The sequence below is a fragment of the Leucopleurus acutus genome (genome assembly GCF_964270905.1).
Source record: "Leucopleurus acutus genome assembly, chromosome: 15".
Taxonomy (NCBI): Eukaryota; Metazoa; Chordata; class Mammalia; order Artiodactyla; family Delphinidae; genus Leucopleurus; species Leucopleurus acutus.
In genome coordinates, this window is record NC_139157.1 from 79,312,286 (window position 1) to 79,384,374 (window position 72,089).

The 72,089-nt window shown below is 43.9% G+C and overlaps 2 protein-coding genes across 2 annotated transcripts; one reads left to right on the forward strand and one right to left on the reverse strand.

The window, feature by feature from the left end:
* Window positions 1-24,543: 24,543 nt before the first annotated feature.
* Window positions 24,544-38,195, reverse strand: DDX43 (DEAD-box helicase 43; the record flags this gene model as incomplete). The annotated part of the gene is made up of 16 exons (XM_082855580.1): window positions 24,544-24,660; window positions 25,188-25,275; window positions 26,658-26,796; window positions 27,485-27,594; window positions 27,800-27,927; window positions 28,588-28,675; window positions 29,686-29,786; window positions 30,332-30,473; window positions 30,850-30,951; window positions 31,541-31,659; window positions 31,887-32,043; window positions 32,999-33,080; window positions 34,457-34,582; window positions 35,391-35,517; window positions 35,814-35,869; window positions 37,946-38,195. The coding sequence occupies 16 exons, from the start codon at window positions 38,193-38,195 to the stop codon at window positions 24,544-24,546; spliced, it is 1,932 nt and encodes a 643-aa protein (XP_082711706.1).
* A 27,548-nt stretch (window positions 38,196-65,743) lies between these two features.
* Window positions 65,744-66,695, forward strand: OOEP (oocyte expressed protein; the record flags this gene model as incomplete). The annotated part of the gene is made up of 3 exons (XM_082855553.1): window positions 65,744-65,906; window positions 66,101-66,280; window positions 66,616-66,695. The coding sequence occupies 3 exons, from the start codon at window positions 65,744-65,746 to the stop codon at window positions 66,693-66,695; spliced, it is 423 nt and encodes a 140-aa protein (XP_082711679.1).
* Between the last annotated feature and the right edge of the window lie 5,394 nt (window positions 66,696-72,089).

Here is a 72,089-nt window from a genome sequence, read left to right on the forward strand (position 1 = left end):
TTGCCCAGCCCACCCAGCCCTCTTCCTGTGGATGCTCAGTGTGGAGGAATCACGGTTGGTCCAACTCTGTCATGGCAACCACTTCCCGGCTAGTGATTGGTCAGGACAAGGGCTCGTGGCCCAGTTCTGGCCAGTGAGATCCTAGAGGAAGTCTACAGGGGCTTCTGGGAGAGATTTTCCTTCCTGAAAAGAAAGAGATGGGCAGGGAAGAAGGTGCCCCTTGCTTGTGGGTGGAGGGTTAACTATGCAGAGGTGATGGCTGGAGTGGAGGCAGCCACCCTGCATCCACGAGGGATGATGCCAACATGCTAGTGATGGTGGAGTAGAGGGGCGAGTGGCATCTGATGACACTGTTGGGCCACCAGACCCATCTCTGGACCTCCCATCTCTCACACTGTCTTTAAACATTAAATGTTAGACGCCTATGTAGTTTAAGTCAGTCTCGGTAGGGATTTCTGTCACTTCAGCCAAACACACAACTAACTGATACAGCCTTCAAGTCTCAGTTGAAAATTCTCTGTCCTTAGCCAGTTCCCCAGCAGACTTGGGTCTCTGCCTCTGTCCCCACACCCTTCACCCGTGAAAGTAGCTCAGGCGCTAAGGTGCCCTGTCTGCCTGTCTGGCTCATCCATATGTGGTCTGTGAACACCTCCGGGGCAGGCCTCTGCCTTCTCTTCTCTGTGCACCCTGAGCCTGCACACAGTGGGCTTTCAGAGCCTCAGGGACCTCACCCCACCCCACCATGGCCAGAGCCTCCAGCCATCAAAACGCCTGTGGAGTCACTTTGGCCCAAGCAGTGCTGGGTGCTTCAGCCCTGTCACAAGAACAGGCCACACCTGTGGCTTCCCAGAGTTCAAGCAGCAGGATCTGGGGGTTCTGTCTGGCTCCACACTTCCTCACCGTAGCTCAGTCACCTCCCTTCTCTGAGCCGCAGTCTTATCCTCTAAAATGGGGACATCGATTGCTACCTTAATAGGACTAATTCCGTGAGGACTGATTTGGGTAATCCTAGAATTAACAGCTGGCCCTAAGAGATACCGCTTGAATGAACCCATTCGGATCTCCAGATTAAATAAGAGTCTCGCGGTGTTATCTGGAATTTCTTCCCTGAAGCTAGCCAAAACCCACACAGTTGTAGTTCCAGGGTCTCCATTTAGCCAGCTGGACAGAAAACCCGAAGTGGCTCAAACAGGCTAACAAACAAGACGGGAGAGAATGACTTACGTACCTAAGTCCACAGGCAGCGGGCTTCCGGCAGGGCTGCACCTGGAGCGCAGGGACGTCAGCAGGGTCCATCTCTCCCGACCTCTGGGCTCCGCTTACTGGCGTCCTCCTCACGCAGGTAGCCCTGCCCTGATGGGAGCAAGGCGGCCACCAACGGCCACAGGCTGAGGTCACTTCCCCTCCACTCCCAACTGAGAGCTTCTCTTCCCCAGGATTTCAGCAGGAGGCCCCACCCTCGGTCCTGATTGGCCACTAGCCCAGGCCTGAGCCAATCACGGTGTCCAGGGAGGATGGAACATGCTGATTGGCCATGTGGAAGTCATGGGCCCATCCTCTCCTGGAAACTCGTGAGCGGGTCACCGTTGCGGAGAGCAGGCATGAGGGTCCAGCCGCTGCGTCCTCTGTGCTTCGTTTCCTGGGATGTGCCTTCTCACATCCTCTTCCCACAACCGCATCGCCCTCTGTTTACAAAAGAACTCAGGACCCACCTCTTCCCTTCCCAAGCCCCGTTTCACCCACCCACACCAAAAAGGAGCAAGCCCTCCTCTCTGAAGACAGGATGGGGGACCCCTCCCAGGCTCACGGCTGGCTTTTAGTGTCTGATTACAGTCGTTTATTCAGTCAACAAACATCCACTGAGCGCCACCACGCGCTGCTGTGGGTTCTCAGGACTGTTAGCTGTTCTGAGTACTGGGCATCGCCCAGGGGCCTCGCAAAGGGAGTGAATTTAGTCTGAGGAAGCACCTGGGATACTGATTCACTGAATCACTTTGCTATACACCTGAAACTAATACAACATTGTAACTCAACTCTACCTCAATTTAAGAAAAAAGATAGTCTGTCATTGAAAATTGTTCTGAAAGTTGTAAAGTTTTCCGTTTCAAACGTAGATTCTTAATGTGTCTGTAATTGGCTTGGTGGTGTTTTGTGAAGTAGGCATCCAACTTAGTTTCCCATATGGATACCAAATTGTCCCGGCACCATTTGCTAAGTGGGCCATCTTTCTCCATTTACATATTAAGAAGCCTTTTTAAAAATCCTAAGTATTAAGGACCTCAGGTCTTTGGTAATTTGTAGAGCACTTGAAGTCATGCTTCCTGTCTGTGTCTTCGCCCCCCCCCCCTTTTTTTTTTTTTTTTTTTTTGCGGTACACGGGCTTCTCACTGTTGTGGCCTCTTCTGTTGCGGAGCACAGGCTCCGGACGCACAGGCCCAGCGGTCATGGCTCACGGGCCCAGCCGCTCTGTGGCATGTGGGATCTTCCCGGAACGGGGCACGAACCCGTGTCCCCTGCATCGGCAGGGGGACCCTCAACCACTGCACCACCAGGGAAGCCCTCTCCCCTCTTTTTACTGTTGCAATTTCTGGTATGCACAAGTGCCCCAGAAAGCCCATGGATGCTTCTGTGAGGACAGGGGATGTGAGCGTGGACGAGGGGCTCAGTCCATAATGACCATGTGACCGTGCCGAGCGACCCCAACATGGAGTCTGGCTGGGACTTCCTAAGGCAGGGTCTGCGTTTCTTCCTCTTGGTGTCTGGCTGTGCACCATAGGGATGGTGGATTGGGACCTGGGTCTCTGGGGCCAGCAGTGGAGAGATTAGACCCCATCGCCTGCTTTTCCATTCATTTCACTCCTGTGGGCTCCACTGAGCTGGTGTGGAGACATTTCGGACACATTTTTCCTAAAGGCCTGAGAGGTGCTCGCTGCTTTGTCTCTCCTTGTGTCTTTATTTTTATTTTTTTGAATATAGTTGATTTTCAATGTTGTGTTAGTCCTTGTGTCATTTTGACAATAAGGCATCTGTGGTTTAACAGACTCCCCCCCTCTCACTCCTGCCAGCTCCTTGCCTTGTAGGGAGATGGAGAGCTCTCAGAGAAGCACCCCATCACACTTGAGCCTGGACCAGAGAGACACGTTCTCGCCAGGAAGCCTCCATCCCTGCTATGGGGGTTTGGAGTTATGGCTTCTGATCATGCATCCCCCTGGGCCCTTGGCACAGGCCCCACTCTGAGGTCTAGAAAGGAGGTGGCCTCCTCTCCCTGACCCACAACCAATAGTGAGCACTTGGTCCAGCCCCCTGGCTTTTCTGCCCTGCTTCTCGTCCAGCCCCATCTGGCTCCCAGGCTCCACCCTTGACCCCTGCCCACAGGGTCAGCAGGACCCAGTTCCAGGACAGTTTTACACCAGGAGAGGCTATTGGAGGCCCTCCCACGCCCTGGTCTAAATAAGCCTTTCCTTGGAGCCTCACAACCCTGTGAGGAGGTACTGGTTTTGTGCCCATTTTCCAGTTAAGAAAGATGAGGCTCAGAGCCTTATGTGATTTGCCCAGGGTCACTCAGCAGGTCAGTGAGTGAGCTGGCATTTGAGCCCAGGCTGTGTGGCCCCGGAATCCATGCCTCAGACTGCATGACTCAGTGCACAGGTCTTTCAGCTCCTCGGTTAAATTTATTTCAAGGTATTTTATTATTTTTCATGCAGTCGTAAATGGGATTATTTTCTTTGTTTCTCTTTCTAATGGCTTATTATTAGTGTAGAGAAATGCGACAGATTTTTGTGTACTGAGTTCATATCCTGCAACCTTGTTGAATTTGTTTATTAGTTCTAATAGTTATTTTGAGGAGGAGATTTTAGGGTTTCATATAATATCGCGTCATAATCAGTGACAATTTTACTTATTTCTGTTCCAATTTGGATGCCTTTTATTTCCTTTTCTTGCCTAATTACTCTGGGTAGGACTTCCAATACTATGTTGAATAAAATTGGTGAGAGTGGGCATCCTTGTCTTAGTCCTGATTGTTCAGGAAGACCTTTCAGCTTTTCACCACTGAGTATGATGTTAGCTGCGGGCTTGTCTTATATGACCTTTAGTATATTCCATGTATAACCACTTTGTTGAGAGTTGACTTCATAAATAGATGTTGCATTTTGTCAAAAGTTTTTTCTGCATCTATGGAGATGATCATATGATTTTTATCCTTCATTTTGTTCATGTGGTGTATCACATGGATTGATTTGCAGATATTAAATCATTCTTGCATCCCTAGAATAAATTCCACTTGATCATGGTGTATGATTCTTTTCATGTATGCTTGAATTTGGTTTGCTAATATTCTGTTGAGGATTTTTGCGTCCATGTACATCAGGGTCCTTCTTGACATTCTTAAAATCCAAATGTAAAATGTTGTCTCAGTGAAAAATTACAGTTAAATGCAAAAATATCAAGAAAGTGAAAGTCCTTAGAAGTAAATGGTAATAAGGCATAACAGATGAAAGGAACAGGGACTCCAAATAACTTACTTTTCAGAAGAATGTTAGCTCTCCAGAGGAATTCTCCTTAAAATAAATTTAAAAGGCACGCTTTAGGTTAAAATTTAAAACTTTTTTTGGCACTATATTTCTATGGTGAGACTGAAACATGTAATTTATGTATAAGATATTAAGGAATACTATGCAGCTATTAAAATCATATTTTCAAAAAGTTTTAATGACATGGATAAGTACTAATATAAAGTGAAAAAGGAACCAGAAATATAGGATGATCCCATCTAGTTTAGATGAAAGTATAGATATGTTGAGTGACAGTTTTCAAATTTTAAAAAATGGTGTTAATACAATCGGAAGGATTCCATAAATATACTTTGGTTTGATATTCTGTTTTCTTTCAACCAGACACACAGAGCTGTGATGCAGACCAGGTATTACCAACACTCCAACCCCACCCGCTGTGGGTCCTGAGAGGCATTGACTTTCTGTCCTGGAGCCCACTGCCTGACTCGGGGGCTCTCTAAATGCTCCCTGATATACTGCACTTGGGAAGAAGCCTATTTTTCCATAGTGTGAAATAACAAGTGTGATATACTGCACTTGGGAAGAAGCCTATTTTTCCATAGTGTGAAATAACAAGACAATTGCTTCCACTAGAAGATCCCCCGAAAACACTGAATCTTACAAATTTGGTTTTATCTACCTGCAATCCTGTGAAGATGTCTGAGTTTAGATGTGGCTTCTTTCGCCACAGAACCAGGAAACCCTGAGCACTCCTGCCATTTCTCATGTGACCATTAGAGGGCAGTGTGTGGCTATTTGTAACAATCACACAGTCCCTAGTTAATCTTCCTCAGAACATGTTTTATATCCTTAGAGGATTTCTTTAAGAATTATTTAATTTCCTTTTATTCTTCAATCCTTTTGAATCTAATGAAAACTCCTTACAAAAAACAACTAAAGGTAATGCACTGAATGGGCGGTGCCCCTCCTTACACATACAGACACATAAAATTATGAGTGTCTGAATGATGGTGGAATCTTGCCTGACATAAAATTTAAAAACTCGTGGCTAAGACTCTGCGCTCTCAATGCAGGCGGCCCGGGTTGGATCCCTGGTCAGGGAACTAGATCCCACATGCCGCAACTAAAAATCCCACACGCAGCAACATTCATACACCTCCTTACTATGCTGCCCCAGATCATTTCCCCAGAAGGGCTTCCTAGTCTGCAAGCGTACCCGCTCCTGTGTCTGCAAGTCACTCTCAGCTGTTCCTGCCCTATTTTTTAGCAATTCACTTATCTCCCTGAAAGGTTTTATTTGGAGCCTTAATTTTTTTCTGGACACTTTCTTTACAGAAATAATCAGGGAAACTTTAGTAGTATATGTTAAACATACATAATACTTTTTTTTTTTTTTTTTTTTTTGCGGTACGCGGGCCTCTCACTGCCGTGGCCTCTCCCGCCGCGGAGCACAGGCTCCGGACGCGCAGGCCCAGCGGCCATGGCTCACGGGCCCAGCCGCTCTGCGGCATGTGGGATCTTCCCGGACCGGGGCACGAACCCATGTCCCCTGCATCGGCAGGCGGACCCCCAACCACTGCGCCACCGGGGAAGCCCCATAATACTTATTTTTAAGTAAGTTATGGAAATGTTAGTGAGTCCAAGCTCGCTCTGCTCCCCACAAGACAGGCCAATAAATCGGGAGACGAGGTGTTGACGCAAGGAATAGAGACTTTATTCCGAAAGCCGGCAGACCGAGAAGATGGTGGACTAGGGTCCCCAAAAAAACATCTTACCGGGGTCTGGATGCCAGTTTCCTGTATAGAACAGAGAGGGGGAGGAGGCGAGGAAGTAAAGTAAAAAGGCCTTTAGTTTTGCCTGGCTTGGCCAGCGTCGGGGAGGGGATGTGTTAATTTCTTCTTTTCTGCAGCCATTCACAGGTGGGCAGGGTCAGATTGTCTCCGTGTGAACTGAACAAAGGCACTTCAGTTTAACATTCACGTAGAGGGGCAGGGTTCCCTGAGGCAGGCCATTGTGTACAATTATAATAACAAAAGCAATGAAAAGCAAAGGTTAAAGTCAAAGAAACAGATCTAATGTGGGGTCAGAGTTGGCTCTTCCCTGTTACACAAACACAGGGCAGGAGCAATTCTATTGCCTGACAGTCTTACGGACCAGAGAGGGCAGAACCAAAATTGCTTCTCACACATGAGACACTTACATCTTTGCTATATAGTATTTTAATAACCACTACTTTCAGGAATTTTGAACTTTCAAATAAAAGTGCCAGGTCAACATTTAGAACGTTTGTTAAAATGTTTAATGTTTGTTAAAAAGGCTTTTTAAAACTGCCTTTATTGTAGATGTAAGAATGCATGATTCTCAGAACCTTTGAGTAGTTTCTCACTGTATAGTATAGAAGGCTTGAATTGAATGAAAATGTGTGCCTCTAAATATCTTTGAAAGCAAACACTAATATTATGTCTTTTTCAACTAGAGTGATTTACTAAACTAGCTTTTGGAGGAATCATTTTGTCATCTCCTTGCTGCAATAAAACTTCATGCAGTTTCCAAAAACTGAAATTCTGTATCTGTCTACATTCCCTGTGACCAGATCTGAACTGATACAAAAATAATCATCATCAATAGCGATTACAAGCTTTGAAGTCACTGCACTAAGTTCGTAGGGCAGGCTGCCCAGCCTCTCTTCATGGGATAGCTCCCAGTCTTGGAAAAGGTCGATGCTAAATAAATTGTTCACTGGTTTGCCCAAAGGCTCACAAAATGCCCTTTGTCCTCAACCATAAAAGTCATGGAAAGAAAATGTGAAGACTCAAGGTCTTCATCTAGTTTCCTCCCAACAACCCATCAAGCACAATCTCCCTTCTCTCGAAACTTCTGTTGCACTTACACTCTGTGTCACTCACTCTCACAGTAAACCATACCGTCTTTCCTTCCTCTGTGTTTGTCTTCCTGCCACAGTCTCCTGTGTTATTGCTAGCGGCAGGGACCATAGACTACACTCTCTTTGTTTTCCTCTTCAGCTCTTGGTGCGATGTGAACGGGAGGAACATGAATTCATTCAACAAACATCTGCTGCATATCCAGCATGCTCCAGGCACTGTAACTGGAGATACAATGCAAGCAAACAGGCAGGTACCATCAAATGTGATGCGTGGTACTTGAAGCCAGCAGTAGGGACATGAGAGCACATTTGGCGGGATTCGAGCTGGTTGTAAAGAGTCCAGGATGAGCTCTGGACGAAGTGACTTCTAACAACCAATCTGGAGGTGCGTAGGACTCAGCACAGTGAACAAGGGTCGAGGGAGCTGAGGAGTTTTCCGCAGTTTAAATTGCATCCCAGAGGTGAGAAAGAGCAGAGCACATTAAAGGGCAAGAAATGCATCAGTAGACTTGGAGTTTACAGTCGTGGTGAGGATTGGAGATGGAAGATGAAGCTCTAAAAATGAGCCGAGACCAAGAGACATATTAGGATATTTGGTCTTGCATCTTCAGGGTAACGGAGGTCTGGGGAAGGTGCTGAGCGAGCGTGTGACTGATGGTGGCTGGTCTTTGGGAAGGTCTTTCTGGCTGAGCTGCGGAGAGATGGCGGGAGGGGGGCTGCGGCGGAGATCCAGGTGAGAGCTGGCCTGTGGCGGATCCGGTGAGGGCGGGGCTGCGGCGGGGATCCGGGCGAGGGCGGGTCTGCGCTGGACCGGGGCGGGGGATGCGGAGGGGTTACACTGGCTTCCGATTTGCAGGTGGAGTAAATGGGAAAGACTAGGTGGTGATTGTTCTGGAGGCTGTGGGAGAAGGAGGAAAGGCAGGAGGATACCCGTGTTTCCAGGTTAGTCAGCGGCACGTAGTCTAGTAACTCTAGAGCAGGACTGCGGTCCTCAGGATGTGGGCCAGCAGCGTTCGCACCACCCGAGAACTGATGAAAAATGCAAATTCCCCAGCTCCACCCCGGACCCAGTGAGTGAGAAATCTCCGCGGAGGAGACCGGCGACCTGCGTTTTAACCACCTTCCAGGGATTCTGGAGCGTACTTAAGCTTGTAAACCAATGCTTTAGCTCGTGGGTCGTCCAACTGTTTTGCTCAGGACCCTAAAATATGTTTGAAAAAATATGTACAATTCACACGTTTTAAATTTGACATCCAAACATTTTATTTTTACATATAAACAGTTGCAAAGGATGTAAGTTCTAGCATATTAAAAACTACTGTGCCTTTTAAATACAGTCCATGAAATCAAAATACTCTAGCAATTTGGTACCCATCATTGCACATTGAGAAGATAAACAAGCTCTCTCTCTTTTTTTTTTTAACAGTTTAGCAATTCCAAAATGTCCCTTCATTCCTTGAACATTCACATCCTTTTAATTTCCATAACTGAATTTTATACTATATTAATCAACCCACCATACTTATTTGCAACAAAAATATGAATGTAATAAAATATTCATACTCAATTTAGATATTATTTTAGTATATAATTGATAAAATAGCATAACTTTTATAATTTTGATAATAACTATTAAACATAAAAAGTAAAATTTTTTTTTCCTCGCCCCCTCCCAAAAGTAAACTATTATTGAAATACATCTCCTAATGAGATGACTAAGGCTTTTAAAATTTAATTCACGTGTCTGTGGATAAATATTACATGTTAATAAAATAAGACAAGCTTCAGCATCAGTTCTATTCATATTTTTCTTTTTATAATTCAAATTAAAAAAAAAACAACCAAACACCCTGCTCATATAATAAGTAGAGGGAATGAAAGTTTTATTATAGCAATTCTACCTAATTCTCTGAACTCCTAGGATATATGCCAAAATATTATAGAATCACCCATCATAAAATGTTTAGTAATCTAGGGACTTCCCTGGTGGTCCAGTGGTTAAGACTCCACACTTCCAATGCAAGGGACGCGGGTTTGATCCCTGGTCGGGGAACTAAGATCCCACGTCTGCATGGCCAAAAAAAAAAAAAAAACCCAAAAATATTTAGTAATCTAGATTGCCCCTCCTATTCTGTTGAAAGTAAAGAAGTAGAAATTACCCAACTTGCAGTGGAATTTACTGCTCAGTCTTCGGAATTATCAGAATTTTTCATGAGATACTGAATATACAGACAATGGCCAGATCATATTTGACAACAGTCTCTGACCCACAACCTCTGCACAATTGGCCCAGAACAGTCAGGACTTGTCAGTGGTCGGTGACGGCAGCTTCCCTCTTCCTGCTCATCTGTTTTGCCTTTCAACCCAGGACTAGCCAGAGGCAAACACAGGCATACCCTGGAGATACTGTGGATTCCGTTCCAGACCACATGAATAAAGCAAAAAATAAAGTGAGTCACACAAAGTTTTTGGTTTCCCAGTGCATATAAAAGTTATGTTTAGATTATACTGTAGTCTATTAAATGTGCAATAGTATTATGTCTAAAAAAAAGTACATATCTTAATTTTTTTTTTTTTTGCGGTACGCGGGCCTCTCACTGTTGTGGCCTCTCCCGTTGCGGAGCACAGGCTCCGGACGCACAGGCTCAGCGGCCATGGCTCACGGACCCAGCCGCTCGGCGGCATGTGGGATCTTCCCGGACCGGGGCACGAACCCGCGTCCCCTGCATCGGCAGGCGGACTCTCGACCACTGCGCCACCAGGGAAGCCCCATGGTAAACATTTTTTAAGTGTACTTTTAAGTTCTCTAAATTGCAACCTTTGAGCATCCAAAGATGCTATCCAGAAAATAAAGAGCCCACAGAATGGAAGAAAATGTGTCTACATTTTATACCCGGTAAGAGTCTGTTCTTCAGAATATATCCAGAACTTTTACCGCCTATCGACAGAAAGACAAACCACCCAATTTTTTAAATGGAAAGGACTTGCATGGACACATTCTCCAGACAAGACATACAGATGGTCAACAAGTACATGAAAAGACGTCAAACATCAGTAGTCAAGATGGAAATGCAAATTAAAACTACAATGTGATACCCCTTCATACACACTAGAATGCTTACATGAGAAAAAAACTAAAAATAACAAATGTTGGCAACAATGTAAAGAAATTAGAAACCTTCAACATTACTTGTGTAAATGTAAAATGGTGCAATCTATGTGTACAATACCTTGGCATTTTTTCAAAAATATAAGCATGCAATTATCATATGGTTCAACAACTCCACTCCTAGATAAATACCCACAAAATGGAAAAAAACAAGTGTTCAAACAAAAACTTGTACACCGATATTCAGAGCAGCACTGTTCACTATAGCCCAAGGTAGAAACAATTAAAATGTCCATCAGTGAGATAAGCAAAATAGGGTAGATCCATAAGCTGCATTATTCTGCCACATAAAGGAATAAAGCAAGATGGTGCAGCCACTGTGGAAAACAGTAGGGCAGATCCTCAGAAACTTAAACCTAGACTTAATGAATAATCTGTCAATTCCTTTCCACAGTCTATATCCAAAATATTTCAAAGCAGGGACTGGAAGAGTTATTTGTACACTCATATTCATAGCAGCATTATTCACAACAGCCAAAAAGTTGAAGCAACACAAGTGTCCTTTGGCAGATGAATAAACAAAATGTGGTACCTACACAATGGAACATGATTCAGCCTTAAAAACTAAGGAAATTCTGACACTGCTACAAAGTGGGTAAACTTTGAAGTCATTATGCGCAGTGAAACAAGCCAGACACAAGAGGACAAACATTCTATGAGGTGTCCAGATACGTCAAATTCAAAGACAAAGTAGAATAAGATTGCCAGGAGTTGAGAGCGGTTCATGTTTAATGGTTACAGTCTCACTTGGGGAAAATGAAAAGGGTCTGGAGATGGATGGTGAGGATATCGTTACAACAATGTGAATGTAGTTAATGCCATAGCACTGTGTACTTAAAATGGCTTAAATGGTAAATGTCATCTGTTTTTAATCACCATGAAAGAAATGAAGAACTGTTACATGTTACAACACAGATATACATTGAAAACATCCTAAGTGAAAGAAGCCCTACAGAAAAGACCACCCATATTGGACTCATGCTGTGTGCTTTAAATCCATGAAGGTTTTGAAAATGAGGGAAAGTCTCGGTAACTGTTCCAAACGAAACCAAAACCAAAAACAAAAAACTGGATCAGGATGGAAAAAGTCATTTCCACACAGCTGAGGCAGCTGGTGAAAGTTGAGGTGGGCCTGTGGATTGGATTATGACGTGGAAACCATAATGATTCCTCATTTGGGGGTTATGTGCTGGTTCCCTGGGAGGGTATCCCAGTTTGGGGTGAAACATGCAGCGGTATTTCGTGTGAATGTGGAAAACTTTGTACTGCTGCTGTTTAAAGTTTTTTATACTTTTGAAATTCACTAGAAAATTATTTTTCAAAACAACCATGTCAGTACCACACCAGAAAAACAGAAAAGACATCAAAGTTTGTCATAGAAGCCAAGCGCTACCCAGATCCAGTTCACCTACAAGTGATGAGACTAATCGCCCTTGGAGACATCCACATGTTACTAAGAGCCACTATGTCTTGGGTGCTACGGATGGCCTGGATGTAGTCGAAACAGTGGGATATCTGAATTCTAGTTTTCCACATCCAACCACCAAAAAACTGTTAGAACTAATAAATGAATTCAGTAAAGCTGCAGGATACAAAAATCAACACACAAAAATCAGTTGTGATTCTATACACTAACGAATCATCAAAGAGAGAAATTAGGAAAACGATCCCATTTCCAATTGCATCCCCAAAAATAACTAGGAATAACTTTAACCTCGGATGTGAAGGACCTGCACACTGAAAACTGTAAGATGCTGATGAAAGAAACTGAACAGACACAAATAAATAGAAAGATACCCTGTGCTCATGGGTGAAAAGAATATTGTTAAAACGTCCATTCTACCCAGAGCAATGTACGCATTCATGCAGTCACTACCAAGATTCCAATGACACTTTTCACAGAAACAGAACAATCCTAACACTTGCGTGGAGCCACAAGGTACCCCAAATAGCCAAAGCGACCCTGAGGAAGGAGAACAGGCTGGAGGCATCTCGCTCCCTGATTTCACACTATGCTACGAAGCTACAGTCACCAAAAAAGTGTGGAATTGGCACAAAAACAGGCACACAGACCAGAGGAACAGAGCAGAGAGCCCAGGAATCAACCTGCAGGTGTGTGGTCGGTTAACTGACAAGAAAGGAGCCGAGAACATACACCAGGGAAAGGACAGTCCCCTCAATATACGGTGCTGGGGAAACCGGACGCCACACGCCAAAGAACAACACTGCACTCTGCACCACACACAATAGTGAATAAAACCCCACAACTTTCCGTATCAAGCCCTTCCTCTCCTGGGTCCTCTGAAGACAGACACCCTCAGCGGTCAGCCACGCACAGGAACCTTCTCCCCACTCTTCTTCACCTTTTCCCTCAGCGGCATCACTTCCCGGCAGGTCCTGAGGAGACCCGGCTCCTCTCAGCATGAACTGGACGCCACAGTGTCCCAAAGCTGAAGCCCCAGCGGTTCCTGACGAGACGCGGCTTCCGTTAGTGTGGACTCGACCCCGGCTTGTCCCGAAGCCCCGGCATTCAGTATGGACTCAGCCCCACGTGTTCCAGAAGCCAAAGCCCCAGTGGGTCCTGAGGAGACGGGGCTCCCGACAGGGTTGAGCGGAGCCAAGTCGGCGGGCAGAACCCGCGTTCCCGGGGCGGGTCAGGGAGGCGGGCTCATGTTCCCTGCCAGCCAATGGGAATGTGCAGACCAAGCTGCCCTCACAGTTCATGGAGGCCCCGCCCCCGAGGGCAGTTCTGCTGAATCCATTAAACTGCAGAAATTCAAATTGAAATAGAGCCAAATATCCCATGACTTCTCCTAAATAGTTAAGGAACAATTCATTGTAAACCATATGGAATTGAAAAAAAAAAAAAAAAGAAAGATTTATACGATCTGAAGAGAAACCAGAGTATACCATATGGGATAAAATATAGACTCCAACTTTAAAACTTACACCAGGGGCTTCCCTGGTGGCGCAGTGGTTAAGAATCTGCCTGCCAATGCAGGGGACACGGGTTCGAGCCCTGGTCCAGGAAGATCCCACATGCCGCGGAGCAGCTAAGCCCATGTGCCACAACTACTGCCTGTGCTCTAGAGCCCGCAAGTCACAACTACTGAGGCCACGTGCCACAACTACCAAAGCCCGCGCGCCTAGAGCCCGTGCTCCGCAACAAGAGAAGCCATTGCAATGAGAAGCCCGCGCACCACAACGAAGAGTAGTCCCTGCTCGCTGCAAGTAGAGAAAGCCCACACACAGCAACGAAGACCCAACGCAGCCAAAAAGTTTTAAAAAAATTTTAAAAAGTATACCAAATTCACTCAAATTTATTAACAAACATTTAAAATGTAAAACTCTCAAAATTATAGAGATAAATAGGGAGGAAAATCTACATGACCTTGGGTTAGGTCTATAGATCATGAGCTTTGAGTTTTAGCACACAGCACAGAAAGTCAACCCAGAAAAGAAAAAATGTAGTATTGTAGACTTCATAAAATTAAAGATTTCTACTCTGAAAAATCTTATTCAGAAAACCAAAAGACAAGCCACAAACTGGAGGAAAAATATTTGCAAAACACATATCTGATAAAGGATTTGGACTTAAAATATACTCAATACAAAGAACTATAAAACAACTCCATAAAAAATGGGTAAACATTATATACGACGTTTAATAATATCATATATGCTCAAAATCATATATGATCAGGGAATTACAAATTAAAATCATGATAAAGACACAGACCTACTAGAGAATGGACTTGAGGATATGGGGGGGGAAGGGTAAGCTGTGACAAAGCGAGAGAGTGGCATAGACATATACGCACTAACAAACTTAAAATAGATAGCTAGTGGGAAGCAGCCGCATAGCACAGGGAGATGAGCTCGGTGCTTTGTTACCACCTAGAGGGGTGGGATAGGGAGGGTGGGAGGGAGGGAGACACAAGAGGGAAGAGATATGGGAACATATGTATATGTATAACTGATTCACTTTGTTATAAAGCAGAAACTAGCACACCATTGTAAAGCAATTATACTCCAATAAAGATGTAAAAAAATAAAATAAAATAAAATAAAATCATGAGGTATCACACCACACCTATTAGGACTGTGAAACTCCAAATATATCCATTGCTGGAGAATGAGGAACAACAGGGGCTCTCCCTCATTGCTGGTGGGATGCATCTACAGCCACTTTGTGAGACAGTTTGGCAGTTTTTCCCAAAGCTAAACAGGTCTCACCTTGGGATCCAACAATCGTGCTTCCAGGATTTAGGCAACTGCTTTAAAGATCTATGTCCAAGTGCAAACAAGGATGCAATTATACACAGCAGCGCTACTCATAATGGCTTAAAACTTGAAAAAAATGAAGATGTCCTTCAATAGATGAATGCATAAGCAAATTGGGGTACATCCTTGTCAAGGGGAGCAGAATATGCCACCCCAAAATATGTCTCTTTGGCATAAGGATTATTTTGGTCTGATTAAAAGAAAAAAAGAAAAACTGGGACTTCCCTGGTGGTGCAGCGGTTAAGACCCCGAGCCCCCAGTGCAGGGGGCCTGGGTTCAATCCCTGGTCAGGGAACTAGATCATCCCACATGCATGCCACAACTAAGAGTTCACACACTGCAACTAAGGAGCCCGCGAGCCACAACTAAGGAGCCCGCCGGCCGCAACCAAGAGCCAGCGCAACGAAATAAATAAATAAAGTAAATAAAATTTAAAAAAAAAGAAAAGAAAAACCGAGTAGAGGTTTCCCTTTTGTGAATTACATTTATATTTATTAGGGAAATCTCCATGTGTAAGGGTGTGTCCCTCTTTGTACTGGAAACAGAAGGATGATTAAATCTCAAGAGACTCTTACCAGTGGAGAAGTCTTGACTTAAATCCACATAACAACCATACCCTTGTTTACTGTGCTTTGTGTGATAACCTGCCATCACTGGTTTCTCCCCTCCCCCAAGGTCCTTCATTTGTTTTTAGCCGAAGATGGTATGTAAGGTGATGGCTTTGGCCATTTCAGGGAGTGACTCAGTTTTCCTGGGTATCTCTCATATATTCAGGAGGTACGCATGCTATTAAAATTCTTACAGGGGAATCTCAGTCATGAGCCTATAAGGGTAGAGGGAAAATTGGTTTTCCTCCAATACACAGGCAATGGAATACTACTCAGCAACAGAAAGAAATGAGCCATCAACCCATAGGAAGACATGGATGAACCTTAGGTGCATATTGCTGAGTAGAAGAGTCCAGTCTGAGGAGGCTGCACACAGTATGACCTCATTTGTATGACATTCTGGAAAAGACAAAACTACCTTTACAGGGCTTCACTGGTGGCGCAGTGGTTGAGAGTCCGCCTGCCGATGCAGGGGACATGGGTTCATGCCCTGGTCCAGGAAGATCCCACATGCTGCGGAGCGGCTGGGCTTGTGAGCCATGGCCGCTGAGCCTGCGCGTCCGGAGCCTGTGCTCCGCAACGGGAGAGGCCACAACAGTGAGAGGCCTGCGTACCGCAAAAAAAAACAAACAAAAAAAAAACAAAAAAAAACCCCTACATTTAACTATAGATGATAAGCAGATAATGGGGTGGGGCGGGTTTGAAGTATTCCACGTGATATTTTAGGAAGGATACCTGTCACTATGCATTTGTCTAAGCCCATAGATGTGTATAGCCCGAGGGTTCAATCATAATCTACTCAAATTTAGTTATTTAGGATGTAGGAGTGCTGCAGGATGGAATACACAATGCGACAGAATCCAACTATGTTAGAAATGTATGGAAGGTGCTGACCTAAGTTAACTTTGGAAATGAATGGAATCTGTAGACTAAAGGCAAAATGGACCATACATAAACAGTGGGCTTTACTTTATGGAGTTCTTTCTAGGGTGTCGTCGTTAACAATTCTGAAACCTCTGCACATAGATAAATGGCACATGGTGGGTGCCAGGCTCCTCGTTTTGGTGAGGCTGGTGATAGATGGGCTCCAGGTTAGGCACTTACAACTGGCCTCCTGTTTACATTTCTTGGAGCAGAAAAAAGTGGGCTTCAGGCCAGACGCTTACAACTAGCCTCCTGTTTGCATTTCCTGAGACAGGAGGTAGGTGGGCTCCAGGTTAGGCATTTACGGTCAGCCTCCTGTTTGCTCTCCAAAACGAAGTAACAACAGACACAGGGTAAATAGTCAAGCTTTGTCTCCTGAGGACATTTTAAGATAGCAGTCATGGCATGTGTCCATCTTGGCTAAGAGGTGCCTTCGCACCTAGGGGGCGAAGGAATGTGTAGACATTCCTGCCCTAAGAAAAGGTCCCACCTTGCCCCCAGCTGGATTCCACCTCAAAGAATGGGGTCAGGGGCTTCCGTGGTGGCTCAGTGGTTAAGAACCCGCCTGCCAATGCAGGGGACACAAGTTCGAGCCCTGGTCGGGGAAGATCCCACATGCCGCGGAGCAACTAAGCCCGTGCACCACAACTACTGAGCCTGCACTCTAGAGCCCGCGAGCCACAACTACTGAGCCCGTGAGCCACAACTACTGAAGCCCACGCACCTAGAGCTCACGCTCCACAACAAGAGAAGCCACCCCAATGAGAAGCCCACGCACCGCAACGAAGAGTAGTCCCCGCTCACCGCAACTAGAGAAAGCCCGCGTGCAGCAACGAAGACCCAACACAGCCAAAAAAAAATTAATAAATTAATTAATTTAAAAAATGGGGTTCACTTTACCCCTCCTAACCATAAACTTGGCAACAGTTTGTAATAAAATGAAAGGAACACAGAGGCACCCTGAAGCACCATGCGTCCCCGGGCATGACCTTGAGCTCACCTGTGCTTCAGTTCAGCCACCTCGCTCGTTAACAGGGACAGGGCTGCGAATGGCAGGGCCACAGAGCTGTGTCTGTTCAAGTTAGGGTCACCTGAATGACCCGTGTGAAAGGCTGAAGTCTGACCCACAGACCACAGAGCAAGTGTGTTTCGTGAGCATTTAGATTCTAAGACAACATCACATTTCCCACCAGGACTTTGGAACCTTGGTCTTCAACGATAGGCTCCTTCTGTTCTCCCCTCCCATTCATTTTGCAAAACTCAACTGACTGCCTTCCCAGCCGTTACTTGCAACCTGGAGTCCTGCAGGTTGGGTCTCTGTCCCTGAGAGCCAGGCTGGCCTTGGGAACCTCTGCTCAGGGGCAAGGTCTTGAGGATGTGAGGGCAGCCCCCTGCAGGCTGGGCTCCCGCTCTACGGAAAGTGAACGGGCACCAGGCGGGTCAGGAGGGCGAGAGGCTGGTCCAGATGATGCCTCAGTGCTCGGGCAAGTCTTTCCGAATTTCAGTTTCCCCATCTCTAAAAATCAAGGACTGGGCAACGGCAACCTTAAAGGACTTTCCAGCTTGAAAATATGGTCCTTCTCTAACACTGAGACATGTGGTTTCCCCAAGTTCCTAAGCTTTGTTTTCTCCATAAAAACAACGTGTGAAGTACTTGCAGGAACATTAAGGTACAAGCCTTCAGGGGCCACGTAACCTTTAAACTCCACACAGATCATATTTTAAAATCTTCTCGCTAAAGCTTTTCTTATGTGAAGTGAGCCTCAGTTTTTGTGATGCAAGTAGAGCACTGAGGCCTCATCTGTCTTGAGGTCTTTCTTAGCAGCCTGATAGCACTCCCTCCTCCATCAGCTTTAGCAACAGCTAGGGAGTATAACCAGGCTGACGGGGTTTCCTCAACATCTCCAACAAGGAACCAAGTGGACCAATACTCAGGGGGAAGGACAGCCAGGACACCAAAGTGTCTATTTGCTAGCTGCTGCTTCTAAAGACCAACACCATGCCCTGGAGCAGTGCCAGCAATTAACCTGGCCCCCACTGGCCAGAGACTAAGATGGAAATTACAGAGAACATAGAAATGCCAGAGGTTAACAAAGATAGAACAAGGGACCTCCCTGGTGGTGCAGTGGTTAAGGGTCCACCTGCCAATGCAGGGGACACGGGTTCGTGCCCCGGTCCGGGAAGATCCCACATGCCGCGGAGCAAGTAAGCCTGTGCTCCACAACTACTGAGCCCACATGCCACAACTACTGAAGCCTGCGCACCTAGAGCCCACGCTCCACAACAAGAGAAGCTACTGTGATGAGAAGCCCCTGCTTGCCGCAACTAGAGAAACCCCATGCGCAGCAACGAAGACCCAACACAGCCAAAAATAAATAAGTAACATTATATTGAAAAGAAACAAAAACAAAGATAGAACAGGCTTCCCTAGGAGGCAGTAAGTTCTCTGTCCTCAGAGGTGTTTAAGCCCAGGCTGCTCAAACCCCGGGTGGCAGGTTGCGGGCAGAATGTCTGGACCAGGTGGCTAAAAGGCCCCTTCTCAACTGTTGCATCTTGTCATTGTAATGCCTGAGAGCCTTCAGGTGATTTCCATGCAGCAACAACTCTGGGATCCACGGTCGGGCCCCTGAGTTAGTTCCCTCCCCTACTTCCTCCTTTCTAACAGGCAGGTGCCCTGCAAGAAAGCAGCAAAAATTCCCACAAAATAAACAGCGGAAATGCCAAGGTTAGATGCAGCGTTCTAACTGCAAACAATTATTAACATCTGCTCCCTGGAAGACTCGCTGTGCCTATTTAGCGGAGTCAGGAACATCTAACAACTTGGCAGCTGTACCACATAAGTGACATTCCTCTTCCTTTTACACCACTGGTCTTGAATCCCTTGGCTGCAATCTTTCAAGGGGTTCAGCTATGATCTTTCTCACATGCTGTTGCCAACCTAAGAGTTTGTTCATTGAAATAAGAAGTCTGTCCGTTTGTTTTTTAAAAAAACCTTAGAACGAAGCCACATGAATGGCAAGATGTGACACCCTTCAGGGCGAATGAAAGAAGCACAGCAGGCCGGACCCGAGGCAGGAGCCGTGCTCTCTAAGAAGACAACGCCAGTTCTGGACGGCACGTGCCAGTTTTGCCCAGAAGCACCGAGCGTAGAGAAGGCAGTGTTGCAACCTTACAGGTGGAGACAAGCGCAAGTCCTTGACAGGTGGTTTAAAAATGCAGACAGCCACGGTGAGGGCTGCTCTCCCCAAGCACCACTGCTCCCCAAAGCCAGACCGGGTTGCTTTAGAGGGTCGGCCACCTCTAAGAGGCAGAAGCCTCCTGCCCCAGATCCAGCTGTGGGAAACTGCAGAAGAGGCTAAGGCACGTGGCTTAGTGGTCTGATGAAAGAACAGATTTCTGCACCCAAGAAAAACATGAGCTCAGAGAGCTTTGTCTCTCCTCTCACCTGACATGCTTTCAGAGGTTGAAAAGACACACACAACCTCCGCTTTCCAAAGGACCTCTCCTTAGAGAAAAACAGCATGGGACTGCGAGCGCACAGCATCTGGCTGAGGGTGAAAAGCGTCCCAGGCTTCCCGTGGGAATGAAAGCGCTCTTCCAGACACACCTGAACAGATAGAGCCTAACACCACAGCTTCTTGTCCAGAGTCTCTCAACTGGGAACACAGATCTGCTGTTGAAGAGACGGTGACGTGACCTACACATCCACAATTGTGGCTCAAACATCTGACGGCTACATTTTTTTTCCCCTCAATAGTATGTGGATATTTCCAGGGAGCAGGTTACCAATGCCTTAACCCCATCTGCCCCCAAACTCCAGCCTGATAACAAAACACTCCCCTTGACAAAGGGGGTTTGGTGTTTGATTCCTTCAAACCCTTTCTAAACTCAGCTTCTTAGGAAAACCTCCATAAGCCACATACTTTAGAGCCTTCTTGGCGCCTCCATATCAAGAGCCTTCAGCTGTGGGCAGTGAGACGCTCTCTGAATACGCACTGAATCTGCACGACTGCAAACACAGAGAGCTCCCCGACGTGCCAACCACGGTCAGGTGTATGAAAATACGACCCCCTCAGAGTCTAGAGGATGCTCTCTGTACATTCAATTATGCATATTTTAAAAGGCTGCAATCTGCTAGACATGCATCATGAGCACTGGCGAAAGCGTGGCTGCCACGGACACACCACGTTTTATTTAGTGAGAGTGGCGTCCTTGTCCACGGAAAGCACGCTCCATGGAACCGAGAACTTTGGCCCCTCCACCTCCCCACTTGCGGGGGGGTCTGTTCTGACTTCTCTGGGTGGCGCTCAGGTGAATGCATCCGTGAGACACTAAAACGCTCCACCAGGCCAGGCTGTCCACTGCTGCTTTTATTCTTTGAGGCTTAAGAAAGAACTCAGAATTAAAACTGAGTAAGAAGGTGATACCTTTGAACACAATATATGTCAAGATGGTCAGAAATTAGAATTCAAGTCCTTTCTTCTCTTTCCTTGCTACTCCCTGTTCACACTCTCTGCTCCCCCAACACACTGACTAGAAAATGTTGCAAAAGCATGCTTTTGGATATAAAGCTTTATTTTCAAAGGATACTTTGGTTCTGATAGAATTAGATATAGGGATCTGAGTTTTTGAACATAAAGAAAAAATCAGGTAATTGTTAATAGTTAAAAAAGTTGTGTTAGCAATCGTTCCCCCGAAAGAGAGGCAAAGAGAGGCAAGGTGCTCACAAGAACGAGCATCAGATGGTACCGGCCTGTGTTGTTCAAAGCCGTGCTTCGTTGCCGACCCCCCAGTGCAGAAGGTCAAGGCTGGTCAGAACTTCCACCCCAGGGATGGACTTGGGGGCAGGAACCACATGGTCCTTGGTGGCTTTCTTGTGGCTCTCAATTAAGGATTAGTACTTCTGAAAACATGAGCCCCAAACCACTACATGCAACCACTTGTCAAAGCGTTTCTGGCCCAGGAGAACGGCTGACGTCGTGACACGTAACTCTGCCCACAGAATGAAGTGTGGATGGGAGGACCAGGGGCCGCGGCTCCCGGGAGGGGCTCTGCATGTGTGGTTCTGGACCCTCCACAATACGGCTGGGCGCATGGGACTGCCTGAAACCTCGCCTGACCTGAAACCTCCTGTTGGTGCATCCGGGTTTCCTCTACTACGTGTGCTGAGCAACAGAAACGGCAGGGGTCTCGGCGCCTGGAGCTGGGGACCAGATGTGACAAGGCTGGCACTGTAGTGACAGCTCGATCAGCCAGCAGATGCCGCCTGAGTGCCTACTGTGTGCCAGGTACAGGGCCGGCGAGGGACCCGCGTCAAAGGGACTTGCTGACAAGCGACAAAGCTGGCAGCAAAGCGGGGGTCTGTGTCCCCAGCAGACGGGTCTGCTCACGCAGGTCCGCCTCCAGCCGCAGGCTGCTGGTGCAGGGCTACACCTCGCATGAGGCAGCGTGGGATCACACAGTGACTGCCAAGATTGCTGTCACCCACATTTGCAGGAGAACTGACTTCATGCTTTGCTGATGAGGCCATACATGGTTTTCCTTTCATTCTTTTTCTGATCATGCTTTTTCTTTCCTTTTTTTTTTTTAGTCCAGTAGTTGGCTTAAAAGTCTGCATGTAAACATGCTGCATCAGGAGGATGTAATCCTCCTGACCTAAAAGATTTACCGTATTCATCAAGCTTTTTATTTACAGTAAAATTGAACAGCCTTCACGGGCTTAAATGCAGCCGACATCACTGTGCATTAAGCACTGCACTTACCCATTGAAGACGTGCTCCAGCCTCACTGGAGCCGCTTGCCGCCCCTCATTTCTGGTCCGGTTTGTGCGCTGTGGTCCCTCTTCACCGGGTAGAAAAGTAAGGAGGGTCTCGTTTTCACTCACAGGACTGTGCCTGAAGCCTTGGCTGATGGTTCTGCTCACTGGGGCTTACTGAAGCCTGGCCTGCTCTGCAGTTTGTAGTGTCCTCCGTAACGTCGGACAGCGTTCACCTGAGGCTCCTGTCCACGTGCAGCTGGACCTTCTTCTGCGAGATGCTCTTCTGGACCCTCTTGCTGAAAGATGTGATGCCCATGGGCCGGGGCAGCAGCAGGGCGGGCCTTGAACCGGCAGCAACCAGCCCACGGGACCCGGCAGCCCCTGGCTGCATCCCGAGCCCCTCAGCCCCGGGCTGCCCTCCCCACACTCCCCAGCATGTTCTGATTGTGGTCTTTTATAACCAGATGTCCAGTTTTCCCAGCACCACTTACTGAAGAGACTGTCTTTTGTCCCCACTGTGTATTCTTTTTACGTTTCATTCTGCACTTTTAGGGAAAGATGGGCTCCTAGCTGTTAGCCTAGCCCAGCTTCGCTGAAAACCTGTCAGTAGCCCAAATTAATGTTAGTATCTCACTAATTTTAATGCATTTTCACGTAATGAAACTTATTACAAAAATTTATTCTCATTACATACACCTTTTGGTGGGTGTTTGTGGTTCTTGTATCATGAACGTATTTCCTCACTACTATTCAACTTCCGACAGATGATAACATGGAATAAGTAATTGTCATGCAGGGAACAGAAAACTACACAAAACTATAAGGGAAAGTAGGGGCCATGATTAGTCAAAGAAGCTTTCGGGGAAATGAATTTACCCAGGATTTACTTGATCCTCGAGCACCAGGCTAAAATTTAACAAACAGCTGTTGCATAGTTTGGCCCCATGAAATCTTTTTACTGTTTCATTTCAAAGTAGATAAAGTAGTAAGAAAAGTACCACCAAATAAAACACTATGTGGTAAACACAAAATTAAAGGGCTATTGGGAAAGACGGATCAGCTTGTCTTTTTATCACAGAAAATAATTTATTGTGTTAACAGCATTTTCACTGCTATGACAACATCTGAACAAGCTTGAAACCCTTTAAAGATTGACCTTAATACAGCAACATTATAGGAGACAAAATTTACGTTTATTTCTTTTTTTAAAATAAAGATAGCAAAAAGTGAAATTTTAATGCTACATTCCTTAATATCAATAAAAAATGTTCAACTCAAGTTTAAATACTTTTGATCTTATTAATATAAAATACTGAATTCTACATTTTAAACACTGTTAAAGACTCAGTCATCTCTTCATACTGCCAGCGTGCTTCCAATACTTCCACAGTATCTTAAATAAATATATCTCAAAAAAAATCTTGAATTCTGAAAAATAAGCAGGAAAAACCATCAATTGATGTACTGTGCCGTTCTAACGGGGGTGAGGTGGTCTTTGAATTCCCTAGTGATTAGTGAAGCTGAGCATCTTTAACTTGTTGGATACTTATATGTCTTTGGAGAAATGTCTATTCAAGTCCTTTGCCCATTTTCTAATCAGGTTGTTTCTGTTCAGTGTTAGGAGTTTCCTATGTCATAGGCATTAGGCCCTTATATGATATGATTTTCTCCATAGTTTATTCATATGCTCCCTACTGGACATTTATGTCCAGAGGAATTGCTGGATCAAAAGGTATACGTGGGCTTCCCTGGTGGCGCAGTGGTTGAGAGTCTGCCTGCTGATGCAGGGGACATGGGTTCGTGCCCCGGTCTGGGAAGATCCCACATGCCGCGGAGCGGCTGGGCCCGAGCCATGGCCGCTGAGCCTGAGCGTCCGGAGCCTGTGCTCCGCAACGGGAGAGGCCACAACAGTGAGAGGCCCGTGTACCGGGAAAAAAAAAAAAAAAAAAAAAGGTATATGTATTTACAATTGATACATTACCACCTGATTGCTCAGAAGAGGTTATACCAATTTACACCTACACCAATTCTATTGTATTCCATTATACTCTTACGACTGTACAACTTAAAAGTTTTTTTCTCGTCTCTGAATTAATACTTCTAAGATATATATATATATATATATATTTTAAACATCTTTATTGGAGTATAATTGCTTTACAATGGTGTGTTTGTTTCTGCTTTATAACAAAGTGAATCAGTTCTAAGATATAGTAACTAGAATTTAGGTAACAGATAAAGAATAAGATCTCATTTATTGTGTTAGTGACTCTTAGAGATAATGCTGATTGTAATAAACACACTAACAAAGCCTAGTTAAGGAAACCAGGTGTTTGAAAGTTCATGTGTTATTCAAATTTTACCTCTTTTAAGTAGGCTGGTACCACTTTTCAATATAGACGTTAATAATAAAACATCTTGGGTTTTCCTTGGGGTCTCTCCCATTTATTTTCCATTTCTTTTTTCAGTTTATTTGCTTTATATCTCTCAGCCATCACCACAAGATCCTCTGGGACACTCTGAAGCCATTAAACGTGTTATTAGGATTGAGGTGATTCTCATTATATAACAGCTTTTCTACAATCTTCAGAGAATCTCCACAACTGATTACGTGACATCATCCAAACAGAATGGAATGTGTCCCTCTGCATATGCAACACCGAATCTTCAAGGTATAAAAACCAGCCTAGTCTTAAAAAACCCCGTCAGCAAGTACGTGGCCCTCCTGCTAGCGTGGCCTTTCAGTTGCTTCCTGGTGCCTTTGCCTGGTGTCACTTTCTCACCTCGAGGCCTGAGTGTGTCCTCTGCTTCCTCTGTTCTCTGCAACCTCCACCCCACTGGGCTCTTCCTCAGCAGGGTTCAGTGACGCTCACCATTAGATCAGGTTCCCCACTTATATATTATAGTGCGCATTTTTGCCATGCTACAGCCCTCATAACACGCTTAATTGCTTGTTTAATATCTGTATTTCCTGACAGGCAGTAAAGCCCCAGTACTTGGAATAAATGAAATTTGAACCTTAGAAAACAGAGCTGCATCTTCTCACCTGATTTGCTCTTTCCAGAATATTAATTAATTCACCAGCAATCTTCCAATCATTTCTAGTGATGAGGGTAACACATACCCCGGTCCTCCTTCAAGGGGGAAAAAAGTCGGTTTAATTTGATTTGTAATTTATATTCATGATTCAGCTAGCAAAATAGAACAAAAACAGCAGCAGCAAAACCTCAACTCTTTCACAAGCCCAACTACGTATGATACGTTACGATTTAGCCATTCAGGGACTTCTCTGGTGGCGCAGTGGTTAAGAATCCGCCTGCCAATGCAGGGGACACAGGTTCGAGCCCTGGTCCGGGAAGATCCCACATGCCGCGGAGCAACGAAGCCCATGCGCCACAACTACTAAGCCTGTGCTCTGAAGCCTGCGAGCCACAGCTAGTGAGACCGCATGCCACAGCTACTGAGCCCGTGTGCCTAGAGCCTGTGCTCCGCAACAAGAGAAGCCACCGCAATGAGAAGCCCGCGCACCACAACGAAGAGTAGCCCCTGCTCGCCACAACTAGAGAAAGCCTGCACGCAGCAACGAAGACCCAACGCAGCCAAAAAATTAATTAATTAATTAATTAAAAGATTTAGCCATTCATATAAGGAAGATGTGGTACATATATACAGTGGAATACTACTCAGCCATAAAAAAGAACAAAATAATGCTGTTTGTAGCAACATGGATGCCACCAGAGATTATCATACTAAGTGAAGTAAGCCAGACAGAGAAAGACAAATATCATATGATATCATTTATATGTGGAATCTAAACTATGACACAAGGGACTTCCCTGGCGGTCCAGTGGTTAAGACTTTGCCTTCCAATACAGGGGGTGAGGGTTCCATCCCTGGTTGGGGAGCTAAGATCCCACATGCCTCATGGCCAAAAAACCAAAACAGAAGCAATACTGTAACAAATTCAATAAAGACTTTAAAAATGGTCCACATCAAAAAAAAAAAATCTAAAAAATAAAAAATAAATAAAATATGACACAAATGAACCTATCTATGGAACAGAAACAGAATCACGGACATAGAGAACAGGCCTGTGGTTGCCAACGGGGAAGGGGTTGGGGGAGGGATGGAGTAGGAAGTTGGGATGAGCAGATGTAAACTTTTATATATAGAATGGAAAGACAACAAGGTCCTCCTGTATAGCACAGGGAACTATATTCAATATCCTTTGATAAACCATAATGGGAAAGAATATTAAAAAAATAGAATGTATACATATATGTGTATATATATGTATAACTGAATCACTTTGCTGTACAGCAGTAATTAACACAACACTGTAAATCAACTATACTTCGATTAAAAAAAAAGATTTAGCCATTCAAACAGCAATTTGGAACCTAATCTGCAGTTGTTTAAACAGCATGTTATGGGGATTTTATGATAGTGCTCTCAGAGGGGAAAAAGGTCCTTTTTGTGAAGAGAATGGGGAGCCAGGCTGGATGGACCGACTTACCCTGCTCTCCCGGTGCGCCCTACTCTGTGCACATATTCTTCGATGTTCCGGGGAAAATCGTAATTATAGACGTGTGTAACATCATGGACATCGAGACCACGAGATGCTAAATCGGTAGCAATCAGTATTCGCACTTCCCCTAAAGAGTAAAGCCAAAAGAATACAGACACATGCTGGTACAAATCAACCCAAGACATATCTGTCCCCTAATATCTGACCAGGTGAACTATCCTTGCTTTTAATATTAAAACTCTTTTAAGGACAGTGAAGACGGGAAAGGGTTACTTAGCCTTTTTTAACTGCTGGCAAGTTACAACACAATAGATTCCAAAATTCAAAGGGTCCATGAACCATGGCAGAGATATATGCCTCTCAAGTAAATTAAGATAACACCCTCACTGCAAATTACTGCCTTGATATCCAGGTTTTAAACATTAGCTTGAGATAGTTCTGAGAATCTGATGAATATTTAGAACAAGTATAGTTCTGGGATCTGCAAGCTGAGGGCAGATCTTAGACATGGGTTCCATGAAAAGGTGCCAACACTCAAGCAAGTCCAGGCACTGGACACTTTTTTTTTTTTTTTCCGCGGTACGCGGGCCTCTCACTGCTGTGGCCTCTCCCGTTGCGGAGCACAGGCTCCGGACGCGCAGGCTCAGCGGCCATGGCTCATGGGCCCAGCCACTCAGCGGCATGTGGGATCTTCCCGGACCGGGGCACGAATCCGTGTCCCCTGCATCGGCAGGCGGGCTCTCAACCACTGTGCCACCAGGGAAGCCCCAGGCACTAGACACTTTTAAACTGCAATACTAATTGTATAAATGTACCTGTTCTAAAGTTTTTTAATGCTCTCTCTCGATCACTCTGTTCTCTGTTGCCATGCAGAGACTCTACTGATATATGCCGGATACTCAGGTCACTTGCTAAATGATCAGCCCTGAAGCAAAAGATAAAGTCAGGGGTCTAAGTGCTTATTCTCATACCACCATCAATTCATTACTGTTACTTCCACTGGCAAGAGTCTGAAGTAATGTGCATATTGTAAGACATACACACACCCCCATATGAAATGCGTATACAGATAGAAACAATGCCAAAACAAACCATGACTGATGATTTGAATGTAAAAAAAATATACTCACACAGCTTTCCGGCTAACAAATATTATGACTTTGTCTTTGGGAGACAGGCTCTCGATGAAAGTTTGGATATGCGATTGTTTCTCGTCTTCTGTGGTGACAATTATATTTTGTTTCACGGTACTTACAGCCTAAAGGACTCAGAGATCATAGTTCATCAATATTAATGGGCAAACCCCATATATTGGCTCGAAATCCATCTTATTTCTATCATTGGTTAAATGTTCTAATAAACTGCTAGCAGGAAAAATGGCAGGTCCTTGCAAAATCACCGGTTCCTACCCAAGGATTTATGGCTCAGTCTTTCACTTTTTACCAGTGAGTCACCTATGCTAAGCTGGGAACTCTTGAATACGTGGTAGTGTGTTGAAAGCAGCTGGTTACTATTGTTGAAAAAGGAATAACCACAGTTTGAGGCCAAGCTTACAAAACTATCGCCATGAATTTGGATATAGCCTTTGCAATAAAGATGTTCAGCTGATGACACAAAGAGTTTCCGTTCAGTAAGTATTTTGACAACACAAAATTTCAAAGTATCGCTGGTACCATTTTATTGACCCAGAGATGAAATAGATTCTGAAGCATTTATCCTGTCTTTCGTGAAATCTCATGAAATGAGCCTAGGGCAATGACCCATTATTAATTACCAGTGATTTAAGTAAAACGTCAATTTTCATTAATGATTAGTTGAAAGGCCAATCTCAATTATGAAGTGAAAAGCCAGAGAGCTTTCAATGGCAAAACATTTCCATAATTAATAAGATATAAATAGTAATTAAAAACAAGCTTACAACTAGATCCAAAGTACCAACATACACAATCATGGGCTCTTTCAAATAAGATTGTGCGAGTCTACGGACAGCACATGGCCACGTTGCACTGGAGATAAAACGTAATACACAAACATTAAACATTTATTATAAAGCAAACATTACTAAATTTCCCTAAGAATGCTATGAACAAAATTACTCATGAAAGACAAACTGAGTACTTTTTAATGAGGCCAATTTCACAGAAAACATTTGCTTCACAATGAATTGCTCAACGAAGCTACTAGATTAAACCTTTAAATAAGTTTAATAGGTTTGTAAGCAAAAGGTGAAGAAGAGCTATACCTTTCTGATCTATGAAAAGGTACAATGAAATCAGGTGTTAGTTTTCTCTCGGCCTTTATAAATAAGGCAAAAAACCCCAGTATTTTTCATGCATTGTTAGCAGGCAAAACCAAATGCTCATGCCAAATAAAAACATTTTAACTGTACCGATGATTGGATATGTAAATTCAGTTGTTTCTTCAACCATATATTATGAAAGTAGCCACCTTCTGTACTTTCACACTAATTACAAAGATGGGAAGTTTAGTAAGAAAACAAAATGAATAAATCTAGTCTACTGCCCCAATCACATACTCTTCCGCTGCCTCAGCTTTATCTTTGCCAGAAAGTATTCTGGACAGGTGATTACTTTTTCCAATCTGAGACCCCCCTCCCCCGTGAAACAGTCTCCCCTGCATTTTTTAATAGAAATCTTATTCTTTTTCAAACATTTATTTATTTACTTAGGCTGTGTCAGGTCTTAGTTGCAGCACGTGGGATCTTCGTTGCAGCATGTGGGATCTAGTTCTCTGACTAGGGATCGAACCCAGGCCCCCTGCATTGGGAGTGCGGAGTCTTAACTGCTGTACCACCAGGGAAGTCCCTAGAAGTCTTATTTTTAATTCAGGAAACCCAACAGTCATTGCTAAACTGTTACACTGAGTTGCTATACTAAGTGATGACATATCTTTCACCAAAGGATCTCAAAATACTTTTAAGAAAGGCTCTAAAATCAAATGGATTTGGTTCTACTGATTTCTACTTTGCAGACTAGCAAATTAAACATATACCTACCTTGTCATAACTGTCTGCCTGTCTGGGCGTACATCTAATAAAATCTTCATTATCTGGGGTTCAAATCCCATATCCAGCATCTTGTCAGCTTCATCTAATACCTGCATTAAAAATGATTAGATTAGGGGAATTCCCTGGTGGTCCAGTGGTTAGGACTCCGCGCTTTCACTGCTGAGGGCCCAGGTTCCATCCCTGGTCAGGGAACTAAGATCCCGCGAGCCGTGCAGTATGGCCAAAAAAAAAAAAAGATGGCTAGATTAGGTATGGAAGATAGCTAATATGTATGCTCTGCCTTTATGAATACTAAGGTAATTTTTTCACTTCCTCCATTACCTAAGCTATCTGTAGTTGTAACACAGACTGAGTTAAGTTTGCCAACTAACAGTTTCTAAATCTATTTAATGAAAAAAAACAATTTAAGTGTCTAAAATATTCATGTGGAATTCTTTTGTACTTACCTACATTTTCTAATATTTATATAATACTAAAATGGAATGATCTTAAAAATCTGTATTTTAACAAACTAGAGGGAATGAGAAACATTCCTAGGATTTAAAACCATTATGAAATGGAGAGCCATTCTAAAGGGTTTGATAAAGAGTTCACTTCTTCCTCCCAGGACCCTGAACCCCTGCTCCACGATTACCAGGTAGGTTACGCTCTTCAGGTGCACAAAGTTATTCATTTGTAGATCGTGGAGTCTTCCGGGAGTGGCAATAATGATATCGACACCTTTCGCTAAGTCTTTTATTTGTCCATCTCTATCGCCACCACCATATATACAAACACTTAAAAAAAAAATACGGAGGTTCTTGTTCACGTGGGGAATATCCCATCACAATTCAAAATCCCAACCAACCTAAGCATTTGGGGTATAAAACAAAAAGCACATCAATCAGAAGTCTCGGGTAGTACAGTATTGGCCCCTTTCTGAGAACCATCCACACCCACCAATCCACAGGGACGTGTCCTGTGAGAGCCACATTCGCATCCTTGTTATCTGACCCCACCACCCAGGTTACAGTCGATGTGGATCAGGGGTAAGTAAGCCTGACCCACGCTGAGCCAATCAGCTTCTCAGGATGTGTGAAAATAATGGGGAGGATGTCGACAGCTACAAATGGTTAGAAGGCTGATGCAGGAATGGTCAAAGAAAAGACTCACCTTTTAAGACCTTTATATGAATATTTACGGCACTCGGCTTCCACTTGCAGAGCTAGTTCTCGAGTCGGGGTGAGGATTAACATGCCCGGCCCATTCCTGGCTCTTTGGAGAGAAAACACGTTAGTAAAGTACCCATCTCAGATACACAGGACCTTCATTCAGTGCCTGCAATGAGGGAATTGCCTGGCGGTCCACGACTCTGAGCTTTCATCTGCTGAGGGCCTGGGTTCAATCCCTGGTCAGGGAACTAAGATCCCATAAGCCTCGAGGTACGGCCAAAAAAAAAAAAAAAAGGCAGCAATGAGTGTCAAAGCCACAAACAAGCACCACACATAAAAAGTGGAGAAATAAAGAAAAACAGCCTAACCAAAAAATCCTAGGGTCCAGACACCAGCCTTTTCATTAAACAGGGCCAGAGCTTTCCTGTGTCAGATATTCTCACAGAATTGTACTGGACACGGTAATTTAAACAATTTGTTTCCAGTGTTTCACTGTTAAGACTTTTGGTGGATACTACCTATTGCTTCCTAAAAATGTTCTGTCCATTTATAGCTTACCAGGACAACACAAGTGCATTTGCCCGAGACTAGGCGTTACCTTTCGACCAAGGCAATCGAAGAAACTTTCATTGCATTTTTGGAATCCATATCTGTTAGACCCCTAAAGGGAACCCAGATGTAATCATTCTTACAGAGGTTGTGAGTCAATATGAATAAATCCAGGCACTAAGTACGTCAATGTCTTCCCCGTTCCAGTCTGAGCTACTCCTATAAGATCTACTCCTTGTAGAATGATTGGCCATGCCTGTGACTGAAACAGAACGAGAAATATTAAAATAAAAAGTGCATTTCTCTCTGTTAAGTATTCCTTCCTCCTCTCCCAGCCCTAAACTTCTCAGCATTTTGAGTGCTAGGCAGCGGTGGAGGTGCTGGGGGGGGACACTTATAAGAGACAGCTGCTCCCTGGTGTTATAACTTCTAACGACCAGAAATTGAGGGGAGAAAGTCGATGAAATGTTAGAATTAAAGAAAGCATACCTGAATTGGTGTGGGCCTTTGAAAACCTGCCTTTTGAAGGTTTCTCATAACTTCAGGGTAACAGTGAAATGCATCCTCAAAATTACCAATAGGGTTGGGAAGAGGACGTTTCTCACCACCTTTCAAGTCATCACACATTATATTATAATTTTCCCTCCTTTAAGGAAAAACAGAACAAGGATTAGTGGCTTTGGTCACTTTACTCCCCAAGCAAGAAATTTTTTCCAACATTAGTTCAGGTCATATCTAGAAATTCAACTGCAACTCATTAAAATTAGACTGCTGGTTAAGTTACAGTAAAACATAATAAGAAACAGAAGCAAGCCCATTTTTTTTACCAGAATAGTTCCAGAGAAGGAAAAAAATTACACTGTATGCATGAATGGGCCAATGAAAACTTCATGGAAAGGTTAAGAGTAGAGCCTGAAAATTATATGCTTCATGAATCAAAGTCAGATTTGGCAAATGCCTGAGGGCCTATAATGTTTCACACACATTTCCTCAATTAATCCTCAACAATACTTTGAAGTGGGAATTATTCTCATTCGACAGGTGATCTTTAGTCACTTGTCCATGCTCAGGGCCCTACCCCAATCCTAGAATAACTGCTCTGTCTGTTATACCATACTACCTTAGTTTTATAACAGATGTTAATAGAAAAAATGTTGCCATTATGACCTGTAATTCCAGATAATAAGGACCAAAGAGTAAGAAATTTTTCTAATATTCAGATATCAGATCAATTTCTCATGATTTTCAACACTTGTAGAAATAATTCTCAAAAACGGCTAATACAGCAGGCACCAACCACGTGTCTCTTTAAATTTAAAATTTCAAATTCAGTTCCTCAATTATATTAGCTACATTTTAAGTGTTTAATAGCCACATATGTATAGTAACTACTCTAGACACAAATATAGCCCATTTCCCTCTTCGCCAAAAGTTTTATTGGACAGCAATGCTCTAATGTATATGATGTGGGGGGCAACCGAGTTTTCTTTTGAATAGGAAGCTACAGTTTTAAATGCAATCATTTCAGATCTTTTCCTAATGGGTTAATTTACCAGCAAAACTCTACAAATAACTCAATAAAAAGTATTAAAACTATTCACCTCCAATTGTCTGCTTGGTCTTGTGACATTGAACTTGTTGTTTCTGACTCCACGTAAAAGTTTTTCTTAATTGGAGGTAAACCTGGGACAAAAACCAAAATTTTAACTTGGGTGATTAACGAGCACTTACATTTCATTGACATTTATTCAAAGCAACAGAAATCAAACTAAAATATGTATCAGGTTCACCTTGCACAGATAATAGTTCTAGACAGCTGTCCCACACTTTGCCAGCCAAGCTTCTGCCAGCCTCTAAGAGATCTCCATTTTTGCCTTGTCTTTCAATTACATTTTTCACCCAAGAAAGAGATCTTTAATAATTAAATATGAAATAAAAGAAACCATGCTTCACAAGACACACAGCCATCACAAGTGACGAATCTTCTCTCATAGTAAGCTAACTTTCTTTTCTTTGAGGGTCCATCCCATTACTGTTTAGGAATAAAATATTTATCCTTATTCTATCCTCTACTTTGAAGCTACTTTGTTTTCTTTTCTTTTCTTTTTTTTTTTTTTGAGGTACGCGGGCCTCTCACCGCTGTGGCCTCTCCCGTTGCGGAGCACAGGCTCCGGACGCGCAGGCTCAGCGGCCATGGCTCACGGGCCCAGCCGCTCCGCGGCATGTGGGATCTTCCCAGACTGGGGCACGAACCCGTGTCCCCTGCATCGGCAGGCGGACTCTCAACCACTGCGCCACCAGGGAAGCCCTGTTTTCTTTTTTAAATACTTATCATACTTCCACCAAACTTAAATCCTTTTTCTGTTCCCCACCTCCACCCAAATCTCCCAACACATGTTGCTGAGATGGCATGGGATAGGCTGACCACCAGAGTGGAATGAACCCTTGTTAGTATTTGTCACATGGTAGTGTTCACTGTTTAACTTTAAATAAATGATGTTGTCTCACTGCCTCATTCTGATCAAATTAATGCCTGAATTTACTCTGAAATTCAGTGAATAATGTGGAACATTATACTCCATATATAATTCCAAGTGAAAATTTAAAAAACCCATTTCTTCAAGAACTGTATGATCTTATTAAATGTTTTTCCCTTTTTATTTTGCCCTTCTTGGCCAGGACAGTCCAAGATCAATTTTTGCTCAGTCATAGCAAAATGTTAACTCCTGGTTGGCATGTTTACTCACTGTACCATCAATTTCCCTTTGCTGTACCATCAATTTCCCTTTTGGCCCAATTTTCTATTTTTATTAAATTTGTGCAGCGAGTTACCTCAAATAAGACAAGGTATAAATAAGTTTTAACTTTCCATTTGTAACGTAAACTGCAACACAGACATAGAAATATCATGTCCTAGAGACTAATTGCAGCATTTCAAATTCTACTGTCATTTTGCATATAGATTTCATTACTAAGAGCAACACATTTTTTATAGAGGCTAAAACCTCAATTACTAGGAACAACAATACCACATATAAGTGTTGGGATCCAGCACTAACCTGCCCACTTTTTTTTGCTCCATTTCAAAATATTTTCTCGGCACTTATCCCAATCAACCAATTTCTGATTTCTTGAAACATCTTTCCTTGCATCTTTTCCATCCGAAGGTTGGACAACAGCAACATCTGTTAAAAATATTCCAAATTAGTTTCCAAACAAATCCTACCAGTATAAAATCCAAAACAATTTTATTATTTTCTGTTTTAATAATCCAACAATAATAATGCTTGAAACATTAAATTTAGGAATTTAATCCAACAGTGCCATGACAGTTCTGGTCACGGTTTGCCAGTTATTTACTTCAGATTTCGGAAATGCAAAAAAAAATTACTGGAGCAGCTAAAAAGCATGAGAGACTAGTGTCTGATAATAAATAACACATCACTTATCATTACAATAATTCTGTGTGGCAGATGTTACCCCAGGTAAACAGAAGAAACAGTGTCTTAGAGACTTTTTAGAGGTTCTTTCCCAAGAAACACTAAAAAGGAATGCTGCCATCTGAACCCAAGACTCTTCTCCTTGTTGCTTCTGGAAATAGTTCAATAATGGCTTTTTCTCTAGTCCAAGCAGATCTGAGATTTTTTAAAATATCAAATAATTAGGCAGTTTTCAAAATCAGTCACATTCCAGGGAAGGGACCATAGACAGAAGGCCAGGACTAATGCTTGCTGTACCATCAATAGTGAAGTGTATTAAAAGGTTATTTTGTTTTTACTCAAAAGTAAAACTGCTAGGCTTAACAGCAGATATTAAGTGTCTTAGTTTGAGGAAAAGTATCCTGGATTTCATAGAAAAAAATTCTGTAACAGACTAGATTTAATGATGGCAAGCCAAAGCTTTGTTATCAGGAAAAGCAGTTATAATATGGCTTATAACACTGAATAAAACATTTAAAATTTTACAGGGCTTTAGTGGGCAAAAATTACTTACCAACTTTGGGTTCCGTTTTGTAGTCTTCTTGTTCTTGAACAAGATTATCTATCACTGTTTTCGCTTTGCTCTGCATTGCCTTGGTGCCAAAAATTCTTACTTCCGCTTCAGGGTACCCTTTTATTATCTAGATACAAGGGGGGAAATAGGTGAGATAAGTCCCTTCACCGTCCCCCCCGCCCCCCCCCCCCCGCCCTCAACCTCAAATAGAATAAAAGTGTAAAGGAAATACAGGACTGCTATCAATCAGCATCTAAGATATAATGAATGGACTACAGCTTAGGTGAGTTCTTAAAAAGAAGTATGAAGAGCTTTGGCAACTTACCTAAGTTACAACAGTATGTTAATAATTGAAGAGAAATTAGAGTTAGGAATGAACCACAGTTCATCCTCTTTAAGGATTTAAGAACCCGAATAATTTACCTGTATTTTGGTGTATGTTGAGCTCTGGATCTCTTTTATTTTTGACCCACCACGCCCTGTTTTTAAAAATAAAGGAATTAAAAAAAAATTGAAATCAATTATGAGGAACCTACTACCGACTTTGCTCAAAGCCTTCTCTAGTTCTTCCCAAATCATCTAAACAAAGGCTCCTAGGGTTCAGTAATCACTTTCAGTTTGGAAAAAGGGAAGCAGGCGCTTTCTATTCCAAATTGTGGTGGGTGGTAGGAGGTTCCTTTCCCAGAGGTAGATACTAAGGATTCACCACCAGACCAAGGAGAGACTAATTGGATCCAAAGTGTTGGCAAGGATGTGAAGAAACTGGAACCCTTACACACAACTCAACCAAAAAAGTCCAATTAAAGAATGGCCAAAGGTCTTGAATAGACCTTTCTTCAAAGACATATTTATGACCAACAGGTGTATATGAAAAGATGATGAAATCATCAGAGATATGCAAATCAAAACCACAATGAGATATCACCTGTTAGAATGGCTCTCATCAAAAAGACAAGGGATATGGGGCTTCCCTAGTGGTGCAGTGGTTAAGAATCCGCCTGCCAATGCAGAGAACACGGGTTCGAGCCCTGGTTCCGGGAAGATCCCACATGCCGCGGAGCAACTAAGCCCGCGCACCACAACTACTGAGCCTGCGCTCTAGAGCCCGCACACGACAATGAGAAGCCCACGCACTGCAACAAAGAGTAGTACCCACTCACCACAATTAGAGAAAGCCCGGTCACAGCAACGAAGACCCAATACAGCCAAAAATAAAAACAAATAAATAAATAAATTTATTTAAAAAAAAAGACAAGGGGGGGGGGCTTCCCTGGTGGCGCAGTGGTTGCGAGTCCGCCTGCCGATGCAGGGGACACGGGTTCGTGCCCTGGTCTGGGAAGATCCCACATGCCGCGGAGCGGTTGGGCCCGTGAGCCATGGCCGCTGAGCCTGCGCGTCCGGAGCCTGTGCTCCGCAACGGGAGAGGCCACAACAGTGAGAGGCCCGCTTACCACACACACACAAAAAAAAGACAAGGGATAACAAGTTGGCGAGGATGTGGAGAAAGGGAACCCTTATGCACTGTGAGTGGGAATGTAAATTGGTGCAGTCACTATGGAAACAGTATGCAGCGTCCTTTAAAAACTAAAAATAGAACTACCATGTGATCCAGCAATCCCACTTCTGGGAACTTATACACAAGAATTGAAACTAGGATCTCAGAAAGATATCTGCATTCCCATATTCATCATTATTCACAATAGCTAAGAGGTGGAAATCACCTAAATATCTGTCAACAGATGACTGGATGAAAAAAATATGGCATATGCATACAGTGCAAGTTTTCAGCCTTAAAAGGAAATTCTGCCATTTGTGACAACACATATAAACCCTGAGGACATTACACTGAGATAAGCCAATCACAAAAAACTGCAGATTCCACTTCTATGAGGTGTCTGTTGGCTGCCAGGGATGGGGGAATGGGGAAATGAGTTGTTGAGAGGTAGATTCAGTCGTGCAATATGAAAACCTTCTGCAGATCTACCACACAACGTTGTTCTTAGGGTCAACAACCCTGTAAATGTATGTTGTTTACCACAATTTTAAAAGGGGGGCAAACCTTACTTCCAATCATTTCCAAAATGATTTTCAAAAACGAATTTGTAAGACTCACGCTATACTAAGAAAAAGAACACTTTTTTCGGCAGATTAATCATATTCAAGTAACAGAAACTAAGTGCAAGGTATGGTTAATGTTCCGAGCAGCCCTTTAATACCCTACGCCTTCTTATCTTGGGTTAATGGCTCTCCCCGGTGCTCAAACGGACTGACTCCTTTGTTGTTCATTTTGGGGTAAGCTGCCAAAGCTCTAACCTTTCATCCCAAAGATTTCTTAAGTCTAAGAGCTCGCTCTCCCAAAACATCGTCTCTGTAAACTATACAGAGATGCATTAAACACCATCACTCTAGCACCAAAGCGTATCAGAAAGGTCCGGTGGGGACCCGAGCCGCCCCAGTGGCCGCTGATTGGAGGCGAGGCGGGCGGGGCGGGGATGCCACAGGCCCCGCCCCGCCTCGCCCACCCCGGCCCGCCCGCGCAGGCTCTCCGCTCTCACCGATCACCGCGCCCACCCAGTCGTTCTTCAGGCTGAAGGAGAGCGGCGGCTCCTGGAAACCAGCGCCCACGGGCTGCTGGACGCCGGAGTGGCCCCTCCAGCCGCCACCTCCGCCGGCCTTCTGGCCTCCGCGACCGCCTTGGCTCGGCTCCTTCTCCGGGCTCCTTTCCGGAGCCCGAAGCAGCGCCGCGCCCCGCCGAGAAGCAACGACCCAGGAGGAGGCGTTGGCGCCGGCTTCCGGCCGAGACATGGCTCCACGAACAGGATCCGGCACCTCCGACGTCTTCCGGCAGGCCCTGCACACACGAGACGCCGTCGAAGGCTGGTCCACGAGGGCGGCCACGCAGCCGCTGCTCAAGGCGCCCGCGCGCCGACGCCCCGCCCAGGCCGCTGCCCATTGGCGGACGCGGCGCTGTGAGAGGGGCTGGTCCAATGGGCTGCCTCCATCCTGCACTCCCTGCATCCTACCCGCGCGCTTGAGTGAGTCCTTGCGCGGGCCTTGTCCTTCTCTGCTGTGGGCTGTCCGGGCATCTCTGTGCTTTCCGGCTACACACCCGCTCCTGGGACCCGCATCTCAGGGGCGCAGAAAGCGCAGTCACGTTTAACAGCCGGACCCGATACAGTCGTTAAAAATTTGAAACAAAAGGTTGACAGTAGCATTCACCATTGCTGTGTGAGCAACACTTTGATATAGTTAAGCATATGTTAGGTTTTAAAATGGTGGTTGTCATAACTGGAAAAGATACATGTACCCCAACATTCATAGCAGCACTATTGTAATAGCCAAGACATGGAAGCAACCTAGGTGTTCATCCACAGATGAATGGTTAAAGAAGATGTGCTATGTATACACAATGGAATACTACTAAGACATAAAAAAAGAATGAAATAATGCCATTTGCAGCAACATGATTTGACCTAGAGATTATCATACTAAGTGAAGTAAGCCAGACAAAGATAAATATCATACGATATTGCTTATATGTGGAATCTGAAAAAAAAAAAAGATACCAATGAACTTATTTCCAAAACAAAATAGGCTCACAGACATAGAAAAGAAACTTATAGTTACGAAAGGGGAAGCAGAGGGAGGAATAAATTAGGAGTTTGGGACTAAACTATATACACTGCCATTTGTAAAGTAGATAACAACAAACTACTGTATAGCACAGGGAACTATACTCAACACTTGACCCAAATGCTTGCTGTAATTCAAGGGCTAATGAAATAAATTGAATAAATGCCCGAAGCACTCCCATTTTTGCAGGCTGGCTCTGTGGCTGGACATATTATTCCAAGGATGCAATCCAGATGGGAGTGCCCCTACTTTGATTAGGATCTTCAAATTCTCTGAAGAGATCTGTTTGATCATGTGTTAATCAAACATAGTACACATCTATTATAATGCTGGGTACTGTGGTCTGTGCCCAGTATTGAAAAAAAAAAAAAAAAGTACTACTCACATTCCATCCTGGGTTGAATGGGTTAACATGGAATTAACTATAACTCTTAATGCAATAAACCCTGGACTTAATCGGATTACAATGTTATTGCAGCACCCAGGAAACACATAAAAAGATTAATGTTTTATGTATTTAGTTTCCTTTCTCTAATCCTTACTCTGAAGTGGGTTGTATTAATGATCTTTAAAAAGAAGTTTTGATGGAGTAGATTTGCTAATATTTCGTTGAGGGCATTTGCATCTGTGTTCATGAGAAATAGCTCTGTGCCTTTCTGGCAATGTCTTTGTCTGGTTTTGGTATTAGGGCCATGCTGGTCTCACAGAATGAGTTAGGAAGTTTTCCCTCTTCTATTTTCTGGAAGATTTTGTACAAAGTTAGTATAATTTCTTTCTTAACTGTGTGTTAGAATTCATCAGTGAACACATCTGGACCTGGTGCTTTCTGTTTCACAAGCTATTAATTATTGATTTAATTTATTTAATAAATGTAGGCCTATTCAATTTGTCTTTTTCTTCTTTTTTTTGAATTTTTGAACTTATTTTATTTATTTTTTATACAGCAGGTTCTCATTAGTCATCCATTTTATCCATATTAGTGTATACATGTCAATCCCAATCTCCCAGTTTATCCCACCACCACCACCACCCCGCCACTTACCCCTCTTGGTGTCCATACGTTTGTTCTCTACATCTGTGTCTCTATTTCTGCCCTGCAAACCAGTTCATCTGTACCATTTTTCTAGGTTCCTCATATATGCATTAATATACAATATTTGTTTTTCTCTTTCTGACTTACTTCACTCTGTATGACAGTCTCTAGATCCATCCACGTCTCTACAGATGACCCAATTTCGTTCCTTTTTATGGCTGAGTAATATTCCATTGTATATATGTACCACAACTTCTTTATCCATTCGTCTGTTGATGGGCATTTAGGTTGTTTCCATGACCTGGCTACTGTAAATAGTGCTGCAATGAACATTAGGGTGCATGTGTTTTTTGAAGTATGGTTTTATCTGGGTATATACCCCGTAGTGGGATTGCTGGGTCATATGGTAGTTCTATTTTTAGTTTTTTAAGAAACCTCCATACTGTTCTCCATAGTGACTGTATCAATTTACATTCCCACCAACAGTGCAGGAGGATTCCCTTTTCCCTACACCCTCTCCAACATTTGTTGTTTGTAGATTTTCTGATGATGCCCATTCTAACTGGTGTGAGGTGATACCTCATTGTAGTTTTGATTTGCATTTCTCTAGTAATTAGTGATGTTGAACAGCTTTTCATGTGCTTCTTGGCCATCTGTATGTCTTCTTTGGAGAAACGTCTATTTAGGTCTTTGCACATTTTTTTGATTGGGTTTTTTTTTTTTAATATTGAGTTGCATGAGCTGTTTATATATTTTGGAAATTAATCATTTGTCTGTTGATTCGTTTGCAAGTATTTTCTCCCATTCTGAGGGTTGTCTTTTCATCTTGTTTAGAGTTTCCTTTGCTTTGCAAAAGCTTTTAAGTTTCATTAGGTCCCATTGTTTATTTATTTTATTATTTTTTTAATAAAGTTATTTTATTTTATTTATTTTATTTTTGGCTGCGTTGGGTCTTCGTTGCTGCATGTGGGCTTTTCTCTGGTTGCAGTGAGTGGGGGCTACTCTTCGTTGTGGTGTGCAGGCTTCTCATTGTGGCGGCTTCTCTTGTTGGGAGCACTAGCTCTAGACATGCAGGCTTCAGTAGTTGTGGCACACAGGCTTAGTTGTTCTGCAGCATGTGGAATCTTCCCGGACCAGGGCTCAAACCCATGTCTCCTGCATTGGGAGGCAGATTCTTAACCACTGCGCCACCAGGGAAGCCCTTATTTTTGTTTTATTTCCATTACTCTAGGAGGTGAGTCAAAAAAGATCTTGCTGTGATTTATGTCAAAGAGTGTTCTTCCTATGTTTTCCTCTAAGAGTTTTATAGTGTCCAGACTTGCATTTAGGTCTCTAATCCATTTTGAGTGTATTTTTGTGTATGGTGTTAGGGAGTGCTCTAATTTCATTCTTTTACATGTAGCTGTCCAGTTTCCCCAGCAGCACTTATTGAAGAAGTTGTCTTTTCTCCATTGTATATCCTTGCCTCCTTTGTCATAGATTAGTTGACCATAGGTGTGTGGGTTTATCTCTGGGCGTTCTACCCTGTTCCATTGATCTATATTTCTGTTTTTGTGCCAGTACCATACTGTCTTGATTGCTGTAGCTTTGTAGTATAGTCTGAACTCAGGAAGTCTGATTCCTCCAGCTCCATTGTTTTCCCTCAAGATTGCTCTGGCTATTTGGGGTCTTTTGTGTCTCCATAAACATTTTAAGATTTTTTTGTTCTAGTTCTGTAAAAAATGCCACTGGTAATGTGATAGGGATTGCATTGAATCTGTAGATTGCTTTGGGTAGTAGAGTCATTTTTGCAATACTGATTCTTTCAATCCAAGAACATGGTATATCTCTCCATCTGTTTGTATCATCTTTGATTTCTTTCAACAGTGTCTTATAGTTTTCTGCATACAGGTCTTTTGTCTCCCTAGGTAGGTTTATTCCTAGGTATTTTATTCTTTTTGTTGCCATCATGAATGGGATTGTTTCCTTAATTTCTCTTTCTGATCTTTCGTTGTTAGTGTATAGGAATGCAAGAGATTTCTGTGCATTAATTTTGCATCCTGCAACTTTGCCAAATTCATTGTTTAGCTCTAGTAGTTTTCTGGTAGCATCTTTGGGATTCTCTATTTATAGTATCATGTTATCTGCAAACAGTGACAGTTTTACTTCTTCTTTTCCAATTTGTATTCCTTTTACCTCTTTTTCCTCTCTGATTGCCGTGGCTAGGACTTCCAAAACTATGTTGAATAATAGTGGCGAGAGTGGACATCCTTGTCTTGTTCCTGATCTTAGAGGAAATGCTTACAGTTTTTCACCATTGAGAATGATGTTTGCTGTGGGTTTGTCGTATATGGCCTTTATTATGTTGAGGTAAGTTCCCTTTATGCCCACTTTCTGGAGAGTTTTTATCATAAATGGGTGTTGAATTTTGTCAAAAGCTTTTTCTGCATCTATTGAGATGATCATATGGTTTTTCTTCTTCAATTTGTTAATATGGTGTATCACATTGATTGATTTGCGTATATTGAAGAATCCTTGCATCCCTGGGATAAATCCCACTTTATCATGGTGTATGATCCTTTTAATGTGTTGCTGGATTCTGTTTGCTAGTATTTTGGTGAGGATTTTTGCATCTATATTCATCAGTGATATTGGTCTGTAATTTTCTTTTTTTGTAGTACTCTTTGTCTAGTTTTAGTATCAGGGTGATTGTGGCCTCATAGCATGAGTTTGGGAGTGTTCCTTCCTCTGCAGTTTTTGGGAAGAGTTTGAGAAGGATGGGTGTTAGCTCTTCTCTAAATGTTTGATAGAATTCACCTGTGAAGCCATCTGGTCCTAGACTTTAGTTTGTTGGAAGATTTTTAATCACAGTTTCAATTTCATTACTTGTGATTGGTCTGGTCATATTTTCTGTTTCTTCCTGGTTCAGTCTTGGAAGGTTATACCTTTCTAAGAATTTGTCCATTTCTTCCAGGTTGTCCATTTTATTGGCATAGAGTTGCTTGTAGCAGTCTCTTAGGATGCTTTGTATTTCTGTGGTGTCCATTGTAACTTCTCCTCATTTCTCCTCTTTCATTTCTAATTTTATTGATTTGAGTCCTCTCCCTCTTTTTCTTGATGCGTCTGGCTAAAAGTTTAACAATTTTGTTTATCTTCTGAAAGAACCAGCTTTTACTTTTATTGATCTTTGCTATTTTTTTTGTTTCTATTTCATTTATTTCTGCTCTGATCTTTATGATTTCTTTCCTTCTACTAACTTTGGGTTTTGTTTGTTCTTTATTCTCTAGTTCCTTTAGGTGTAAGGTTAGATTGTTTATTTGAGATTTTTCTTGTTTCTTGAGGTAGGTTTGTATTGCTATAAACTTCCCTCTTAGAAGTGCTTTTGCTGTGTCCCATAGGTTTAGGATCATCGTGTTTTCGTTGTAATTTGTCTCTAGGTATTTTTTGATTTCCTCTTTGATTTCTTTGGTGATCTCTTGGTTATTTCGTAATGTATTGTTTAGCCTCCATGTGTTTGTGTCTTTTTACATTTTTTCCCTGTAATTGATTTCTAATCTCATAGTGTTGTGGTCAGAAAAGGTGCTTGTTATGATTTCAATTTTGTTTAATTTACTGAGGCTTGATTTGTGACCCAAGATGTGATCTATCCTGGAGAATGTTCCATGCGCACTTGAGGAGAAACTGTAATCTGCTGTTTTTGGATGGAATGTCCTATAAATATCAGTTAAATCTATCTGGTCTGTTGTGTTATTTAAAGCTTCTGTTTCCTCATTAATTTTCTGTTTGGATGATCTGTCCATTGGTGTAAGTGAGGTGTTAAAGTCCGCCACTATTATTGTGTTACTGTCAGTTTCCTCTTTTATAGCTGTTAGCAGTTGCCTTATGTATTGAGTTGCTCCTCTGTTGGCTGCATATATATTTATAATTGTTATATCTTCTTCTTGGATTGATCCCTTGATCATTATGTAGTGTCCTTCCTTGTCTCTTGTAACATTCTTTATTTTAAAGTCTATTTTATCTGATATGAGTATTGCTACTCCAGCTTTCTTTTGATTTCCACTTGCATCGAATATCTATTTCCATCCCCTTACTTTCAGTCTGTATGTGTCCCTAGGTCTGAAGTGGGTCTCTTGTAGACAGCATATATATGGGCCTTGTTTTTGTATCCATTCAGCGAGCCTGTGTCTTTTGGTTGGAGCATCTACTCCATTCACTTTTAAAGTAATTATCGAGATGTATGTTCTTGTACCATTTTCTTAATTGTTTTGGGTTTGTTTTTGTAGGTCCTTTTCTTCTCTTGTGTTTCTCACTTAGAGAAGTTCCTTTAGCATTTGTTGTAGAGCTGGTTTGGTGGTGCTGAATTCTCTTAGCTTTTGCTTGTCTGTAAAGCTTTTGATTTCTCTGTCGAATCTGAATGAGATCCTTGCTGGGTAGAGTAATCTTGGTTGTAGGTACTTCCCTTTCATCACTTTAAATATATCGTGCCACTCCCTTCTGGCTTGTAGAGTTTCTGCTGAGAAATCAGCTGTTAACCTATGGGAGTTCCATTGTAAGTTATTTGTCATTTTTCCCTTGTTGCTTTCAATAATTTTTCTTTGTCTTTAATTTTTGTCAGTTTGATTACTATGTGTCTCTGGTGTTTCTCCTTGGGTTTATCCTGCCTGGGACTCTCTGTGCATCCTGGACTTGGGTAGCTATTTCCTTTCCCCTGTTAGGGAAGTTTTCAACTATAATCTCTTCAAATATTTTTCTCGGGTCATTTCCCTCTCTCTTCTCCTTCTGGGACCCCTATAATGCAAAATGGTGTTGCGTTTAATGTTGTCCCAGAGGTCTCTTAGGCTGTCTTCGTTTCCTTTCATTCTTTTTTCTTTATTCTGTTGTTCTGTGGCAGTGAATTCCACCATTCTGTCTTCCAGGTCACTTACCCATTTTTCTGCCTCAGTTATTCTGCTATTGATTCCTTCTAGTGTATTTTTCATTTCAGTTATTGTATTGTTCATCTCTGTTTGTTTGTTCTTTAATTGTCCTAGGTCTTTGTTAAACATTTCTTGCATCTTCTCGATCTTTGCCTCCTTTCTTTTTCCAAGGTCCTGGATCATCTTCACTCTCATTATTCTGAATTTTTTTTCTGGAGATTGCCTAGCTCCACTTTATTTAGTTGTTTTTCTGGGGTTTTATCTTGTTCCTTCATCTGGTACAAATTCCTCTGCCTTTTCATTTTGTCTATCTTTCTGTGAATGTGGTTTTCCTTCCACAGGCTGCAGAATTGTAGTTCTTCTTGCTTCTGCTGTCTGCCCTCTGTCTATTTATTTTTATGTGAGTTTTGCCAGATTGTGTCTTTCAAGGAATTGGTCCATTTCACCTAAATTTTCAGACTTATGGACATAGACTTATTCATAGTATTCCTTTATTGTCTTTTTAAAATCCATGGGATCTGTAGTGATGTCCCGTCTTTCATTTCTGATATTAGTAATTTGTATCTTCTCTCTTTTTTTCCCTAGTTACCTTGACTAGAGGTTTATTGATTTTATTGTTTTTTTCCCAAAGAACCAGCTTTTGGTTTCATGGATTTTCTCTATTGATTTCTTGTTTTCAATTTCATTGATTTCTGCTCTAATGTTTATTATTTCTTTTATTTTTCTTACTGTGGATTTAAGTTGCTCCTCTTTTTCTAATTTCCTAAGGTGGAGACTTAGATGACTGATTCTAGGTCTTTCTTCTTTTCTAATATATGCATTCAAGGCTCTATATCAATAGTTCCCTCTAAGCAGTTTCCACTGTATTCCACAAATATTAGGTTGTGTTTTCATTTTCATTTAGTTCGAACTATTGTTATGAAACCAAACTTGGGCCCACTCTCCTGCCACACAGCAAAGCCAATCTGTTTACACCAGGTTATGGTGGAGGAAATTACAGTGTTTTTTTGTGGGGCACCAAGTAAGGAGAACAGGCAGCTCATGCTCAAAAGACCTGAACTCCCTGATGACTTTCAGGGCAGAGTTTTTAAAGGCAATATTTGGGGTGAGGGCTGCAACTTGTGACATTTCTGGTTGGTGGTGAGGTAACAGGGTGTTTTGGGAATCTTAGTCATAACCTTGTTCCAATCAGTCCAGGATCTGTATGTGTTCAGCATATCATCACCATCCTCCACCTGGGTGGGGGTCTTGGTTTCTGCATAACAACCCAAAGATACGTTTCAGACTGTTATGTATATCCCTTGAGGAGGAAATAGGACTGTTTTATGGCTGAACAATTGTTCAGGCTATTTTGCTTAACTTCCGGTTCGGGTCTTGCTTAACCAAGGTCCTGGTTCCTCCTCAAGGAACATAACAATACACCTTTGAGTTCTTCTGGAGGGACTAAGGCCCCCACCCAGGTGGAGGATGGTAACTTCAGGATGAGCACTAGATTCCTGGAGCACCACCCTGATAACTTACCACCAACAAATCAGAAGAAAGTCACACACCCTGCAATCCTCACTCCAAATTTTGCCTTTAAAACCTTTCCCCAAAACCATGGGAGGAGTTTGGGTGTTTTGAGCACAAGCCACCCATTCTTCTTCCTTGGCCGTTGCAATAAAGCTTTCTTTGCTCCAAACTGACATTTTGGTTTGTTTGGCCTTTCTGTGCGTTGGGCACACAAACTTGGATTTGGCAACTTACGTATGCCTTTAAATTTAAAATAGGCTTCTTGTAGACAATATATTGTTGGGTCTTGTTTCTTGATCCACTCTGACAATCTCTCACTTTTAAATGGTATACTTTGACCATTAACATTAAAGTGATTATGGAAATAGTTGGTTAATATCTTCCGTATTTGTTACTGTTTTCTATTTGTTGCCCCTGTTCTTTACTCCTGCTTTTGTCTTTCACTCTTTTCAACCTTTTGTGGTTTTAATTGTACAAATTGATTCTATTTCCTCTCCTATCTTAGTATAACAATTATCTTGCTTATTTTTTTTAATATTTATTTATTTATTTGATTGCACCAGGCCTTAGTTGCGGCAGGCAGGCTCCTTAGTTGTGACACACAGGTTCCTTAGTTGTGGCACACAGGCTCCTTAGTTGTGGCATGTGAACTGTTAGTTGTGGCAGGCATGTGGGATCTAGTTCCCTGACCAGGGATCGAACCTGGGCCCCCTTCATTGGGAACCTGGAGTCTTATCCACTGTGCCACCAGGGAAGTCCCTATTTTGCTTATTTCTTAATTGGTTATTTTATTATTCAGTTTTAAGCATTCATTGTATATTTGTATACAAATTCTTTATTAGAAGTGTGTTTTGCAAATAGTTTCTTCAAGTCTGTAGCTTGTCTTTTTATTCTTTTAACAGTGTCTTTCACAAAGCAGAAGTTTTAAATTTTTTTTTTTTTTTTTTTTTTGCTGTTTCACGCAGCTTGCAGGATCTTAGTTCCCCAGGGATCGAACCTGGGCCCCAGTGGTGAAAGCGCCGAGGCCTAACCACTGGACCACCAGGGAATTCCCAGAAGCTTTTAATTTTGATTAATGATTGTTCTACTTTCTGAAGGATTTCTTTCCTTTACTTTATTCTGGCATATAAAGATGAATTCTACCAAACATTTAAAAAAGAAATTGTATCAATGCTCTAACATCTCTTCCAGAAAATAGAAGAAGGGGGAATACTTCCTAACTTTTTCTGTGAGGCCAAAATTACCCTTACACCAATATAGTGAACACTAAGATAAACTATGGACTTTGAGTGGTAATGATGTGCAGATGTGTGTTCATTGTAATAACAAACGCAGCAGTATGGTGAGGGATATTGATGGTGAGGGAGGTCCTGTGTTGGGGGTGGATGGTAGGGGATAATGAGGAGTATATAGGAAGCCTCTGCACTTGCTGCTCAATTTTGCTGTTCACGTAAAAAAAAAAAAAAAGACATTATAGAGCAGTTTTAAGTGGAGAGGTGATGAAGAAAGACACATCTAACATGCTAATTCCAGGTAATATGAATCCTTGTCTTTTTCTTGTACTTGTATTTTAAATTATTCATAAAATAGAGCAAAATGCATCCCTGCCCCATCTGTGACACTAACACTTTTGCAATAACCAACCAACTTCTCTGTTTATAATTTGTCTTTTGACTTCATATTTTAGAGATGGGGCATAGGGGAATTTTTTTCCCAATTAAAGAAGTTTTAATTCTAATTTTGTAAAAACTATTACTGTTCTTTTATAGTGACAGCTTTTGGAGCCATAATCTGGAAGTTTCTCTTTACCCTCAAATTATATAAACTTGATCTATATATTCTTCCAACACTGCTTTTTTTAAAAAAATTTATTTTAAATTGGAGTAAGTTGATGTACAATGTTGTGTTAGTTTCAGGTGCACAGCAAAGTGATTCAGATACATATGTATAAATATTCTTTTTCAGATTCTTTTCCCATATAGGTTTTCGCAGAGTTCTCTGTCCTTGTTGATTATCTATTCTATATATAGCAGTGTGTATATGTTAATCCCAACTTCCTAATTTATCCCTCCCCCCCACCCCTGCACCTTTCCCCTTTGGTAACCATAAGCTTTTTTCTAAGTCTGTGAGTCTGTTTCTGTTTTGTAAATAAGTATATACATACTTATACATACTTTCTCTGGGCATATATCTGCAGAAAACCATACTTCGAAAAGATACATGCACCCCAATGTTCACTGCAGCACTATTTACAATAGCCAAGACATGGAAGCAACCTAAATGTCCAGATGAATGGATGAATAAGATGTGGTACATATATACAATGGAATATTACTCAGCCATAAAAAAGAATGAAATAATGCCATTTGTAGCAACATGGATGGACCTAGAGATTATCATACAAAGTGAAGCCAGACAGAGAAAGACAAATATCATGTGATGTCACTTATTTGTAGAATCTAAAAAATTATACAAATGAACTTATTTACAAAACAGAAACAGACTCCTGCACTGCTTTTCCAAAGAGGCAAAATGTTTACACTCTTTCTGGAAAAAACCTTATGTGTATATCAGATAGGCATCCACATTTATTTTCAAAATGTCCCAGCACTGTTTTTGAAATAACAGTTTCATTATATGCCATATACACACACATACATGTTTCTGTATTTCTGTGCTTCCTATTCTGTTCCACAAGGGCAAGGACACTGACATGAACTGTATTTTCAAAGGATGACTTTGGCTACTATATGGAGAATATACTTTAAGGGGGAAAAGTTTTTTTTTATATATATATATATTTATTTATTTGGCTGCGCTGGGTCTTAGTTGCGGCACACGGGATCTTCAGTTGCAGCATGCAGGCTCTAGTTTCCTGACCAGGATTCGAACCCAGGCCCCCTGCATTGGGAGGCAGAGTCTGAACCACTGGACCACCAGGGCAGTCCCTAAGGGAGAAAAGATTTTGATCTGATGGGAAAGTTGTAACTTAAGCTTCTGTAAGGCTACAAGGAAGCTCTTACAGAGGCAAAGGATGGTGATAGCGCAGACTTGTTTCTTAGCAATGGAGGTCGTGAGAAGCAGTCCTATTTGAGGTTTATTTTGAAAGCAGAGCTGACAGGATTTGTTTATAGGTGTGAAATGTGACAGAAAGGGAGGATTCAACCCGGTGAAAGATAGTGGCCTTTACTGGAAGGGAGAAAACTAGGGAAGGGCAGGTGTTGGGAGCAGGTTAAATGAGAAATAACTGTTATAGTGCAGGTGCCAGGTAGAGAGTTGGATTTAGTAAATGTTTGACTTCCCTATGATTCTCTGTAGTTTGATACAAATAAAGCTGCAAAAGAAAAAAAGTCTCTAAAGAGAATAGAATGTGTTTGTGATCGTTGAACTAGTGATTCCACATCTGGGGTTCTTCCATTTCTAACGGAAATGTTCATAACATGCACAGACGCTGACCTGTGGGCTGAGAGGACACCAGTAGCTGGAAAGCCGCCCGGCGCTGGAAGAGCGCTGCCTGCCCTCCGAGAGGCCTTCGGTACCTCGCGCCGCCCACAGCAAAAGCGCCCTCCGCGAGTCCCGGCCGCCTGGGCCTGGGTCTGACCCGATACTGGGCTTCGGGGTTGGGCCGCCCCGCAGCGCGGCTCAAGCCCTGGACCAAAAAACCCAGGGGCCGCCCGAGGGCTTCCCGGGCTTCGACGGGCTGTGACGTCCAGCTTCTACCAGGACACTGAGGGGGCCTCGCCCCAGGAGGAGAAAGAGGGGAGGATTTGTCTGTATTCACGCGATGGGCACTCATCGAACTGCGCATCCTTCTCTGCTGGTTCCAAGGGGAGCACCTGCAAACCCGTAGAGCATGTGGAAAAGATCCTAGGTGAGTGCTTGGCGGGGGCGCGCTCCACCCAACGGCTCGGGCGAGCTCCTTCTCCCGCGCGCGCGCGCGCGCAGCCGGGGTACAGTCTTGCCCCTGCGCCCGGAGCAGCCCGGCCTGACCCTCCGGCTCCCCCTTCCTGCCGCGCTCACAACCCAGGCACCAAATCGTGCACTTCGAGCAACTGACCAAGATCCTGCTGCAAGTGCAAACTCTCGACCCGAAAGGCCTGCCCAGGATCTTGGTTTTCCGGCCCCTGGAGAAGAACAGGCTCAGTCCATCGTCCTTTGCATTAGGCGGCAACTGCTCATCCGCGAGTCGCTGGAGAGTGGGAATGCCCGCTGCGTGCTCCGGGCCGCCGGGTGGGTCCGAGGATGACAGCGGGTGGGGTGGAGACAGACCGGGGCTGCGGCCTGGGTTGGAGAGCCTTGTTTGCCTCTCCGCAAGGTCTCGGGAGCTTTCCGGAGCCCGCGAATGCAGCCTGCTCTGCCGGGCGAGACCACCTCCACAAGGGCCCTGAAGACCTAGCAGCGAGGGGAGAGGGAAGGGGAAAGATCGGTGTTTCCCTCTGCCCCCTCCCACCCTCTTTATACGAGATTGCGGAGATTTAAGGGAACGACTTGCCTGTCTTGTTCCTCTGTGAGCCTGGTGGCCCAGTTGCTCCTGGACCCCCTCCTCCGGGCGGCGAGGGCGGAGGGCTCAACCTGTCTCGCGGCTGGAAGGAGGCGGGGGAGAAGCGCTGGCCCTGCCCGATCCTCCCATCCGTCTGCGGTCGGTGTGTTTTCCAAACTTCCGGTTCGCGTCCAGTTTTCCGGCTATGCAGACAGAATCCGGTGCCTGTGAGGCCTCCGGGTTTCAAGAGAGGCCCGGACCACTTCGGGCAAGGCCGGGTTCTGGGGCCGTGGCGGGTCGCCAGGGCCCGCAGAGCCGAGGTTACAACTTGCACTTCCAGCTACAGGGCATCTGGGGAAATTCCCGATCGTGGTCTGGGAGCGGCCCCAGTCCAGCCGAAGTAGTCCCGAGCCTCCGAAGGGTCTCAACACAGAGGATATCTGCCCATGGTCGTGTGCCCCAGTGATGCCTCAGGGCCGCTGCGGGATGCTGGGGGGGGGAGGTGTGAACACGGCGTCAATCTAGGGCCAGGAGTGGCATCCCCACCACCCCGCCACTTGGAGCCGGTGTGTAAAATGAGGAACCCATTAAACCCGGGCCGTGGTGACTGGGCACGTCTACCATCTCTCCACCCTGCCCACAGCCTCTCGGGAAACGGCTTGCCCTCCAGCCCATCAACACGTCAAGTGCGCTTCTTTGTTTCAGCTCTCCAGATTAGTGGGGATCCGTGAAGTAAATCGATTTGCATCAGGAAACAAGGAAAGCCAAAGCAAGGAGGGGGCCTGCGAACACTTCTCTCCAACTTACTGGGCCTGAACAGTCCGACCTTGGACTTGCAGCCCCCAGCCCAGTTTCACCTGGCAGGGGGCCGGCGGTTTTGCCGGTGCGTCAGCAACTGGATTCAGTTCGTCCCAGCGCCAGTCTCGAGGGCTTTCCTGGCCTCAGGTCTGAGCTACCCGCACAGGAGAGAAAAGCCGCCAAATTAGAATCAGAAGCGTGTGACAAGGATTTTAAAATAGGCACGTGACCACCGCGGCCCTCAAGCTGGCGAGGCCCGGCTCCCCCCACCTGCGGAACTCAGTCCACACTCTGGATGTACTGACGCTGAATGATCGTCCCAAAGATTTAGAGGCTCAGGAGTCAGGTTTAGGGGCTTTCCCGAAGGGACGGGAAGGGGATGGACAAACCCTTCCCACACAAACATACTTGCGCAGAGGGCCCCGCCCGCCCAAGCCTCTCTCTTGGGTCCTGGCGGCATCGGTGCCACTCGACCGACACCTGGATAAATCCATTGTGTCCTTCCCTCGAGTAGCATCGTCCGTAGACTGTGATCTCCAAGGGGTCTTCGAAGCACCTTGGATCTCCTCGGGTCAGTGTTGAACCAGCGTTCTGTTTGGGGGAGGAGATCCGCACGCCGGCCTGCGCGGGGAGAGGGTGCTCAGGTCCGGAGAGCTGGGTCCCCGTGCCTGCGAGGCCGGGAGGCTGTTTTGCCGAAAGCCTTACTTTCGGTTGCAAGGTTCGTAGGACTCGCTGGCAAAATAACCCCTCTACACTCAGTTAAACAAGAATCTAGCCAGAGTTTGTTGAATTAACAATGATTACAGTATACTAATAAAGAAGAGAACAGTATAACTAACAGAAAGAATAGTAAAGACAGAGGTTTATACGTCACCGAATGGGGGAAGCACCTACATCCAGATCCAAGCAGCGCTGGGAAGTCCCTGGAACGGCGACCTGGAGTCCCGATTGGAAGGTCTCGGGCGGTGCGTCCACCCCACGGCTGAGACTAAAGAGTACTGCTCAAAGGAGTCCTGCTTTTAATGCCAAGCCGCAAGCCGACAGTCACCAGCTTACGCGCAAATGTGCAGCTCTGGCTATTATCAGAAATGCTTTGCTCTCTAGTCGTTAAGTCTCAGGATATTCGCTGATCCCTGGGAAGCGGCCAGATTCCCAAGGCTCAGGAAGCTTCCTGACTTATTCCCTTCCTTATCTGTTGGTTCTCAGGCTTGCTAGCGCCGTTTCTGCTGACCTACATAGTACAAGACTATTACCTTCCCCAGCAGAGGCAGGAGCCAGCGGCGCTCGGAGGAGGCCCCAGCCGCGGGAGGGGCTGCGGCCCGGAGGGAGCATGCTGCCAGCCTGGAGTGCTCGCGCCCTGGGCACGCACGCGGCTCACTCACCAAGTACCGCATCCACCAGCTCAGCCTCTTGGTTCAGACGTGGACCGGAAGCTTGGTCTTAAGTCTTCCGGCTCGAAAGAGCTCTGCGGCGTATCTCTCTGCTTCCTCTGCGCTCCCGCCGCACGACCCCTGCGACCCGGAGAAGCAACCGGACCGGAGGCCAGGTGTTCGGCGGCGCGCAGCCTCCACCTCCAGGCTCGGCAGAAACCGCCCACCCTCCCGAGGCTGCGGGTCCCTCCGAGTCACCGCCCCGCAAAAGCTGCCAGCGTTTGGGGAGGCGGGAAACGAAGACACAGCGGGCCTCCCGCAGACCTGGGAGGCAATCGAGGCCTCCCCAAGCATGTTTCCGGTCCCTCACGGCCCAGGGGCGGTCCCGTCGGGAGAACAGCGGCCGAGGGCAGCAGCGAGCGGAGCAGGTGGCCTGCGCGGGAGAGGGCTGCGGCTCCAGCGCGCGCAGATTACCTGGGGCCTCGTCGCTGAGGACTGCCCATGCAACAGCTCACCGGGACACTGAATGGGGAGAAGTTAGTCAACAGAGCTGCCTGTCGTTGAGACCACACCCACGAGAAGAATTCACTGGAAGTGTGTAACTCTTGCCAGGGCAGAGAGTTGACAGAGCCTCTCTGAAACCCCAGTCCCAGGTGACCCTGGAGGACTTGGCAACATGCTTTCCACTATTCGGGGCTTTTTCCTACCTCATGTTTAATTCTCTTGCCCAATATTCATTTTATTTTACTTTTCCTTAGTCATCAGCTCTTGGTGTAATACAAATGTTCGACTATTTAACGTTTAATTTACAGAAATTATTTATGCCCTATTTTACCTTGTCTTGGAGTTGGGAGTTGCTCTTTTCCTAACAGCATGTGTTCACTTCATGGTTCCTTTATTTCCTCCAATTTTTAAAGACTGAAAGCATTTAACATAGAACTCTAGAGTGCAAGATATACCATTGGATATAGGTCATTAGCTTTTTAAAAAAAAACAGAATTAGTGTGATTTATGTTTTATTTACTTTTATTTATTTTAAAAATATTTATTTATTTATTTATTTTGGCTGCATCGGGTCTTAGTTGTTGCATGATGTGGCGTCTTCAGTTGAGGTGCCGGGGATCTTTCGTTGTGGTGCTGTCTTGTCTCTAGTTGTGGTGTGTGGGTTTTCTCTCTCTAGTTGTGGTGCTTGGGCTCCAGAGTGCATGGACTCTGTAGATTGCAGCACGAAGGCTCTCTTGCCAGCTCAGTAATTGTGGGGCGTGGGCTTAGTTTCCCCACCAGGGATCGAACCTGCGTCCCCTGCATTGGAAGGCAGATTCTTTACCACTGGACCACCAGGAAAGTCCCTCATTAGCTTTATATGTAAAATATAATTTAAATATTATTTAAACTTTAAATTCTATACCCATTCATCAACTATAAGGGAAAGTTAAAAATATTAAACATGGGGCTTCCCTGGTGGTGCAGTGGTTGGGAGTCCGCCTGCCGATGCAGGGGACACGGGTTCATGCCCCGGTCCGGGAAGATCCCATATGCCACAGAGCGGCTAGGCCTGTGAGCCATGGCCGCTGAGCCTGTGCGTCCGGAGTCTGTGCTCCGCAACGGGAGAGGCCACAACAGTAAGAGGCCCGCATACCGCAAAAAAACAAACAAAAAAAACCCATGAAAAACCTTAAAAACATGGCAGATTTAAACACGTGGCATTCATCAAACACCCTGCCAAAATCCCTCTAAAAAAGAGATTATTAAAAGACATAAATGCACAAGGGTAAAGGATGGGTGTACACACACACACACACACACACACACACACACACACACACACAGTGACACATACTGCAAGCTAGAAAGCAGATGAGAATGTGATATTTGGTTTAGACCAGAGAAAATGGAAAACTAAGCCTTGAAGAAGGCTGATTTGTTCTGTAGAATCCCAATCTGCTTCAGAAATGAGAGGCATCAAGTTCCTCTGAAAGTGGGGATGAGGGTTCAAGAATCGTGTGAATGAAAAATATTGCCGCCCTACCAGTAAACAAAGGATATTGCAGTCATCAGTCCATCACATTACAGCTGCCTGGACCGCCTGGATGGTGAGCCCTGAGGGGACTCAGGATGGAAACAGGATGCCCACCATCAAACTCGTAGCCACTGCAGCCACATCCAGTGGTGCACCCTGAAGGACTCAGGGTGGGAAAGCACAGGATACTGGCCCCAGATAGCTGAGGTGCGTATCAAAGGAACGATTTCAGCGAGCCCAGACTCTTGCATCTTCCCATACACAGAAAAGCGCTAAATTCCTTAACTTGAGATGTCTGGTTTTCTTTAATTAACAGTAATCTTTTGATGCTCTGACTACTTAGTCTTTGTTGCAAAAATTCCTATATATCCTGGCTCCTCCCTAACCTCTTCAGAGCAGTCCCTCAGAGCCATCTGAGATGCTGCCTCCCAGGCTTGAAGTCCTCAGAAAGTCTGCCAGATAAAATGTAATTCTCAACTTTTAGAGGGTGCATTTTTTTCAGTCGACATCAGCAACCCTTAGGAACAAGGCCCTGCTCTATATTAAGTCTATGTCTTAACTTGCCCTCCAGGTAATTTTGTTGTAGCTCAAGTTTACAAACTATTGAGATATGTTATTTTACAATGAAACCCTTGAATCAACAAGACTAACCCTCTCCTTACAAAGCTGCTAAGCAAGAGTTTGAGATCAACTCTTAAACAGGAACAGGCATATATAATGAGCAGATTCTCCAAGGAAACCTCTAACAGAAAAGAGACAAAAGAGAAGGAAAAAATCTGTGAAAGCAGACACAATGTAGTAAACAGAAGAAGAATTCAAGAGGCTAATTCGGGGGACTTCCTTGGTGGTGCAGTGGTTAAGAATCCATCTGCCAATGTGGGGGACACAGGTTCAATCCCTGGTCTGGGAAGATTCCACATGCCATGGAGCAACTAAGCCCACGTGCCACAATTACTGAGTCCGCATGCTGCGACTACTGAAGCCCACATGCCTAGAGCCTGTGCTCTGCAACAAGAGATGCCACCGCAATGTGAAGCCCGCGCACTGCAACCAAGAGTAGCCCCTGCTCACTGCAACTAGAGAAAGACCGCGTGCAAAAATGAAGGCCCAATGTAGCCAAAAAAAAAAAAAAAGGCTAATTCACATATCTTCTGGAAGATATTACATTCATGAAATAAGAACAGATATTAAAAAACTAAAAGTTTCATAAAATAGGAAAGAAAAATTAAGAAAAATATAAGAACAGTCTAGAAGATCCATCATAGCAACTAACAGAGATTTCAGAAAATAAAAGCAGAGAAAATGTTGGGGAGGGAATTAAGAAATAGTTTGAGAAATTTCTCACAATTGAAATGGCCTGTGTTTTCAGACAGAGAAGGCACACTGACTGAGTAACAGAAAATTACACCAGCACATCATCAGGACACTAAAGGACACACAGAAGATCCAAAACACATGATTTTGGGGGGCCATTGGGGTGGGGTGGCTTGAAGCAGGACCTCGGTCCTCGTCTTCTTTGAAGAAAGAATTCAACAGAGAGACCGATTGTAAAGCAGATAGAGTGTTTATTAGAAAGCGAAGTACTGTGCGAGGTTAATGTGCAGGCTCAGAGTGGGATGCGCCCCAAAGGGGGAGCTTCAGTCACTTACAAGGCGGCAGTTTTCCGGGTTTCCTGGCCAGTTGCCATACTTGTGTCCATATTTGGTGTGACTCAGGACCCTCCCCACGTGGATGTGCATCTTTCAGACAAGATGGATTTCATGCGAGGGTTTCTGGGAGGTTGACAGGACATATTATGTGCTGGCGCCCCTTCCCTTCTTTGACCCCTGAGGAGACTTCCATGCATGTGTGTGGTCTGGTAGGCCTCCTTGACCACAAGAATGAGAAAGATGTGTCTGCCTTATCTCTTGCTCAGGCAGGGGCCAGCTCCTCTCTGTTCCTGCCTTTATCCTTGTCTCAGAGTGTTAGCGGAAGACAAGTTCTAGCTGCTCAGCCTGGGGCCCAGCTATTTCCTGCCTCTCACCTACAGACAGAGACAGAAGAAAATGACACAGAAAAGGAATGGGAACCTATTCTGTGTGACCCTGTAACAGTGGATATTACACATTTGCTAAAATCCATAGAATGGTCAACATCAAGAGTGAAGGGTAATGTATTAAGTATGGACTTTGGGTGACAATGATGAGTCAGGGTAGGTTCACTGATTGTGTACAAATGCCCCACTCTGGTGGGATGTTGACAGCAGGGGGGGCCTGTGATGTGTGAGGGGGAAGATGGTGTGAGATAGGAACTCAGAGCTCAGTTTTGCTGTGATCCTAAAACTGCTCTAAAAAAGTCTGTATTTATTATTATTATTTTTAATAAATTTATTTATTTTTGGCTGCGTTGGGTCCTTATTGCTGTACATGGGCTTTCTCTAGCTGCGGCCAGCGGGGCTACTCTTCATTGCAGTGCGCAGGCTTCTCATTGTGGTGGCTTCTCCTGTTGCGGAGCACGGGCTCTAGGTGCGTGGGCCTCAGTAGCTGTGGCTTGCAGGCTCCAGAGCACAGGCTCAGTAGTTGTGGCGCATGGGCTTAGTTTCTCCGCGGCATGTGGGATCTTCCCGGACCAGGGCTCGAACCCACGTCCCTTGCATTGGCAGGTGGATTCTCAACCACTGCGCCACCATGGAAGTCCTAAAAAACAAAGTCTTAAAAAAAAAAAGGAATAGGAATCAGAATTCTCTAGCAATGTTAGAGGCCAGAAGACAGTGGAGAATTGCTGTAAAAATTCTGAAGGAAAATTACTTAAGACGAGGGTAATGTAACCCAGCCAAATTATGGACAGATGGAGAATTTAAAACATTTTCAGACATCCAAGTGTCAACATCAAGGCACTTCTCAGCCAAGAACAGGAGAATGTATCCTACCCAAAGCAGTCAATTGATGACAGACTCCATTCAGAGGACACGCAAGCAAAGCACCGTAGTCTCTGCAGGGAGCATTGAGGCTGAGCCCCCAGCCCCCATGTCAAGCGCTTTTGAATATTTACATTCCTAGGTCTCTGTCAGAGGCCTTGGGGAGAGCTCTCCTCCAGGAGCTCAGGAGCCCCTGCGGAGGCATCCTCATGGGGTGGGGAGAAGGAGGAACCGCGAAGACACCTCCCCACTCTGGCTCAGTATCCGGTACTTTTCCACTCTGAGACCTTCCTCTTTCCCTCCTCCTCTGCCCCCACCCATCCCAGGATCGTAAAACTGCCAGAGCCTTTTGTTTTCCCTCGATTGTGAGACACCTCTGTGCTGATCTACCCAACCTTGTTCCGTGAGGGAAGATGGAACAGGGGGCAACACTTCCTCACGTTTAGCCTCTTAGCTTGTTGCTTTAATCAGCTACCCTGACTCTTGGCAGCCCCATTCTCTCTCCCAGCTCAGCTGAGCCCGACAGCCTCCTTTCCGCGACATCCCTAACTGCAAAAGCCATTTCATGTAATTTTGCATGAGTGATCTAGACAAGCTCTTGGGTTTTTTTGTTTTTTTGTTTTTTTTTTTGCGGTACGCGAGCCTCTCACTGTTGTGGCCTCTCCCCTTGCGGAGCACAGGCTCCGGACGCGCAGGCTCAGCGGCCATGGCTCACGGGCGCAGCCGCTCCGCGGCCTGTGGGATCTTCCCGGACCGGGGCACGAACCCGCGTCCCCTGTAATCGGCAGGCGGACTCTCAGCCACTGCGCCACCAGGGAAGCCCCAAACAAACCATTTTAACCAAAGTTATGATCCTATCTAAGCCTCCAAACAATAAATTATTAACATAAAAGGATGTTATAAAATATCAACATTTAGCCCCCAATTTTGAAAAGGAAGAACGGGAAAAGCTGGTTGTACCCTCTGCTCAGGTAATCTCTGGCCCTCTCAACATGGCACCTGGTGGCTCCAGATGATTTCAAATGGCTATTTGCTAAATTTCTCCATGAAACTACCCATCATGGAAAAGACAAATTGGTTATTATCATAAATCAACATTGATGGAGAAACTTTAGAAAGAAAACTAAGGCTGTTTTCAGATTACGTGCCACCTGTCAACACCATAAGACTGAAAAAAACATAAAGGTGGGACATTGCCAGGAAGCAAAGCCTCAAAGGCCCTATGAAGACCTTCAGATGGGCTATCCAGCTTTCACCCTTCATGGGACTTGAGTATGTTTAGTTATTGTATGTCCATTTCCAGAATGAGTTGAAGCATTTTCTTGCTGAAAAGCTACACCCTTTCTAGTCACTAGAAAGCTGCTTGATTTTGTGTTTCCAACCTGGGGCATCCCAACCTTTATATCAAGTGATTGAGGCACACACTTTACAGAAACCTTTATAAAAGAACTTTGTAAGGTGTCATCTCATTCAAAAACTACAGTGTCTGGAAAGGTCAAAAGGAGGAATTAACATCCTTAAATTAAAATTAGCACAACCTTCACAAACTCTTCGAGTTCTCTTGGCCAGAGGTACTCCCACTAGCCCTTATGGCCATGCTGTCCTCTCCCTCAGGCACGTACCGCTTATCCTCCAATGAGCTGGTACCTGGGAGGCACGTATTTAGGGACTGCATTTCTGACACTAGACTCTGCCGACTGCACGCAGACAGGGCAAAACACGGCAAGGGACTCACGTACTGTGCCCAGTCCTATCACAAGAGGTCAATCAAGACCACCCTCCCACGGAGCCTTCCTAAACAGCCTCTTCATGATCCTCAGCCAGGAGATTCCAGTAACAGGAAGAGATCTCAGAGGAAAACCGCTCTTGAATGTCGCTGTAAGGGCCTTTATCAGGTACTGTTAACACCAGGGAAACAGTGAAACCCCAGGCAGTCAATATTCGGGTTCATGCCTCTCAACTAAAAAGGCAATTCACAATTGCACACAATTGGAAAACTACTCCAATACGGGACCTCAAACTCAGTACTCTCGGAGATCTTCCAGAAGCCAATCTCGGGAAGCAGACAGCTAGCCCAGACCTCTGGAACAAATAGAGGGCCACAGATAGATCTTGGTCTGCTGTCAGACTAAGAGACCTATCTAATTGCTGTTTTCTGTTTTGTCTGCTTGTTTATAATCATTCTTCTCATTTTCTAAAGACCCCTTGTTGTCATCCACCCATAATGGACGCTTTTCTCTTTTCCCTCCTTATTGTAACTGTTAGGTCAGAACACACTCATTCTAATGCTATCCTCAGATTATCCTGAACAGTAACCGCTGCCCTCAGTCTTACTGACTGCTGGATATGCTGTCCATCACCGACCCCCATGATAAAGACATCAGAATTACAGCTGACGGTGTTTCCATTTGCGCCTATGTGGACAACTGACCTTAAATCAATCTGTGACTCTGCTAGTGTCCCTCTCTCCCAGAAGAAGAACCAATTATTACAAGCTACTGATTGACCCAAGGTAATTCTAAATTTAGATTCAACGATCTTCACAGCACAATGGGCCAAATATCACTTGGAAGAGACTAAGAGAGATCCAGATATGTCACCCAGCTAATGTAAGGCCCTGGTTCCAACTTCACGTCGTGAACTCCCTTTTTTCCTGGATTTCCACATCCCTACTGGATACTGCTTCCTTTGTGGCCACATTGCCTGGTCCTGTTTGCCTCAGACTAACATTTCATGCACTTCAGGAATAGTATTATGAGACTTGTCTGTATACAGAGACCCTAATTCTATAAATCACCAAGGCTGGAAATCCTGACCCAGACATGGGTGCCAAAATGAGGCCATTCTTGATTATTCAGGCACACAACCTAGGGGAATTACTGACTGATTATTTATGAGAACAGTCAAAGCAGTGTCCCCATCGGTAGGAACCATACAAATAGAAAAGATGGGAAGAAACCTATCACAAACTTTGGCAGAAGTTATTAATGATACCAGATGGAACAGAGATCAGTCTCAACACATTGGCATGAGTGACAATGGACAATTGCATTGCTGTAGATTCCTTATTGGCTAGTCATGGTGCTGTCTGTGTCATTGCTTATACTTCTTGTTGTACTTGGATCAATGAAACAGGCAAAGTGGAACAAGCTATGTATCACCTTAAGGAAAAGGCACATGACTCTCATGTTCTATTGGATTTGTTCTCTTGGCCTAGGTGGAGCAGTTAGGATAACTGGTTCCAAAGCATTTTACAGGGATTATTAATTCTTGTTTTTGTCATAGTTAAAGAGAAACCAAAATGGAAGCCACAGTGTGAATACAGACCTAGACCAAACACTTAAGAGTCATCTAATCAAAAAGCTGTCCTGATTTCCCTGAAATGATGACTCTGACCTTAAACAAAACTTAAGCTTTCTTCATGTCAGCATAACCTAGCAAATCAGCTACAGTAAAAAAGTAAGCTTATGTAATACTAACACTCTAAAAGGAACGTAAGTTTCTGGCAGCCAATTAGAATCACAATACAAAACAATGTACCTCCTCATGCTTTATAAGCTGAGCTGTAAGTGCTCAGAGTGGAGCTTTAAGCCACTTTTCGTTTGGAAGTCTCCCTGTTTGTGAACGGTTTGTTTCTCACTTAATAAAATATTCATCTCAAGTAAAGCTCTCTGAATTTTCTTTTGACACATTCTATCCAGAGTCTTAAATGCTTCTACATTCGTTCTCTCATCAGTTATCTCCATGATGATACAACAAAAAGGGCAAGAAGATCTTGTAATACAGTTGGCCATGCAGACAGCTGAGCCATCTCCAAGCAGTGAAGACCTGGATCTTTGGCCTTCCCTGAATTCGTCAACCTCCAGCAAATGAGAGAACTGTCAAAAACAGGGGCCAAGAAACTGAATATACAGACAATGGCCAGACTAAACATAAAAATAGAACTCTGAGCCACCATCTTCAGCATGCAGTCCAGGAAGCCAAACAGCCCCTATGGCAGCAACACAAGATGTCCAGGACTTGATTAATAACTGACAGCTTCGCTAATTTTTGCCCTTGATGTCAACTGAGGACCAACTGGGAAAGCCAGATACGCACCCCCTAACCAATCACATACGATGCCCCGCTTCTAGTAAGCCCACCTACAGTTTCCCCAGGCCCACACCTACCCCTTCAGGCACACCTTTTTTCCACTTTATAGAAAGTTTTCCCGCTCCTCTGCCTGCTTCTGACACTCCCCCAAACACAAGTGATGGTGGCTAACTCCCTTTTGCTATAGCATACTCTGAATAAAGAGCCTTCTCTTGTCCCCACTTGGGTGATCTTTGTTTATTTCCACACAAGATAATCCATGAGTTGATACTTTTTGAAGTTGTATATAGGATGAGTATATTGGTCATTCATTTATACTATCTTCTCTACCTTTGTATGTTTGAAATTTCCCACAATAAAAAATTTAAAATATTTCAAAAATGTCAATGTCATTAAATAATAATAACAGCAACAGAGAATGACTCTATATTAGCTATACATTATTGGAAAAACTGGGGAAAATGAAATTGGATCATATATTAGACAACTGTATTAGACCAACGTTAAATTTCCTGAGTGAATAATTTCGTATGGTTATAGAGGAGAATGTCCTTGTTTTTAGGAGATAATGTTGACGTACTGGAGATAAAGTGTCATGATGCCTGCAACTTACAAACAGTTCATGAAAAAGAATGTGTAGGTAGAGAAAATAAACGAAGCAAAACGTTAACAACTGGTGAAACTAAACAAAAGGTACTGAGTGTAAATTTAATGTTCTTACAATTTTTCCATTGGTTTAGAGTTTTTCAAAATAAAAAAGTTGGTGCAAAAAGAGCACAATAAAATATCTGTAATATTACAAAAAAATAAAAGCAAAAACTCCCAGATCCTTATCTATACATTTTTTTAATTGAAAGATAACTGAAAAAAACTAATAATAGTTAACTATATCAGGGAGGAGCAGACAGGATGGATGAGAGGGGGTTGAAAACTAGATTCTTCAGAATGTACACAGTCCATAACGTTTTATAAAGGTACTTTGTAAATTACTGTTATATTCCAAATAGTCAATGATGATTTTCATTCCTTGCTTTACTTGAATATTATTTAGTAGTGTGGTATAATATCTCCTTATTTATTAACTTACCCATCCATCCATCCACCCAGGGGAACTGGTATACAGTTACTGTTTGTAAATGCTCCTAAACATTACAAGATTGTCCTCTATTGTTCAGAATACAGCTTTTATTGTATTCTTTTTCTGCATAATTGCTCCTCATCTGACAGTGATATAATATCTCCTTACTAGTTTATTTTCCTCATTTTGACCAGTTTTCTCTAACTATCTGTGATGTACTCTTTGATGTTATTCTTTGGTACAAAAAAACTGGGTTCATTATGCTTTGTAACATTTTTCATTGTATAGAGATGTCATCTTAGGAACTGAAGATTACAAGAAGTGAAGTGATGAAGTACAAAGATTCTCAATGAAAAATTACAAAACCAGTTCACTCATATACTATTGACTGAACCCAAATACCCTCAGACTGGTTCTTCGAGGGCTAAGCAGATAAAATGAAAGCAAGCGATCCCCTGGAAGTCTTCTTGCTAGTATTTTAAAATTTTTTATGGGGTACAGAAATAACTTGCATTCGGTCACACACTTGAGATAAAGTGTCATGATGCCTGCAACTTACAAATAGTTCAAGAAAAAGGATGTGTAGGTAGAGAAAATAAACGAAGCAAAACGTTAACAACTGGTGAAACTAAACGAAAGGTACTAGAAAATGCTGGAGCCAGTATTCAGATCATGCCTCTGTCCCACCAATCAGGGTCAAAGCAGGAAGCCTTGGAGGTACAGAGTGACAAAACTGATTCATCTTGGCAGATTCTGCTAAAGCCTAAAAACCTTACAATTCTGTTTTGAAGCTGGCATGGGTCAGCTAATACAACTCAAGGCTTGCCAAGTGTAGGAAACTTAACATGGGGGTCTCTGCATAAGACCCCAAATGACTACACTTCCAAAACAAAACTGAATCGGAAATAAACTTTGCCATCCAGATGAGAATGCCAAAGGAACTTTTCTTGACCTTCCCTTTCTCACATATGTCTTGATCTAATGATGAACTACCACAAACCAGCCTTGTGGCCAACTCATGCTACATGCAGGAGTCTGAAATTTTTCAAGGATGTAATTTGAAGAGGCCTCAAGTTGGATGCATCCTGAAGAGAACGGCTCAAGGAAAAAATTATGCTTATAAAAGGATGAAATCATATCCCTACATTATGCCCAATTTAAAAAATTAACCCCAGGTGGTTCAAGAATTCAAACGTTATGATGGAAACTTCAAAAGTATAGTGAATGTCTTTAGACCTCAGGGCGGGAAAGGATTTCTTAAGCAAGACACAGAATGTACTTACCCTAAAGACTGATAAATCTGACTATACTAAAATTAAGAATTGTATTCATCAAAAGAAACCTTAAAGAAGGCGAAAAGACAATTTAAACTAAAAAGATATTCACAGTATACACCATTGAAAAAGAATTAGTAAGAGATTAAGGGAGAATATATGAGAGAACTTTCATACACTACCTTATATCCTCAAGACTTTTTTTTTTACAATATGCATGTATTATTATGTTGACTTTTTAAACTAAATTGAATAAAAATATCCACAAGTTAGATTCAATATCTCCTCTCAGACAACTGCTGAGGCCTAGATGATGCAGATGAGGGAATTCAGTACATTAGTACCATCCCCCTTATGTAAATAATCGACACTTTCCGTGAAAAATATTTAAAAAACAAACACTTCGTAACTAATTGTAAGAACAAAGTCGTTTGTACAGCAGACGCTGTCTATTCTAAAACAACTACCAAACTTGTAGAAATGCACTAGGAGAAGTATAAGAACACGCACGGGTGACACACCGATTTCAGGACATGATTTCCTGCGGCGAGGGAAGGAAAGGTCTCCACCGACATCTGTTTGAAAGGTGAGAGAGCGGGGCAAATGTGGGAAATATTAACATCTTGTTAAATGGGGGGTAGGGGGGTACATGAGTGTTTGTTATACAACTTTTTTAAATGTGTGAAATCTTTCACAATTTAAACTTTTAACTAAAGAACATTGGGAAGAAATGTGCATCAACACTCGTCGTCTCTTAATTTTGGAAATAAACGAGATTTGTCTCCACTTGCTACGTTTCTAGAATGCCCACGTCTGACGTCTGTATTTTAAACACGACGCACTTGTTTGAATGATTCTGAAGCGGTAACGAACCAGAGGCAGGAGATGAAAGAGAAGATGCACATTCCACGAGCCCGCCCTCGGCCTTACCCTCCTCGGGCGCAACCATTGAACCTGGACCGGGCCTGGATGGGACCCCGCTCCAGCCAACCACACCGTCCATCAACCCCGGCGCCTCGGGGCCGGGCGTTACCTGACCGGGCGGCGTCTCTGAGAGCCGCCGGGGTTCCGGGCGGAGGAGAAAGCGGGGCGACGCCACGGGTAGCGGTACGAAGAGCCCCCGGAGCCCTCGCCCACAGGGCCGCCCGGGAGCAGGGCGCAGGCGCACCGGAGGGGGCGGAGCCGGCCGCAAGCCGTAAAGGGCCCAACTTCGCGCCTCCACAAATCCCGCGAGAGCTGCTTGCCCCTTACTCGCTGGCTGCCGGTTCGAGCATGGTCGACGACGCGGGCGCTGCCGAGGCCCGGGGGAACGGGCTGCTGGGGTTCCCATTTACGCCGCCACGGATTCGCTCCCGGCCGTGGTGGTTTCCTGTGCAGGAGCTGAGGAACCCGCTGGTGTTTTCTTTGGAGGCGTGGCTGGCCGACTCGATCTTCGGTGCGCGACCCGGGGCGTGGTGGTGGCCCCCCAGTCGGGAGAGGCCGCCGAGCCGCGCTCCGCAGCCCTTTCCGGACGCGCGGGCCGCGTGTGATGCGCTGTGCCTGGCTTCCTGCCCTGCCCGTCCCGTCCCCTTCGGGCCAGCTCCTCCTGCCCTTCGCCGTGCCCCGCTCAGTCTCTCCTTTCGCGTTCAGGCCCGGACCGAGCCGTGGTTCCGGAAATGGAGTGGATGAGCCAGGCCCTGCTGACGGTGGACACAGTTCACGCCGGGAAGTTGGTGGAAATCACTGTCTTCGGGCGGCCAGCTGTCCAGCGCCGGGTGAAGAGCGTGCTCCTGAGCCTGGCGTCGAGTCACCGGGAGCAGCGCGCCCGAGGTGAGGGGCATGGAAAACGTGCGTGGGGAGGGAGCCACGGGGGAGCCACCTGGCCATACCTCGTCTGCTCGCAGCCTCCGTCTTCCCAAAACTCCCAGTATGCTACACGTGGTCCCTGGGCATCCCTTGTGAGTGGAGTCTAAGCAGGACCCTGGGAAGGTAGGCTGAGATGGGATGCATTCAGGCCCCTCACTGCCCGTGCCAGCCTCCGCTTGGTCGCGCCGCTGTTTCCAGGTCCTAGGTTCAGAGCTTCCACCCCGAAAAATGATACTGCCAGCACACATCCACCCCCATGAAGGAGTAGTTTGAAGCAGTGAGCATTTTTCCTTCTCCAGCTGAGAAGATGGAACAACTCGAGGAGTTCTTGAAGGCCCAGGCACCAGGTCCCCAGGTCCCCCAGAGTCCTGTTGCATAAGTGCTCTCCGGGGCATGAGAACAGTCCTCCTTCTGCTACTAAAGTTCAGGAGAAGCAAATATCCTTAAATCTGTGCATTTATTTTTTTCCTGTATCTTGATGGACAGTGGTTTGATTCTTTTGCTGCAAACGTGAGTTTGTAGTGCCATTCTAGTAAATAAATGAATTTCCTTTTTTCCAATGGCATAAAGATCTTGGCTCACTCAAAATTAAGCAAATTTATAAAAGATTGACTCTGTTCATTCATATCTTGATGTGAGAGGCTGATAGGTGGAGGGTTTATTTTTGTTTTTTTCTTAGTTTCTATCGTTTTGAAACTACTAACCCTTTTATGATTTTTATGGTCAGAGTCAGGCCCTCATGCACAGGGGGCAGAAATGCAGGGTCAGTCTGCTTTGGGTTTCTTTTGCATCATTTGTTCTCAAACTTTAATGTGTGTAAGGATCACCTTGAGAGCTTGCTAAAACACAGTTTCTTAGCCCCTTTTCCACTGATTCTGATTCAGTACATTGAGCCCATGAATATGCATTTCTAACAAGCTGTTAGGTAATGCCAGCGCTTCTTCTCTGAGCCTCTCATTTTTAAGCAGGTGTTTGGTTCCTGAGTAGCAACCAGTGGGCCCGTGTGTTTTCTTGGAGTGGAGTCTCTGACCATGCACGTGGGTGGGCATTCCAACATGCAAGCTGAGGCAATCAGCATTCATTCTACTGGTGCTGTGATTTACCAGAAGGAGCCACGGTAATGGGCAGCTTGTGCATTGGCAGGTGGCCTTCCAGCCAGCTGTCTCCTCTGCCCCCCTCCCCAAGCAGGTGTCCTGCATGGGCTGGGTTGTTTTTCCATTACCCTTTACAATGCTATGACCAATCTGTGCAAAACAGTTCCAATCCCATGGTGCTTCCACTTTCAGGAAGCAGAATTCTTGGAGGAATGATTGCCAAGAGCCCTGTGGCGTTAGACACAAAGTTGGAGTTGATTTAACTCATACAGTTTCTTCACCCCTTAGCAGTAATGGATTCTAGCCATTTGCAAGGATTTTAAACACACGGATACACAAATCTTTGATTACAAGGGATATTGAACGTTATTCTACTTCACATTTCTGTTAAATGCTTTTATACATTTTTCTTTATTCATTTCTGTCATTCTTTCAACTCTGAAGATAAGGATTTTTATTATCTGTAAAAGCTTTTGTAACAAATAATGGTCCGTTACACCCAATACTGTCCACCCCTTTGCTTCTCAAATTTTTTGCATACGAAAAATTTTTATTGTATGTAGTTAAACCAATTACTGTTTTCTGTGTGATTTTTTTCGCCTCATCCTCTGTTTTACATTTAAGCTTAGAGTGCCTACTTTTTCTCCTTTTGTAGAAATTTGATGAATATTACTACAGGTTTTTCCTGGTGGGATTTTTACAAAATCATGGAATATTTTCAACATTTGGAGGAAGAGGATTATGCTTAATACTTGTCCAGTTTTCCAAAAATTATTCAAAACTAAGTTAGTAAATGATCCTGTTCTCTATCCTTTATACACGTTAACATATTGAAGTCTTAACCCCCAGTACCCCAGAATGTGACTGTATTTGGAAATAGGGTCTTTAAAGAGGTAATTAAGGTAAAATGAGGTCATGTGGGTGGGCCAGTATGACTTTTTTTAATAAGAAGAGGAATATAGACACAGGTATGTGCATACACAGAGGAAAGACCAGGTGAGGACACAGCAAGAATACGGCCATCTCTGCAAGCCAAAGAGAGAGGCCTCAGAAGAAACCAAACCTGCTGACACCTTGATCTTGGACTTCTAGCCTCCAGAACACTTAGAAAATAAATATCTGTTGTTTAAGCCACCCAGTTAATTATTTTGTTACAGTAGCCCTAGCAAACTAATGCAACATTTAATATCTAAAAAGGGTAGTTGCTCTGTCATTCTAACTTTAAGAATTTGGGAGTAATATTAGCTATATATTTATTAATAAGAGCTTGTATCACATACCAGGCCCTTGAGCTAAGCACCGAAGTAGGATTCTTAGAGCCTAAGTAAATTGCTGAGATCACAGAGATAGGACTTGGGGGTGGGTGAGATTTGAACCAAAACGTTGAGTCTAGGATCTTACCTCTATAATATACTTTCCCACGTGCTTTTATTTTTCTCCACAGCTGAATTTCAGCTCATTCTCTGTGTGTGTGTGTGTGTGTGTGTGTGTGTGTGTGTGTGTGTGTGTAAGTGTGTGTAAGAGGAATTAGAATACACTTAATTTGTTAAGACTCCACAGTATTTGTTATTCTATTGAGGGACAAGACAATGTTTTTTTTTTCCTAACAAGTTGCTAAGGTAGAAGTATCTACTAGTACCACACTGAAAAATAGCATTGTTGATTTTTCTGATGATAAACATACTTATATCCTCAGTATTTTAAAATAAGACAATATAAAAAGTATTAAAGTAATTACTCAAAAAATCTCACTGCTCATATGGTCCCTTCAAGTAGCTTTCCATTACTCCAAATATTTCTCTATAATTTTAGTAAACATATTATTTATGTATAGCATTCCATTCATACCAAAACCATGTACATCCACAGTGTGAAAAGATTCATCAAACAATACAAAGGGGACACATGCACGTAGCCAGCAGCCAGAGAAGAAAAGGTATTACCAGCACTCCAGAAGCCCCCATTTTTGCATCCTCCCCAAGGATAACTACTGTTGTGACTTAACTATAAATGGACTCAATCTAAGATTTGTCCATGTTGCCAGCAGGTGTCGTTCCATTGTATGAATAAACCTTAATTTAGTTTTCCATCCTGTTGATGTGCATTTTGATTGTTTCCTATTTGGACTTATAATGAAGGGGTACTATGAAAATTGTTGTACATGACTTGGTGCATGCATGTGTGCATTTCTCTTGAGTATATGTCTGGGATTGGAATTGCTGGATTATAGGACGTGCATAAGTTCAGGTTGCTAAGGTGATTGAACCAGTTGACTTTCAGCAGTGTATGGGACTTCGAGTTGCTCTACATCTTTGTCAACAGTCGATTTTTATTTTGGAGAATTTAGGTATTAGTGCTATTGCACTGCAGTTTTTAAAAATCTAATCACTTAATTGGTTCCATAATACAAAATTGTGAGTGTACAGTTCGCTTTCTTTTTTAGTAAACTTACGAGTTGTGCCACCATCAGCAGAGACCAGTTTGGGAACATTTCCATCACTTCACAAAGTTCCCTTATGCCTGTTTGCAGACAGTCTGCTGGCTGTCTCCACAAAGTTGCCTTTTCTGAACATTTGAGATAGGTAGAATAATATTCAATGTAGTCTTCTACCTCTGACTTCTCTATCTAGTTGGACTGTCTCTGCTTTTTGATTGGGGGATTTAATGCATTCTAATTTAATGTAATCATCAGTATGATTGGATTTCTGTCTGCCATTTTGCTTTGTTTCCCATCATGTCTTTTTTTTTCTCCATTTTATGTTAGATAAATTTTTATACAGTTTTTTTTTAAGATTTAATGTTATTTGTTTTTGACTGCATTGGGTCTTTGTTGCTGCGCATGGGCTTTCTCTAGTTATGGCGAGCGGGGGCTACTCTTAGTTGCAGAGCGTGGGCTTCTCATTGCGGGGGCTTCTCTTGTGGAGCATGGGCTGTAGAGCACAGGCTTAATAGTTGTGGCACAGGGGCTTAGTTGCTCCGTGGCATGTGGGATCTTCCCGGACCAGGGCTCGAGCCCATGTCCCCTGTGTTGGTGGGCAGATTCTTATCCACTGCATCACCAGGGAAGTCCCTGTGTACACTTTTAAAGTGATTTTTTTTCGCCTTTGTTTTGCCTTAGGGATTAATAAAAAACTCATTACATTCTGCTTCAGATTAGTGAAAAGGAGGGAAGGAGGAAGGAAAAACAGTTGAATAAGTGGAGACACTATGTTCTTAGATAGCAAAGTCAAGTGTTGCATGTTTGTGGTCTGTTCTTCCCAGAACTCAGTGCAATTCCAATTATAGTCACAACCAGTTTTTAGGGGCTGAGGCTGTAGATGAGAGTCCTTAAAGTCTGATTTTACATGTGATTCAGAGGGACCCAAAAAGGCTATAATAAGGGTTTTTTGGGGGTTTTTTAAAAATAAATTTATTTATTTTTGGCTGCGTTGGGTCTTTGTTGCTGTGTGCGGGCTTTCTCCAGTTGCAGCGAGCAGGGTCTACTCTTTATTGCGGTGCACGGGCTTCTCATTTCAGTGACTTCTCTTGTTGCGGAGCACAGGCTCTAGGCACGCGGGCTCAGTAGTTGTGGCTCGTGGGCTCTAGGAGCGCAAGCTCCAGTAGTTGTGGAGCATGGGCTTCGTTGCTCGGCGGCATGTGGGATCTTCCTGGACAGGGCTTGAGCCCGTGTCCCCAGCATTGGCAGGCGGATTCTAAACCACTGCGCCACCAGGGAAGTTCTATAATAAGGTTTTAACTAGGGTCTAGTAAAATATTCTGATTAGGTAAATAGGGCAGATGTGTATTAACTAAACCGAAGTACGCAGGTGGACATAACAGAAATAGCCTGTCACTTATGCTCCACAGCTATGTTCCCAAGATTTCCAGAGAACCCATAAACAGCTGAAATTGTATTCTTTGATACCTTTAGTGAGCACTCTCAAAGACACTGTCCACACTAAATTATTTGCTACCAACCAGTTTACCCTGCCCCCAAAACATGTAGACAGGATTCACTCTTCTCAAACTGCCTGCGGTCTTCTTTCTTGCTTACAAATCCTGCTCTTATTTTTTGATGTTTCCTCATGGTTAGATCTAGGTTATATATTTTTGGCAAAAATACTGGGTAAATCATATTGTGTCTTTCTCAGAGCATCACATCAGGAGGCACATGGTTTGTTTTGTTTTTTCCCCACTCTTAGTGATATTTTAAAAGGCCATGTTTTGATTAGAAGTGTGGAGTTGAGAAATTCTGATGAGGGAAATAGTGCCAACCTGGTGTAACTACAGTGGAGTGGCAGGAGGACCTGGGGCAGACTGTCAGCGTGTGCTCCACAGCTGAGCCCAGACGTTTTCCACACAGTCTGTCAACAGTGAACCTTTTTCTTTGGTGCCTCTAGTCAGCCTATTCAAAAACTGTTCAGACTGGGGCTTCCCTGGTGGCGCAGTAGTTAAGAATCCGCCTGCCAATGCAGGGGACACGGGTTCGAGCCCTGGTCCGGGAAGATCCCACATGCCGCAGAGCAACTAAGTGCGTGCGCGGCAACTACTGAGCCTGCAGTCTAGAGCCCGTGAGACACAACTACTGAAGCCCACATGCCGCGAGTACCGAAGCCTGTGCGCCTAGAGCCTGTGCTCCTCAACAAGAGAAGCCACCGCTATGAGAAGCCCGCACACCGCAACGAAGAGTAGCCCCCGCT